Source organism: Ascaphus truei, chromosome 17 (genome assembly GCF_040206685.1).
Source record: "Ascaphus truei isolate aAscTru1 chromosome 17, aAscTru1.hap1, whole genome shotgun sequence".
In the NCBI taxonomy this organism is placed as follows: domain Eukaryota; kingdom Metazoa; phylum Chordata; class Amphibia; order Anura; family Ascaphidae; genus Ascaphus; species Ascaphus truei.
In genome coordinates, this window is record NC_134499.1 from 18,302,868 (window position 1) to 18,374,956 (window position 72,089).

General features: G+C 49.9%; 3 protein-coding genes across 7 annotated transcripts in view; all 3 read left to right on the plus strand.

Moving 5' to 3' along the window:
• The first annotated feature begins 16,379 nt into the window (after positions 1–16,379).
• On the plus strand, positions 16,380–36,746 carry LOC142468057 (macrophage-stimulating protein receptor-like). Of its 4 annotated transcripts, none has more exons than XM_075574143.1 (7): positions 16,380–16,546; positions 18,431–19,359; positions 22,789–23,149; positions 23,531–23,719; positions 26,664–26,786; positions 27,295–27,465; positions 36,525–36,745. In XM_075574143.1, the coding sequence occupies exons 2-7, from the start codon at positions 18,512–18,514 to the stop codon at positions 36,528–36,530; spliced, it is 1,698 nt and encodes a 565-aa protein (XP_075430258.1). In that variant the 5' UTR covers positions 16,380–16,546; positions 18,431–18,511; the 3' UTR covers positions 36,531–36,745. The 4 variants fall into 4 exon arrangements, with proteins under 4 accessions (XP_075430258.1, XP_075430257.1, XP_075430259.1 ...); XM_075574142.1 differs by lacking the exon at positions 36,525–36,745 and adding an exon at positions 30,516–30,962 and having other exon boundaries at positions 18,445–19,359; XM_075574145.1 differs by lacking the exon at positions 36,525–36,745 and adding an exon at positions 30,516–30,963 and having other exon boundaries at positions 16,409–16,546.
• A 7,493-nt stretch (positions 36,747–44,239) lies between these two features.
• Positions 44,240–55,089, plus strand: LOC142467781 (macrophage-stimulating protein receptor-like). Its single transcript, XM_075573643.1, has 2 exons — positions 44,240–44,414; positions 54,154–55,089. Exon 2 carries the CDS (start codon positions 54,235–54,237, stop codon positions 55,087–55,089), a length of 855 nt encoding a protein of 284 aa, XP_075429758.1. The 5' UTR covers positions 44,240–44,414; positions 54,154–54,234.
• Positions 55,090–70,231: 15,142 nt separating this feature from the next.
• The window catches only part of LOC142468056 (macrophage-stimulating protein receptor-like), a 37,075-nt gene continuing 35,217 nt past the window's right edge, over positions 70,232–72,089 (plus strand). For both annotated transcript variants that reach the window (XM_075574140.1, XM_075574141.1), the window contains exon 1: positions 70,232–70,397. The gene's annotated coding sequence lies outside the window, so the exon portion shown is untranslated. The remainder of the gene's footprint in view (positions 70,398–72,089) is intronic.

Genomic DNA, 72,089 nt, shown 5'->3' on the forward strand with positions numbered 1-72,089 from the left:
TATACACACACACACCTCCTACACCCCCATCACACTCACCTCCCTCCCCGCCGCTTTCACCTCCCTGGCGCTGACCCACCTCCCCTCCCCGCTGCTGACTCACCTCCCCTCCCCTGACTCCCCTCCCTGGTGCTCCCCTCCCCGGCGCTCCACTCACATCACCTCCCACACACTGACTGACACACACAACTTACTGACACACACACGCTGACTGACGCACACACACACGCACACTAACTGACGCGCGCACACACACTGACTGACACACACACACTGACTGACACACACACACTGACTGACACACACACACTGACTCACAGATACACACTGGCTCACACACACACACTGGCTCACACACACACTAACTGACGCGCGCACACACACACACACTGACTGACACACACACTGACTGACACACACACTGACTGACACACACACTGACTGACACACACACTGACTGACACACACACTGACTGACACACACACACCGACTGACACACACACACCGACTGACACACACACACCGACTGACACACACACACACACCGACTGACACACACACACCGACTGACGCGCGCACACACACCCCCACACACACTGACTGCCGCGCGCACACACACACCCCCACACACACACACTGACTGCCGCACGCGCACACACACACTGACTGACTGCCGCACGCACGCACACACTGACTGACGCGCACACAAACCCTGACTGACGCACGCACGCACACACTGACTGAGGCACACACACGCACACACTGACTGTGTGTGCGTCAGTCAGTCTGTGTGTGTTTGTGTTTCTGCCTCAGACTCACTGACGCGCGCACAAACACACAGTGACTGACGCACACACGCTACATGAAGCTGTAAAGGAGGGAGGGGGGGGGGACTGGATTGATGTGAATGGGGGACAAACAGAGGGAGGGGGGAGGAGAGAGAGAGGAACGGGAACATTACATCCCGGGCAACGCCGGGTCTCTCAGCTAGTCTAACATAAATGAACTGAACTATAGGCTCTAAGTAAGCTATCTTCTACCAAAAGGGGAGGCGGGAGTATTTAATATCACAATAACAGAACTTATTACTTTGTTGCGCATCTTACTTTTCTTTATCTTGTTTTTCTTGCAGTTAGTTGGTTATATATTTTGCAATATATTTTAGCAGACTAAGCAAAAAGAAAAAACTCGTGCTAAGCTACCTCATCTATCTCAAGGCCGACAGCCAGTACATCTCTCTCTCTCTCACTCTACAAGGGGTTTAATAGATAGGACGAGGGGTCCAGCTAAACAAAGAAATGACTGTTTCAGCATTAAGGAAAATTGAAGGGAAAAACGTATTCAGTGCACACACACACACACACACACACACACACACACACACACACACACACACACACACACACACACACACACACACACACACACACACACACACACACACACACACACACACACACACACACACACACACACACACACACACACACACACAATTTCACTTAACCCATAACGCAATGAAACACAAAGCATGACTCTTCCTATAGCTGTGGAAAACAAAAGCCTGGTTATAGCTATACATAGAAATAATGTGAACATATTATTCTTCAATACACTTCTCTATTCAGGATTGATGCAATTTTAACTTTCGTATATCGGGAAAGCTTTGAAACACATAGTCCACATAAAATAAACTCTTTGCCCTAAAAGTTCCAAAATGGGCAAAACACAAACATTCTTCCTCTCTCTTTCTCTTGCTTGCCTTGGTCCCACATTGGGCGCCAAATGTAAACCTCCCTGCCTGGTTTCTAGGGTGATTACATCTTTGCTGATGACACTAAATTGTGTAAGGTAGAATCAGAGCAGGATGTAATTTCTCTCCAGAAGGACATGCAGAGACTGGAAACGTTTGCAAGTAAATGGCAGATGAGGTTTAATACAGGTAAATGTAAGGTTATGTATTTGTGAAGCAAGAATAAACAGACGACTTACAAATTAAATGGGGATAAATTGGGGGAATCCTTGATGGAGAAGGATTTAGGAGTGCTTGTAGACAGCAGGCTTAGCAATAGTGCCCAAAGTCATGCAGTAGCTGCAAAGGCAAACAAGATCTTATCTTGCATTAAACGGGCAATGGATGGAAGGGAAGTAAACATGATTATGCCCATTTATAAACCATTAATAAGACCACACCTTGAATATGGAGTACAATTCTGGGCACCACTCCTTAGAAAAGACATTATGGAACTAGAGAGAGTGCAGAGAAGAGCCACCAAATTAATAAAGGGGATGGACAATCTAACTTATGAGGAGATGTTGGCTAAATTAAATTTATTTACATTAGAAAAGAGACGTCTAAGAGGGGATATGATAACTATATACAAATATATTCAGGGACAATACAAGGAGCTTTCAAAAGAACTATTCATCCCAAGGGCAGTACAAAGGACTCTTGGTCATCCCTTAAGGTTGGAGGAATGGACATTTCACCAGCAACAAAGGAAAGGGTTCTTTACAGTAAAGGCTGTTACAATGTGGAATTCATTACCCATGGAGACTGTGATGGCAGATACAATAGATTTGTTCAAAAAAAGGTTGGACATCTTTTTAGAAAGGTATACAGGGATATTCCAAATAGGTAAATATGGGAAGGATGTTGATCCAGGGATTAATCAGATTGACAATTCTTGGAATCAGGAAGGAATTTATTTCCGCCCTTATGAGATGTCATTGGATGATGTGTCACTGGGGTTTTTTGTTTGCCTTCCTCTGGATCAATATACTGTAAGTATAGATATAGGATAAAGTGTCGTCTAAATTAGTATAGGTTGAACTTGATGGCCGCATGTCTTTTTTCAACCTCATCTATTATGTAACTATGTATTAGATATGACTAATCTGCATGGGTTACCTTGACTCGGGGTGCTGGATTCAGGCTGCTGGGCGATGAGGTAGTAAGGTTGTAGAATAATGAGCGCCAGGAACATTTGTATTACAACAGTCATTTATTCGTGTCCCCAAAACACACAGGGACCGCTCATTGACATATTGACAACGTTGCACTGTATTTTATATCAGACATACATGAATACGGTTCTTTGATCAGCGCCCACTCTTAACACTCGAATGGAGGTACATATCTTGTTTCTTCACTGTGCTAATACCCGGGCCCCCCTTCTTGTTGACTAGGTACATCCCTATTCATTTCCCCGCTAATACTAGGCCAATTGGGGATCCTAGTGGGTTCTATATACGTGACCCCAATAAATGTAGATTTTATGGTAACTGCCACTTCCATTTCACCCTGAGAGGAATGTAAATGCAGATCCGCGTTTAGATCCGAACCACCGGCATCGGGGAATCCCCGTTACAGAAGCACTCTGTCACATGCCGTTTCATACCAAGAGACTTGTACTGGACTCCTCTAGTCTCCTCTAGGGATCTCAACTAATAAGGACACTATACCTGTCAATAACATAATAAAGTCTGATCTCAGACACGCTATTAGAGAGGGCTGGGGTTCCTTACAATGCATCAGATCTCAGACGCGCTATTAGAGAGTGCTGGGGTTCCTTACAATGCATCAGATCACAGACGCGCTATTAGAGAAAGTTGGGGTTCCTTACAGTGCATCTGATCTCAGACGCGCTATTAGAGAAAGTTGGGGTTCCTTACAATGCATCAGATCTCAGACGCGCTATTAGAGAGTGCTGGGGTTCCTTACAATGCATCAGATCACAGACGCGCTATTAGAGAAAGTTGGGGTTCCTTACAGTGCATCTGATCTCAGACGCGCTATTAGAGAGGGTTGGGGTTCCTTACAATGCATCTGATTTCAGACGCGCTATTAATGAGTGCTGGGGTTCCTTACAATGCATCAGATTTCAGACGCGCTATTAATGAGTGCTGGGGTTCCTTACAATGCATCAGATTTCAGACGCTCTATTAGAGAGTGCTGGGGTTCCTTACAATGCATCAGATCTCAGACGCGCTATTAGAGAAAGTTGGGGTTCCTTACAATGCATCTGATCTCAGACGCGCTATTAGAGAGGGTTGGGGTTCCTTACAATGCATCAGATCTCAGACACGCTATTAGAGAGGGTTGGGGTTCCTTACAATGCATCAGATCTCAGACGCGCTATTAGAGAGGGTTGGGGTTCCTTACAATGCATCAGATCTCAGACGCGCTATTAGAGAGGGTTGGGGTTCCATACAATGCATCTGATCTCAGACGCGCTATTAGAGAGGGTTGGGGTTCCTTACAATGTATCTGATTTCAGAAGCGCTATTAGAGAGGGTTGGGGTTCATTGCAATGCAACTGATCTCAGACACGCTATTAGAGAGGGTTGGGGTTCATTGCAATGCAACTGATCTCAGACGCGCTATTAGAGAGGGTTGGGGTTCATTGCAATGCAACTGATCTCAGACGCGCTATTAGAGAGGGACGGGGTTCCTTACAATGCCCCTGATCTCAGACACGCTATTAGAGAGGGTTGGGGTTCATTGAAATGCAACTGATCTCAGACACGCTATTAGAGAGGGTTGGGGTTCCTTACAATGCAACTGATCTCAGACGCGCTATTAGAGAGGGTTGGGGTTCCTTATGTAAACCTCCCTGCCCGGGGAGATTACATCATGTCCTGTGTTTGGTTACTCAGTATGGGTTACCTTGACTCAGGATGCTGGATTCAGGCGGCTGGGCGATGAGGTAGAAACGATGGAAAATAATGGGCACCAGGAACTTTTGTACTGTAATATAACAGTCTTTTATTTGTGTCCCCTAGCACGGGGACTGCTCACACGCAGGGCCCGCTGGGAATATCGCGGGGCTGTGTGCACGGACATGTCGTGTGAGGTCTCTTACCTTCTCTGTCTCTTCCTGCAGGATCCTGCATCATGGTGCAGAGATGTCAAATGGCGTCACGTTGACATGACAATGGGACGTCACATGATGTCGCCTTGGCAACCCGGCACTACAGGGTGCAGCACCACAGGGTGTCCCGTTGTCATAGCAATGTCACATGTCCCGTTGTCATGGCAACGCGACACCATTTGATGTCGCAGCGCCGTGATGAAGGACCCTGCAGGAAGAGATGGCGAAGAATGTAGGAGAGTTACAGAGGCTCTGCGCTCTCCCATGACGAATACTTTAATTGATGTGTGGAATTGCGTGGGGCCTCTATAACTGCAGGACTTGGTGCCATGGCACCGCCATCAAGCCGGGCCTGTGTCACACACACATGAAAACGTTCTCCTGGTTTTATAATCAACGTACATAAATACGGCGTTTCCGTTAGTGCCCACTTTTAACACTGAAATGGAGGTGCAGTCACTTATTTGTTCTACGTGTGTGGAACACGGCCCTCCCTTTGTTGCTTCGGGATCATCCATCGATATTACCCTGGTTACACTACACCAACACTAGGCCCCATTGATCATGGTTGGTCCATCACAAGTGACCACAATACCTTTGGCCTGTTTGGGAACTGCCACTTCCATACAGACTGAGGAGGTATATTAATGTGGATCTGAGATTAGATCCGATCCTCCAACACCCGGGAACCCTCTTTCCTGAGGTCCTCTGTGGCATACTGTAGGAGACATATGCAGAGTTATAACCAGGGAGACATATTTGAGGAAAATATACCATGGATTTATTTATCCCGTATCTTCACACAATCTCTTTAAAGAAGCATACAAATAAATAAACAGGCCTAACCCTGTGTAAGGGCTAACTCACTTTCCCAGTCCCTAACTGCAGGGCTGGGAGGATAGGCCTCTTACCAGCCTCTGACCCAATGTCCAAAGAGGTACCTGTAAGCAGGGGCTCTTTCCCTCAGTCTGGGTTGGTGTCCATGGGGTGCACCCTCTGGCGGGTTCCAGTGACCGCTGTGTCCTGGAATAGAGGGGCTGGTTCCCTGGGACCCCTCTATGACAGCACATACCATCTTAGTTTAGGCAAGAGGCTTTTCTACCTGACTGATGAGCCAGGTGGAGACTGGCTAATGGTCTCTAGCTGCTATTAACCAGCTCACTGCTGGACTATTCATCCATTCGAGATACAGACTTCCTATTGGGATGTGACTGCTTTTAATAAAGGTCAAGCTCTTCATTACCCCTACCTGTCAGTAATACATTGGTATTATGAGTATGTGTATATATATATATAAAGCAGAAAATAGCCGTGTTAGTCCAGTTGCGATAGTGCACAATATATATATATATATTGTGACAGGATGGCTGTGGTAAGTGAGGACACAACACGTCTTTTCCGGTGAAATAATGCTGTTGGGTTTATTTGTCCAAAAACGGTAACTAAACAATGGGTACACTGTCCCTTTAAAATTGAAATGAAACCAAAACCTAACCCCGGTCGGGGTACTAGCTAAACAAAAGTGCAGGCTAACTATCTGGCTGGCTAGCTAACCTATTCCAGCCCAAAAAAGTACAGCAAACGTAGTTGGCTCCTTACCTGGGAGCTTTATTCTTCCCTCTTGGGACAGGATCGCTTTGGGCAGCTTGTGGCTGTCTTAACACTTCTCTGTCTTCTCTCTATGCCTCAGAGAGAGAGATTGCCGCCCCAGAGGCATTTCCTCTTCCTGTTTTTAAAGCAGGTAAAGGAGCTTTATTCAAATCACCTGTGGTCTGCTTGACAAGCTGAGTTAACCCCTCGTTTACTGGATAGCATGCATACTGCCATCTCCTATTCACATACACGGAGTCAATGACCCTGTCACATATCTCCCTTCCCAGCGTAACGTTACCGAGTGGAGCGGCCCGTGCACCGAGACTGTGCACCCTAGAGAGTGCATCAGCATTACCGTGCAGTATGCCTGGCCGATGTTGGATCGTAAAGTTAAAAGGTTGCGACGACAGGAACCAACGGGTAACTCTCGAGTTCTTTTCTTTATTTCTATGCATCCACTGTAGGGGTGCGTGATCTGTTATGAGTGTAAAAGACCTGCCTAACAGGTAATACTTCAATGTGTCTGTTGCCCACTTTACGGCCAAACACTCTTTTTCTACTGTGGGATATCTTTGTTCGCGGGTACACAATTTGCGACTTAAATAGAGGACCGGGTGTTCCTCTTCTCCTACAAACTGGGACAGTACTGCTCCGAGACCTACTTCGGAGGCGTCCGTTTGTAAAAAAAACTCCTTTTTAAAGTCCGGGGCTACCAAGACTGGGTGACTACAGAGCGCTGTACGTAGGTCTACAAATGCGGTCTCCGCATTACCGTTCCATTTTACAACATCAGGTGCCTTTGCCTTTACTAGATCTGAAAGCTGTGCAGCCCGGGTTGCAAAATGGGGTATAAATCGCCTGTAGTAACCTACAATGCCCAGAAACGTCCTAACCTGTTTCTTTTTTTAGGGGACGGGGCCAACTCTCAATGGCTTCAACTTTATTGAGCTGGGGTTTTACTGTCCCCCTTCCCACAACATAGCCAAGATATTTTGCCTCTGCTAGGCTGACTGAACATTTAGCTGGATTGGCTGTAAGACCCACCTCCCGAAAGGTTCTTAACACTGCTTCAACCTTTACTAGATGTGAGTCCCAATCTGGACTATGAATTACCACATCGTCTAAGTACGCTGAGGCGTAGTTCGAGTGTGGGTGTAGCAATTTTTCATCAACCTTTGGAAGGTTGCAGGCGCCCCATGAAGACCAAAGGGTAAAACAGTATACTGAAATAGACCATCAGGTGTGGAGAAGGCCGTTTTCTCTTTTGCTGACCTTGTTAAGGGGATTTGCCAATAACCCTTTGTAAGATCTAAAGTGGTTAGAAAACGAGCCCTCGCCAACTTCTCAATTAACTCGTCTACCCGTGGCATAGGATAGGCATCAAACTTCGAGACTTCATTTACCTTTCTAAAGTCGTTACAGAACCGTATTGTCCCATCTGGCTTAGGTACCAAGACAATAGGGCTGGACCATTGACTATGGGACTCCTCAATTATGCCTAGATCTAGCATTTTCTTTACCTCCGACTGAATAGCCCCTCTTCTAGCTTCTGGGATTCTATAAGGTCTTATCTTAATGACTACCCCTGGCTTGGTGATGATATCATGAGAAATCATCCTAGTTTTCCCTGGTACGCTGGAAAAGACATCTCTGTTCCTTTTCACCAAATCTACAGCTTCTCTGTGTTGTTCAGGCGTAAGTTCTGCCGATATTTGAACAAGTGGTTCCTCCCCTTTCCTGGATTCTTTAGCTACTACCGACAGGCATACCTCTCTATCCTTCTAGGATTTTAATAGATTTATGTGATAGATTTGCTCTACCTTCCTCCGGTCTGGCTGTCGAATTTTATAATTCACCGGGCCGACCTGTTCTAGAACCTCATATGGCCCCTGCCAATGTGATAACAGCTTGCTTTCGGCCGTGGGAACAAGGACCATTACTCGGTCCCCTGGTCGGAAGTTGCGAACCGTAGCCTGTCTGTTGTAAAGGTTCCGTTGGGCCCTCTGTGCCTCTTCTAGATGCTGTCTGACTATGGGGGTAATATGCGCAATACGGTCTTTCAAATCTTCCACAAATTGGACGACATTTTTCCCTGGCACAGCTTGTTGCTCCCACTCTTCTTTGAGGCTATCCTGAATCCCTCTTGGGCGTCTCCCATACAGGAGTTCAAATGGGGAAAACCCCGTAGAGGCCTGTGGTACCTCTCGGATAGATAAGGCAACAAGGTGTCCCAGTTCTTCCCATCACTAGCGACTACCTTTCTCAACATTATCTTCAACGTCTTATTAAATCGTTCTACCAGTCCGTCCGTTTGTGGATGGTACACAGAGGTTCTTAGGGACTGTATTTTTAGCTCTACACATAAGTCTCGCATAAGTTTAGATGTAAACGGGGTACCCTGATCTGTCAGAATTTCTTTCTGTATCCCGAGTCGGGATAACACCTGTTACAATTCCTTAGCTATAGCTTTGGAGGAAGTATTACGTAAAGGTAGTGCCTCTGGATATCGAGTGGCATAGTCTAGGATCACCAGAATGTACTGATGACCCTTGGCAGATTTCTCCAAGGGACCCACTATATCCATGGCAATTCTCTCAAATGGGACCTCAATAATAGGCATAGGGATCAATGGGGCCCTCAAACGTGGTCGGGGGCTTTCAACTGACACTCGGGACAAGAGGCACAGAATCTCTTTACTGCATTATATATCGCTGGCCAGTAAAACCTTTTTAGGATTCTTTGCTGTGTCTTCTCTACGCCCAGATGACCCCCCAACAAATGAGAGTGTGCTAGCTCTAGGACCTTCCTCACTAATGAACTGGGTACTAACAATTTTTCTATTTCTTGGCCCTCCTCTTGGCTCACATGGTATAACAAGTCATTCTTAATGTAGAAATATGGATAGGATTCCTTTGTGGTTCCTTCTACCGGGACCCCATTAACTTCTACCGCCTGGCTAAACCCATTTTTCAACTGGGGATCATTAGCCTGTTCTCTACCAAAGTTAGTTAGGGACAGTTCTAGACTTCCAAAAACTTCTTCATCTGGAGTTTGGTCGGTTACCTCCACGGGTAACTCAGACACCTGATCACCAACAGGCCCTGTCTCGGACAACTCTTCTCCCTCTGGTCTTCCTCCGTTAGGGGTAGTGACCAGTGCTAACTGGGGTGGGGGCGTACCTCTTTTTTTTTCCTTCCTACATTCTCGTTTCGACTTAGGGGTTTTAGACACCTCAGCGACTAATTCGGGTCTGTAAATGGAAAAAGCTCATCTGGAGTAGGATTGTTCAAGGTGAGCTGTCCTCTGATCAGGGTGTAAAAACCAGGGAAATTACAGCCTAACACTAGGGAATGGGGTAATTGTGGCACAATTGCTGCCATAGTTTCGATGATTTGCCCCTCGACTTTTACTTTTATCAGAGTCGTGGTGTACGGAAGCGTACACCCATGCACACATAATACCCACAACTTCTCACCCTGGGGTAACCGGAGAGGCTTAACCAACTTCCCGGATACCAAGTTAATATTGCTCCCTGAGTCTACCAGTGCGGAGACTGGTTTTCCATTTAACATCACCGTGGTGAGGAAGTTGTGGGTACGTTTTCCCTCGCGGGTCATACCTACCACTCCACAAAATTCAGACTTCACAGAACCATATGCACACTCCATTGGCTCAGACAACTGTGGGCAGTGAGCCTTAATATGCCGCGTCTCCCCACACTCAAAACAAACAATTGGCCCAGTTCGTTCTTGAAACCCTTTCTGAAATTTAGAGTTTCTGTCCTTATCCTGGTTTTCTTCCACCCGCTCAAATCGTGCGAACGGTCGTGGGTCCTGGCGCCAGCGCTGGCCTCTACTGTTCGTGTTGGGACGTGGGTTGTAGTTTGTGCGAGTGGGGCGTGACAGTTCACGGGTAGCCAGAAACTGCTCCACTGCGCCTACCATGGCATCACAAGAGAGGGGATCTCCCTGCCCCACCCACTGTTGAAGGTCCTGGGGTAACACTCGAATGAAGCGGTCCAACACCACCATCTCAAGGATCCGTGCCGGGCTATATTCCTCTGGTTTCAGTCACTTGGACGCTAGGTCAATCAAATCCCATAACTGGGACCTGGGTGGCTTCTGTTCCTGGTATCTGCACGTATAGAACCTCTGCGCACAAACTGCGGGAGTCACACCAATCCTTACAAGGATTTCGCTTTTCAGACAGTCATAATCTGCTGCGGCTTCTTCGTCAAGGTCACAATACGCTTTTTGGGCTTCCCCCAGTAAAAAGGGTGCGATAATACCAGCCCATTTGGAGCGGGCCCAACCTTCCCGGGAAGCGATTCACTCAAAGGACCTGAGGTATCCATCGATGTCATCGTGCGGCGTCATTTTCTGCAGGTTCACATTCGCCGGGACGGGCCGCGCCGGGGCCGTACTGGACGAGTCCATTTTAATCTGGGTCAGCTGCTCAATCAGCTGTTTCTGTGTCTCTGCAATAATGTCAAGCTGGGCTGCAAGTATCCGGTTCGTCTCGCGTTGTGCAGCCGTGCTTTCCTGCTGAACAGCGGTGCTGTGCACTAGGCCTTTACAACGTCTTCCATACTGATAGTTACCGCGTGGACAGGTCCCACCAGTCGCAATCGGTAGCTCCGCCCCTTTTACAGGGTGTTCGACATCCCACTTCTGACACCACGTGTGGCAGGATGGCCGTGGTAAGTGAGGAGACAACACGTCTTTTCCGGTGAAATAATGCTGTTGGGTTTATTTGTCCAAAAACGGTAACTAAACAATGTGTACAGAGAAAACAATACAGACCGGCGCCTTAAAGTCCAAATGGGAGATATAAAAGTTCAATGGATGATTTGGAATATCCAATGGATGTTGATCTGGTCCAGTGGACAGCAGGTTCCTCAGCAGCAGAAATGTTAAGACATGCAGGGGAGACAAGAGGATAAGATCATAGTGTAACACTGTGTGGTTATGACAAAAAACACATAGACATAGACAAACAGACACACACAACACTAAACAATAGGCTGACTATTAATAAAGATGATTTAATGAACACAATAAAATGCAGGTGACTGGTGACGAGCAGGTCAAGGATCCAGTGTGTAAAAACTGGAATCCTACTTACAGCAGGTCCCTAGGATATGCGCAGGTGAGGGTAGTATAAGTGTCCGACAGATGGTGTTGGTGGACGCGTGCCACGTGTAGATGCCTGCAGGAGCTTCCTTGGATAGCTGCCGATGATGGCGCCGCTTCCTTCTGCTACACGTGACGTCCTTCGTTGGCGCCCGGAAGTACGTCACAACAGGCAGGACGAAACACCTAGTCCCGCTTAAAAATTTTTTTTAATAAATTCCTAGCAAGAACAACATTAGTTTTTTGACATAAGTTTATTTATTGTATTACATTATACTACAATTAGTCCTTGTTAAGTGTGTGTGTAAATGTCGGATTTAGACAAAAAAGCCAGATGTGAATGACTAGTTTCCTGCACCCTTTAACCAGGGTGTGTATATCTATCTATATATTTCTGAAAGTGTTGTATGCGTGTCTGGTTGTCCTGTGCCTCAGGCCAATCAGATTGCTCCCTTGGCCCGCCCGCCCCCCGCACACCTCTCATTGGCCTGAGGCGGAGTGACGGGCCAAAGGTCACACACACACACACACCTTGGCCTCACTCTCCCCCGTCAGTTGGACCGCATCTCACCTTCCACACCCCCCCCCTCTCTTCCGGTGCCCCTCACTCCCCCACCTCCCCCAAACCCCCACCTCCCCCAAACCCTCACTCACCGCAACATCCCCAGCCGCACTATCACGTGCACTGGCTCCCTGGTGGAGGGGAAGCGCGGCGTGGCCTACTGCTCAGCAGCAAACTCCAGGCTCCTCCCCCCTCGCTCCCAACGAGGAACTGAGGGGAAGCGCGGCGCGGCCCGGCCTCCTGCACTCCATCTGGCCTCCTGCACTCCATCTTGCCTCCTGCACTCCCCCGGCCTCCTGCACTCCCCCTCACTGGCTCCCGGATGGAGGGAAAGCGCGGCCCGGGCCGGGCCTCCTGCACTCACCCTCACGTGCATACGTGCACACGTGCACACGTGCACACGTGCACCGGCTCCTGGATGGAGTTGAAGCGTGGCGCGGGTCTCCTGCCCCAGCCTGCCATTCTTGCCCCCGCCCCGACAGCTTCCCGAACCCACCTCCTGTCCCAGCCAGATGCCACGGGGATGTTCGTGCCAGGAGGGGAACCGTCTGCCGCCAGGAACCACCACCCGGTCAAGGTAAGTCACCCACCGTCTCCCACCCACACACTGTCACCCAGTTACCCACCGTCTCCCATCCACCCGCTGTCACCCACCGTCTCCCACCCACCCATTGTCAACCAGTCAAAGTCACCCACCCATCCACCCACACACCCATGCAGTCACCCACACACCCACCCAGTCACCCACACATCCACCCAGTCACCCACACATCCACCCAGTCACCCACACATCCACCCAGTCACCCACACATCCACCCAGTCACCCACACATCCACTCAGTCACCCACACATCCACCCAGTCACCCACACATCCACCCAGTCACTCACACATCCACCCAGTCACTCACTCACCCACTTTCACTCACTCACCCACCCACTTTCCCCCAGTCACCCACTTTCCCCCAATCACCCACTTTCCCCCAGTCACCCACTTTCCCCCAGTCACCCACTTTCCCCCAGTCACCCACTTTCACCCAGTCACCCACTTTCAGTCAGTCACCCACCCACTCAGTCAGTCACCCACCCACTCAGTTAGTCACCCACCCACTCAGTCAGTCACCCACCCACCCACTCAGTCAGTCACCCACACACCCACCCAGTCACCCACACATCCACCCAGTCACCCACACATCCACCCAGTCACCCACACATCCACCCAGTCACTCACACATCCACCCAGTCACTCACTCACCCACTTTCACTCACTCACCCACCCACTTTCCCCCAGTCACCCACTTTCCCCCAATCACCCACTTTCCCCCAGTCACCCACTTTCCCCCAGTCACCCACTTTCCCCCAGTCACCCACTTTCACCCAGTCACCCACTTTCACCCAGTCACCCACTTTCAGTCAGTCACCCACCCACTCAGTCAGTCACCCACCCACTCAGTTAGTCACCCACCCACTCAGTCAGTCACCCACCCACCCACTCAGTCAGTCACCCACCCACTCAGTCAGTCACCCACCCAGTCAGCGGGGGAGCGGAGCGAGCGCCCGAGACACAGAGGGTGAGCGGCCACAACACGTTGCCTCCCGCCTCAAATCCACGTGGGAGTGGCCGGACAAGTGAGGGAGCGGCCGGACGGGTGAGGGAGCGGCCGGACGGGGGAGGGAGCGGCCAGACGGTTGAGGGAGCGGCCGGACGGGTGAGGGAGTGGCCCACAACAGGCGGGACGTTTCGGGGGGGGGGAAGATTTTTTGGGGGGGGACAGACGGAAGCTTTCGGGGGGGAGGTGGGGCAGATGACCGGCAGACAACAGACACTGGGGGAAGGGGAGCAAGCGGCAACATGGGGGTGGGTGGGGAGGCAAGTAGCAAAGCATGATCACTACCTCCCTCCTCACCTCCCGCACTCCCCCCACTTTCCACCCCCCCCCCTTCCCTTCCTCCCCCCCACTTCCCTTCCTCCCTCCCCCTTCACTTCCCCTCTTCCCCTTCACCTCCCCTTCACCTCCCATCACCCCCCATCAGCACCCCTCACCCTCCCTCACCCTCCCTCCACCCTCCCTCCCCCCCTCCACATCCTCTCAACCCCCTTCACCTCCCCTCCACCCACCCTTCAGCCTCCTCCCCCTCTCACCTCCCTCACCCCCCCTTCACCTCCCCTACACCCGCCCCCTTAACCTCCCCTCCACCCCCCCTAAACCTCCCCTCCACCCCCTTCACCTCCCCCCACCCCCCCTTCACCTCCCCTTCACCTTCCCTTCACTCCCCCCTTCCAAACTCCCCCACCCTCCCCCCTTCACACCACCTCCCCCTTTCCCCCACCTTCCCCCACATCCCCCTTCCCCCCCCTCCTCCCCCTTCCCACCTCCACTCCCCCCCTCCTCCCCCCTTCTCCTCCTCCTCCTCCTCCCCCCTTCCCCCTTCCCCTCCCCCACCTCCCCCATTCCCCACCTCCCCCTTTCCCACCTCCCCCCTTTCCCACCTCCCCCCTCCCACCTCCACTTCCCCCCTCCTCCCACCTTCCCCTCCCCCACCTCACCCCTTCCCCACCTCACCCCTTCCACCGCCTCCCACCACCCCCTTACCCCACCTCCTCCCCCCTTCCCCACCTCCCCCTTCCCCCCCTCCTCCCCCCTTCCCCACCTCCCCCCTTCACCCCCCTCCTCCCCCCTTCCCCTCCTCCCTTCCCCCCCCTCCTCCCCCCTTCCCCTCCCCCACCTCCTCCCCCTTCCCCCTTTGCCTCCTCCCCCTTCCCCTCCTCCCCCTTCCCCTCTCCACCTCCCTCCTCCACCTCCCCCTTCCCTTCCTCCCATCATCCCCCCTTCACCTCCTGTCACCCACCCCCCCTTCACCTCACGGCAACCCCCTCCACCTCCCATCACCCCCCCTTCACCTCCCCTCACCCTCCCCTCACCCCCCTTCACCTCCCCTCCACCCCCCTTTTACCCCCCCTTCACCTTCCCCCCTTCACGTCTCCTCAACACCCCTCACCCCCCTTCACCTCCCCTTCACCCCCCCTTCACCTACCCTCACCCCCCCTTCACCTCCCCCCCAGCCCCCCACCTCCCCCTTCCCACCTACCCCCTCTGCCCCCCGTTCGCCCCCCCTTCACCTCCCCTCCGCCCCCCCCTTCACCTCCCCTCCACCCCCCCTTCAACTCCTCACCCCCCCCCCTTTCACCTCCCCTCACCACCCCCCCTCACCTCCCCTCCACCTCCCCTCACCCCCCCTTCACCTCCCCTCCTTCAATGCCTTTCGGCCACCCTCCCGCCTCTGCCTTTCGCCCACCCGCACTTCTGCCTTTCCACCCGCCCACCGCTCACACCCCTGCGCCACACAGCCGCCGCACGCACTCAACAGACACCCGCCACACTCGACACACCACCCGCCGCCTCTCACCCACCCCACACACTCGACACACACCTGCCTCCTCCTGCCCCTACGCAACAACATCACTGACCAGCCGTCGCCCGCACTCGCCACACACCCGCCGCCTCACACCCTAGCAGGACCCCGACCCACAGCCAGCACTCACTACCCACGCGCCACCCGTTACTGAACACCCACCCGCCACCTCACACACGCTCACACCATAGCTGGACACACGCCTCACATTTTTACATCACTTATGTCACCAAAATATACATTGTACTGTGGTGTGTTTACAATAAACCATTTTTATACAACATCGTATTACATTTTCTTCCATATTTCTTTCCAACATTATTATCCAACCTTTACAACAAATACTCACCTTTTGTTCCACGATTTATAAATAATACTACCTATTACGCATTTACATCCCGGGCAACGCCGGGTCTCTCAGCTAGTATATATATATATATACAGTGGTCGACAAATCACCAAAAAATCTACTCGCCATCTAGTACCACACGTGTGCTGCTTGGGCCAATAGGAGCTCGCCACGATGTTAAATCCACTCGCCTGGGGCGAGCAAATGTATAGGTTTGCCGAACACTGTATATATATATATGCCTGGTTCCAGCACTGCAGGCACTAGGGGTAAATGTTGTTTTCAGGAGAAATGTTGCAAAGCTTGTCTGTGACCTTTCCCTGTAACAGTTTTCATGGAACCAAAGTTATGTTGCATTTTAAACAACAAATCAGGGGGCGGGGAATATTGACCGCACCTGGCCTTGAATGTTTCAATGTTGGGGCATATGGTATAAAAAGGTGGGGAGAGAGACGCCTAGCTCAGCTCCAGCTCTGGTTATGAGTTCCAGCTGCAGATTCAGAGCTGCCAGTGTTGGTCCCAGACCTGAAAACCAGTCCCTGTAAGCACTGTGAAGAAAGAAGGACAGGGGAAATCTCTGCAAGGGGGACCCTGCAACTAGTTCTGCAGCGTATCCCCAGTTGGGTATGTGTTGTCTGTTTATCTGTAGTATAGTTGTGGATATTTCTCTTTCAATTAATTAATTTTAGAAACTCTTGTGTTTCTGTCTGGCTAATTGATCCCTGGTGTGATAGTCCTGGTCTCCTGTGACAGCCTTCTTCTGGGGTCCTAACTTAGAGGAGCACTGTCCCTATCTACCACATAATAAAGCAGGAGGGCCTGGTCTGTGCTATTACTTTATGAACATCCCTATGATCTCCCCGAGACTCCTCTCTTCTTGCTCTCCGGGAACCTGAACTTCCAGACCCTTCCCCCTATCTTTTTATATCCCTTCTGACATCAGTATCCCCATGGCAACACAGGGTTGGCCCAACCCACACTATCCCGCTATTATCTCCTCACAGCAATCTCATAACCACATTGCGGGGGGGGGGGGGGGGTTACACTTACAGTGCATCTGTTCTCAGACATGCTATTAAAGACGGTTGGGGTTCCTTAACCCAGTGGTGCGCAAACTGGGTGTGTGCCCCCAGATTAACTCCAGGGGCGCGGGGTTTACAGAGGCCCCGCGTGCTTCCTGAAGGCACTTAAATTAAGTGCCGGGGAAGTGGCGATGGCCTCTGTAAACTGCACTTACCGTGGTTCAGCCGGCATCTGGAGACGCGTCGTCATGGCAACGTCAGACGCTCGGCATGGGACAGAGTGAGGGAGAGGCCTGCAACTTGGGGAGAGCCGGGACCAGGCGGTCACGAGAGGTCCAGCCCAACTGCTTTGTCCGGCCGCCGGGCCCCCTGCTGCCAGCGGGCCCGACCAGAGAGGCCACCCAAGCTAATGGTTTATATGTATTGGGGTTTTTTCTATGTATTGTTTTTTATATATATTAGTGTTTTTTTGTGCATTAAGTTTTCTTTCTATGTATTATTATTATTTTATTTTTTAATATGTATTATTGGGGGGGTGGGGCAGTTTGTATATATTTGTGGGTGTGAGGATTTGTTTGTATGTATTTAGAGGGGTCGGATATTTTGGTATGTATTTTGTGGGGGGGGGGGAATTGTGTGAGGGGGGAGGAATGAGTGTGAGGAGGGATTGAGAGGGTGGGGTAATTGACGGGGGAGTGAGGGAGGGAGCAAGAGTGGGATGCAGGGGAGAAAATATATGTGAGGCAGGGGGCCAGGGATTGAGTGAGAGTGGGGTATTTAATGGAGGGTGGGAGAGGTGAGACGGAGGGGAGAAAAAAAATGGAAAGAGGGAGGTAAATAGAGGGGGCTCGCGAGGTATGAAATGGGGGGGGGGGATCGCAAGACCTCCGACATGGGAGGGCCCCGGTCACATGCATGTGAAATCCGTGCCACCCGCACACTAGCATGCGGAGCCCCCTTCACCGGCATGCGTATCCCGTGTCCTGCACTGGCACGCGGGCATGCTGAGCCCCCTCGAACCCGCACTGGCATGTGGGCACGCTGAGCCCTCCCCCCGCACATACTCACACAGAACCTATTGGCTTTAAAGGGAGTCCCTGTACAGTTTAGGACTTGTTTCAGAGCCTGGCACCTGCCTCCAGGGCAGGACTGACACAGATACACAGCCTGGCACCTCTAGGGCAGGACTGGCACATATACACAGCCTGGCACCTCTAGGGCAGGACTGGCACAGATACACAGCCTGGCACCTCTAGGGCAGGACTGGTACAGATACACAGCTTGGCACCTCTAGGGCAGGACTGGCACAGATACACTTCTGGCACCTCTAGGGCAGGACTGGCACAGATACACAGCCTGGCACCTCTAGGGCAGGACTGGCACAGATACACAGCCTGGCACCTCTAGGGCAGGACTGGTACAGATACACAGCATGGCACCTCTAGGGCAGGACATTCTGCTCCTCACACTCTCCCTCTCTCTCCAGGTCCCATATTATAGACTTCCTCCTTGTGTCACTGTGCCCCGCGCTGAGTTGAAGTCAGAAAGTGTGCCATTCACCTCCCCCATGATGGGCAGCCTCTCCCCCCTTCTCCTGCCCCTCTCCCTCCTCTTCCTGGGTCACCTGGCATATCCCTGGCAGTGCCCAGACGAGCCAGGCGGCTGCTCTCTGGACCCCACCGTCCGGTACGATCTCCCTAACTATGTGGCCCCGGGAACCATTCAGAACCTGATCTCCAAGGATGGGCAGGAGCCCTTGGTCTTTGTGGCCATCACCAACCACCTGCAAGTTCTGCACGGCTCCGACCTGCGAATCCTGCAGAGCGTCACCACTGGACCCACCAACAGCTCCCAGTGCTCCCGGTGCTCCCAGTGTGAGATGGGCCTTGCCCGCCCGGACCAGCCCGAGGACACAGAGAGCCTAGTCCTTGTACTGGACCCAGAAGAGCACGTATTGTACAGCTGCGGCTCCTCTCTCCGCGGACTCTGCTTCATGCACCTGGCCACGGGCGCCAAGATCGCCGACTCCAAGTGTCTGTTCGCCCGTATGGAAAACTCTCCTCTTCTGTGCCAGGACTGTGTGTCCAGCCCACTGGGGACCCTTCTCACAGTGGTGACCAGTGGATGGACGACCTATTTCTACCTGGCCTCGTCGGTGGATTCCCGCGTGGCTGGAAGTTACAGTCCGGCGTCTGTGTCTGTACGGCAGCTGCACGCCACTGAGGAAGGCTTTGTGGACGAGTTTCAGTCACTGACGGTCCTCCCCCAGTTCAGGGACTCCTACCCCATCCGCTATCTGCACACCTTCCACACTGATTACTTTGTCTACTTCCTGACGGTGCAGCTACAGGAGCTGGGGGGCACAGCCTATCACAGCAGGGTGGTGCGCCTGAGCACCAGGGAGCAGATGAGGAGGTAAGAGGAGTGGGAGGTATGAGGTCCATGGGGATCTGAGCAGAGGTGATCAGCTTGGGTATGCTTACCAATCCTGTGCCCCACTCTCGCTACCCCTTCCTACACTCTCTACCCCCTCCCTCTTTCTACCTCTCCATTCCCTCTCTCTCTACCTCCCCCACTCCCTCTCTCTCTCTACCCCCCCTCTCCCTCTCTGTCTACACCCCCACTCATTCTCTGTCTACCCCCTCACTCCCTCACTTGTTACCCACTCCCTCTCTCTACGCCCTTCACGCTTTATCTACACCCCCTTCTACTCTCTCTATGCACCCCCCATCTCTCTCTCGCTCTCTCTTCCCCTCACTCTCTCTCTCTCTCTCTCTACGCCTCCCCCTCGCGCTCTCTCGTACTACGCCCCCCTTGCACTCTCTATCTATATGCCCCCAGTCGTGCTTTCTCTCTCTATGCACCCCCCCTCTCTCTCTACACCCCGCCTTCCTCTCTCTCTACGCCCCCCTTTGCACTCTCTCTATGCCCTCCTCGCTCTCTTTACGCCCTCCCCTCGTGCTCTCTATTTACATCCCCTTGCTCTCTTTACACCCTGCTTGCTCTCTCTCTTGCTCTACGCCCCCCTTTCGAGCTCTCTCTCTATGTCCCCCCTCGCGCTCTCTCTCTTTCTCTCTACACACCTCCCGTCGCACTCTCTCTCTATGCCCCCTTGCTCTCTCTCTTGCTCAACACTCCCCCTTTTGAGCTCTCTCTCTCCTATTTGCGCTCTATCTCTACACCACCCGTCGCACTCTCTCTCTATGCCCCAATCCTCTCTCTGCCCCCCTTCCTCTCTCTCTCTCTGCTCTCTCTACTCCCTACCCTCGCTCTATCTACTCCCTACCCTCGCTCTCTCAGTACGCCCCCCTCACTCTCTCTACGCCCCCCACTTGCTCTCTCTCTTGCTCTACGCCCCCTATTGAGCTGTGTCTCTTTATGTCAACCCCTTTGCACTCTCTCTCTACGCCTTGCGCTCTCTCTCTCTATGACCCTCGCTCTCTCTCTATGCCCTCTTGCTCTCTCTCTCTATGCCTCCTCACGCTCTCTACGCCCCCTCACGCTCTCCCTACGCCCCTCTCGCTATCTCTCTATGCCCCGCCCCCCTCGCGCTCTCTCTCCGCCCCCTCATGTTCTCTCTACGCCCCTCTCGCTCTCTCTCTATGCCCTCCTTCCTCTATTCCCCCCCTTTCCCTCTATCTATGCTCCATACTCTCTCTCTCTCTACGCCCCCCTCGCTCTCTCTCTCGTTCTGTACACACCACCTTGCTCTCTATCTCTACGCCCTCCGCTCTCTCTCTCTACGTCACCCCCATCCGCTCTCTAAGCCACCCCCTCACGCTCTCTCCCTCTCTATGCTCCCCCATCATGCTCACCCCCTCTATGCCCCCTCGCTCTCTCAACCCCCCTCACTCTCTGTAAGCCCCCCCTCGCTATCTCTCTATGCCCCTGTTGCTCTCTCTTCTGCCCCCCTCTCACGCGCTCTCTACACCCCCCTTGCTCTCTATATGCCCCTCGTGCTCTCTCTACACCCCCCTCGTGCTCTCTCTATGCCCCCCTTCCTCTCTACACTCCACCTCGCTACCTCTCTATGCCCCCTCACTCTCTCTCTCTACGTCCCCCTTTCTCTTTCTTGCTCTATGCCCCCCTTTCGAGCTCTCTCTCTCTTCGCCACCCCTTACGCTCTCTCTCTACGCCCCCTCGCTCTCTATGCCTGTCCCTTGCTATCTCTCTATGCCCCCCTCTCGCTCACTCTCTCTCTACACTCCCCTGCCTCTCTTTCTACTCCCCCTCTCGCGCTCTCTATGCCACCCCCTTGCTCTCTCTACACACCCTTGCGTTCTCTCTATGCCGCCCTCGCACGCTCTCTCTACACCCTCCTTCTTCTCTATCTATGCCCCCCTTCCTCTCTCTCTCTACGCCCTCTCACGCTCTATCTCGCTCTACACCCCCTCACGTTCTCTACACCCCCACGTGTTCTCTATATGCCCCTTCGCACTCTCACTACGACCCCCTCGCTCTCTCTATGCCCCCCTTCCTCTCCCTCTATGACCCCTTCCTCTATGTCTCTACGCCGCTCCTTGCGCTCACTCTACGCCCCCTCCTCTCTCTACGCCCCCCCTCGTGCTCTCTCTCTCTACGCTCTCCTTCCACTCTGTATGCCCCCCTCCTTTCTCTCTATACCCCCCTCATGATCTCTCTATGCCCCCTTTGCGTTCTCTCTATGCCCCCTCTCTCTCTACGCCCCGTTGCTCTCTCTCTATGCGCAACACCTCACGCTCTCTCTACGCCCTCCTTCCTCTCTCTATGCCCCCTTCTTATCTTTCTGTGCCCCCCTCACACTCTCTTTCATTCTCTAAACCCTCCCCTCGCTCTCTCTACACCCCCCACGCGTTCTCTCTACGCCTCCCCCTTGTGTGCTCTAGGCCCGCCTTCCTCTCTCTCTCTACGCCCATCCTGGCGCTCTCTATATGCCTCTTTCATTCTGCCCCCCCCTCTTCTCTGTCTATGTCCCCTTCCTCTCACTCTCTCTCGCTCTCTAGGCCCCCCCTTTGCGCGCTCTCCCTCAACACCGCTTCCTTTCGCGCTCTTTCACTACGCCCCCCGTCGTGCTCTCTCTCTCTCTCTCTATGACCCCCCTCACGCTCTCTCTCTATTCCCCCTTCGCTCTCTCCCTCTCTACGCCCCCCCTTTCTCTCTCTTTACGCCCCTCCTCACGCTCTCTCTATGCCCCTCCTTGCGCTCCCTCTATGCCCCCCTTCCTCTCTCTCTATGCTATCCTTCCTATTTCTATGCCCCCACCTCCTCTCTCTCTACAGCCCCCTTTCTGTCTCTCTCTCTCTACGCCCCCCTTCATCTCTCTCTCTCTACGCTCCACCTTGTGCTCTCTCTCTCTCTATGCCCCCCTCGCTTTGTCTCTCTATGCCCCTTTCGGGCACTCTATGCCTTCCCCTGCTCTCTATGCCCCCCCTGCTCTCTATGCCCCCCCTGCTCTCTATGCCCCCTCACGCTCCCTATGACCCCTCGCGCTCTCTCTCTACGCTCCCCTCGTGCTCTCTCTACGCTCCCCTCGTGCTCTCTCTGCCCCCCTCGCGCTCTCTATGCCCCCTTTCGCTCTCTATGCCCCCTCACACTCTATGGCTCCTCGCGCTCTCTCTATGCCCCCCTCGTGCTCTCTACGCCCCACTCTTGCTCTCTTTTTACGCTCCCTCACTCTCTCTACTGCCCCCCTCACTCTCTCTGCCTCACCCTCGCTCTCTACACCCCCTGCTCTCTTTCTACGCCCCCCTCGGGCTCTCTTTCTACGCCCTCCCTCGCTCTCTTTCTACACCCCCCACCTCGCTCTGTCTCTCTATGCCCCCTCCCTCACTCTCTCTACCCCCCCTCTCCTCTCTCTCCTCTCAGTTACTCAGAGCTGATTCTCGACTGCCGGTTTGACCCAAAGCGCCGGCGGCGGAGCGCGGAGCCGCTGATGCGAACTGAGAACTTCAACATCCTGCAGGCAGCACACTTGGCCCCTGTTGGCGATTCGTTGGCGGGGGAACTGGGATTGAACCCTGCAGACCTTGTGCTGTTCGCAGCCTTTGCGCAGAGCGACCCGCAGAGCATTCGTCCCCGCAGGATGTCAGCGCTCTGCGCCTTCCCGCTCGACCTCATCGACAAGTCCATCTACTACGGTGTGAAAAGGTGCTGCAGTAACATGGAGTCCGAGCGGCGGCTAAGGGGGCTACACTACTTCCAGCCTCGGATGTACTGCCCCAATAATGTGAGGGAAGGGGTGGGGGACGCAGGGTATGGAGGAGGGGGGGGTGACGAGGAGGGGGACGCTGTCAGTATATGGATTTCTTGGGTGGGGGGAGGGAACGGTTCAGACCGGTTGCTATTTACTCTTCTATAATAAACTGTCCTGCGTGTCCTTTAAAAGCCCAGATTTACATCTGATAAACAGGGGCCCAGGGCAGGAGGGAGGGGACCCAGGACAGATGGAGGGGACCCGGGACAGTAGGGGGGGACCTGAGATAGAAGGGGGGGGGACCTGAGACAGGAGGGGGGGGGGACACGGAACAGTGACACGATGAGGTGACCATTTTACCTCTGACCCCTGTCGGTTTGACCTTTAATTTGGTGACCTGATTTCTGACTCCAGGTGAACATGTCGGCCCCTGGATATGACCGCAGCTGTTGGAATGTCCCCACGCTCGTGGACCTGCCCTTGTACCACGTGGATTTATTTAACGGGCGCATGGCCGGGGTGCTCCTCACATCCGTGTACGTCACCTCCCAGGAAGGACTGACCATCGGGCACCTGGGCACGTCTGACGGGAGAGTCCTGCAGGTGAGTGGGAGAGGGACAGTCTGACTGTGCCACACACCCACATACAGTGGTTTGCAGAAATATTCGCCCCCCCCCCATAATGTCCCATGTTGTTGAATTACAAATAATGTATGCACATTTTGTCAAACAAACTATTTTTATTATAAGCTACAAAACTATAGTGATTAAACTGAACTGTTATATAAGGAGGAGGTTAAATGTCAGCAAAGGAAATGTACAAAAGGAAATGCCCATGTTGCATTAGTATGCAGCCCCTTAAGTCACTACTTGGTAGGAGCCCCTTTTGCAGCAATTACTGCTATGGGTCTTTTTGGATCAGTCTCTATGTAGCTTTGCCCAGTAGGATGGTGACATTTTTGATGCGAAAATTGATCCAGATCTGATAAGGATTTGTTTGGGATCGTGGATGGACGGCATTCTTCAAGTCTCGCCATAAATGGTCCATTGGATTGAGGTCAGGACTGTGACTGGGCCACTCAAGAACATTCATTCTCTCCTTGTTCCACCGCTGCAGTGCGGCTTTGGGTCATTGTCCTGCTGAGATATGAATTCCCTCCCAGTGTCAGAGTCTTGGCTGAACTCAAGCAGGTTTTCCTCAGGGGTTCGCCTGGACTTTGCGCCACCCATTCTCCCCTCTATCCAGGGCCGGTGCAGGAGTATTCGACCCTCTAGGACAGGGGGACGCAAATTGGAGGCGCGAGATTTTTCTAGGGGGGGCAGAGGTTGCCGAGGCCCCGCACTATTCCCCTCAGCATTTAAATTAAATGCCGGGGGATCGCACGATGCCTATGCAACCCCAACTTACAGAGATTCAGACAGCTGTGTTCACGTGTCGCCATGGCAACGCGGCATCAAATGACACCGTGGGGTCACATAACCCCGCGGCGTCATTTGATGCCAGGAACAGAGGTAAAGGGGGCACGAGTACCAGGGGCAGGGGCAGGGGGGGGGGCACTGCTGCAAAAGTTTGCGCACCCCTACCCTTTAGCCCTGCGCCCCAACCCCTTTTGGATTTTTCTTTAAATGTTACACAGTAGCTTCTCTCTTGCCCCCCTCCTCTCCCACCTTCGTTTCTCACTCCTCCATCCTCCTCTCTCATCCCCCCTCCTCTCTCACCCACCCTCCTCCAGCAGGGTGGCGGCAGAGACGGGCGACGGCGGGAGAGGACAGTCGGTGGTAGACAAGCGGTGGTGGGAGAGGAAGGAGCACAGCTGGAGCGGAGCAGGGTGGAAGAAGAGGAGGGTGTCTCTGGGGACCTGCACTGTCCCAGCGGCAGACATCGGAAGTCAGTGAAGACTGCTGGGTTGGACATGCTCTTCCCAGCTGTCGTCCTCCTCTGCCCACCCTGCTCTGTTCCCACGGCACTCCGTCTTCCTCTCCCACCATCGCCTGTCTCTACTACCGACCACCTCTTCCGCCACCCTGCTCTGTGCCCAACACCCGTCACCCTCCTCCACTCTCACCGCCCAAAATGTGCCGCCCTAGGTGATTGTCTAAGTCGCCTAGTGGTTGCACCGGCCCAGCCTCTCTCCTGACCAGCTTCCCAGTCCCTGCTGAAGAGAAGCGCCCCCATAACATGATGTTACCACCACCGGGCTTCACAGTTGGGATCAGGGCCACAGACAGATTTCTCGGGGCCCAGGACTAGAGTTACGTCCAGGGCTCCCTTCCCCCATGTATCGGCGGTATTGCGAGCCCCCCCCCATTTCACACCTCACGAGCCCCCTCTATTATCCCCCCTTGTTCCCATGTATTTCTCTCCCCTCCGTCTCACTCCCACTTCCTCACTCACCCCCTCTCACTCTCCCCCCGCCTCACATCTATTTTTTCTCTCCCCTGCGTCTCACTCTTACTTCCTCCTTTCCTCACCCCTTCTCTCCTCTCACTCGCCCCCCCTGCCTTCTATCAATTACCCCACTCTCACTCAATCCCCCTACAAAATACATATTAATAAGACCCCTGCAGCCCCCCAATATCTATTAAAAGATCCCAATACAACGCTCTCCCCACAATACATATTAAAAGACCCCCACTCCCCCCATATATATGTATGTAAGACCTTGGGGATTTTCTCAGGTCGGGCCCAGAGACAAGTGCTGCAGGTTGGACCCGACCTCTGGTCAGGCCCGGCTGCTGGTCACGGCTGGGCCCGGCTCTCCCTCAGCCACCTGCAGGCCTCTCCCTCACTCGGCCCCACGTGCATCAGAGAGGGCTGTCACGTGCCAGCCGTGTAACACAGGGAGGGAGAGGTCTGCAGGCAGCTGAGGGAGAACTGGGCCCCCCGCAGGCTCCGGTGCCTGGGATACCTGTCCTGGCTGTCCCCCCCTGTTGGCGGCCCTGGTTGGGATAGTGTTGACTGGGTGATGTGCAGTGTTTTGCTTTTTCTGACCACAAAACCTTTTCCCACGTGTCTGCAGTATCATCTATATGCTTTTTTCGCAAACTTAATTGAACTAAATTCCCAGCGTTACGTCTGGCGCGAGCTGAACTGCACATCACCAGTCACCACCATCCCAACTGTGAAGCACGGTGGTTGTAACATCATGTTATGGGGACGCTTCTCTGCAGCAGGGACTGGGAAGCTGGTCAGGAGAGAGGGGAGAATGGGTGGTGCAAAGTACAGGCGAATCCCTGAGGAAAACCTGCTTGAGTTCAGCCAAGACTCTGACACTGGGAGGGAATTCATATCTCAGCAGGACAATGGCCCGAAGCACAAAGCCAAAGCCGCACTGCAGCGGTGGAACAAGGAGAGAATGAATGTTCTTGAGTGGCCCAGTCACAGTCCTGACCTGAATCCAATGGAACAATTCCACATGGAGTGGAGGAGGGGGAAACCGTGTCACATGTACTTCTGTGTCCGGATCTGCAGCTCTGTCACTATCACAATATGATGTCATAGCTGTGCTGTGTTACAATATGATGTCATAGCTGTGCTCTCTGTCAGGTGGTCCTGCAGCATGGAAGTAACCCTCTCACTCTGTCCAACTTCTCCCTGAGTGACACTCACCCAGTGTCACGCGAGGTCACACGCATCGGAGACAACCTGCTCTTTGTCACCGGGAATAAGGTGAGCAGGACTTTGGGGGAGACACGGGGGGAAGGGTTATCTGATTGGGTGGGACAGAGAGAGGTGCAGTGAAAGCTCTGTCTGTGTGTGGGGTGGGCGGGGGGGGGGGAGGATCAGTACAGGAATAGCAGAGGGATGCAGTGTAGGATGGAGGTGCAGTGACAGCGCTGTGTGTGTGTGGGATCAGTACAGGAATAGCAGAGTGTAGGATGGAGGTGCAGTGACAGCGCTGTGTGTGTGATCAGTACAGGAATAGCAGTGTAAGATGGAGGTGCAGTGACAGCGCTGTGTGTGTGTGTGTGGGATCAGTACAGGAATAGCAGAGTGTAGATAGAGGTGCAGTGACAGCGCTGTGTGTGTGTGATCAGTACAGGAATAGCAGAGAGCTGCAGTGTAGGATGGAGATGCAGTGACAGCGCTGTGTGTGTGTGTGATCAGTACAGGAATAGCAGAGAGCTGCAGGGTAGGATGGAGGTGTCACTGTCTGCATGTCTGGCTCCCCCTGCAGGTGACGCAGGTCAGTGTCACAGGCCCCGGGTGTCGTCACCTCCTGACCTGCAGCCACTGTCTGCGCGCACCTCGCTTCATGGGCTGCGGCTGGTGTAAAAATGGCTGCTCCCGGCAGGGGGAGTGTCAGGGAGAGTGGAACCAGCAAAGCTGCTCCCCCATCATCACAGAGGTAACCGAGAGAACCGCACACCGCCCCCCTCGTGCACTAATGCTGCGTCCCCCCTCATGCACTAATGCTGCGCCCTTCCTCATGCACTAATGCTGCGCCTCCCCCTCGTGCACTAATGCTACACCCCACCTCTTGCACCACTGCTGCGCTTCCCCTCGTGCACCACTGCTACGCCCCCCTTGTGCACTAATGATGCACCTCCCCCTCTGCACCACTACTACGCCTCCCCTCGTGCACTAATGCTGCACCTCCCCTTCGTGCACCACTGCTACACCTCCCCCTCACGCACTACTACTATGCCCCCCTCGCGCACTACTACACGCCCCTCGTGCACCACTGCTGCTCCGTCCCCCTCGTGCACCACAGCTTGCCCGACCCCTCGTGCACCACTGCTGTGTCTCCCCCCTTGTGCACCACTGCTGCTCATCTTCCCTTGTGCACCACTGCTGTTCCTCCCCCTCATGCACGACTCCTGCACTTCCCCCTTCGTGCACCACTGTTGCTCCCCCTTCGTGCACCACTGTTGCTCCCCCCGTTCGTGCACCTTTGATTCACTACTGCTGTTCCCCCCCTCGTGCACCACTGCTGCTCCCCCCTTCGTGCATCTTTGCTGCCCCCCTCATGCACCTCTGCCACACACTCCTCTTTTCTTGCCTCCTCCCCCATTGTGCACCGATGCCCCCCACATGTGCAATAGGTTAATTGATAAGGGCAAAATATAGTATTGAGCAGGGATAATACACAGAATATTGATCAGGGATAATACACAGAATATTGATCAGGGATAATACACAGAATATTGATCAGGGATAATACACAGGCAGAATATTGAACAGGATAATACACAGGTGGGGTATTGATCAGGGATAATACACAGGCTAGGTATTGATCAGGGATAATACACATGCGGGGTATCGATCAGGAATAATGCACAGGCGGTGTATTGATCAGGAATAATACACAGGCGAGGTATTGATCAGGGATAATACACAGGCAGAATATTGAACAGGGATAATACAAAGGTGGGGTATTGATCAGGGATAATACACAGGCTAGGTATTGACCAGGGATATTACACATGCGGCGTATCGATCAGGAATAATGCACAGGCGGTGTATTGATCAGGGATAATACACAGGTGGAGTATTGATCAGGGATAATACTGTAACGCTCATGCTGCCCGCAAACCTGACAGGATCCCGGTACTGAGGTGGGAAGGAGAGATACCAGACTCCCACAGCAGCGGGAGCGTGCCCAGAGTGTGGTATTGAGCGTAGCCGGGACTGGGCTTAAGAGAAGGGTTATTCGGGTACTTGCCGGATCCTGGGTTACCAAAGGTAGCGTAGTAGAGTCCGTAAGCCAATGGTCTGGGAGAGGAGAGAGCCGCGTGGTCAGAGTCCGTTTTCCGAGTCCAGGGAGTATAGAGGTAAGTGTGGTGGAGGGATAGCCAAGGTCGAGATCCAGGGGAGGTACGCAGGCAGTCCGGGTCAAGAACGTGGAGACTGACAAGACAAGAACGAGAACCAAGCACAAGACCTGACAGCACTGAGCTACAAGGGATTATGCTGAGCACAGACTCAGCGTGGGGGCAGGAACTAAATACTAAGCAAGGACCTATGGGGGAGGGGGAGGAGCAGAGGCGCGTCCCCAGCGAGACAGGGATAGGAGCAAGGGAGGAAAGGTCAGGGGCGGGTGCACTGCTCTGGCGCACGGTGCGATGCCCCGTGATAGTCAGGGGCGGGACCACCAGCAGTAGACAGAGCACAAGAGGCGCTGGTCCGCGTGCGCTCTAACGCCGGCGGGCTGGCGCGCCCTGGAGGAACCCGTAAGTCGTGACGGACACAGCCGCGCAAGCAGGAGCCAAACGGGGGAACGAGGCAGCGGTGGCCGCAACCCCAAGGTGAGTAAGGGGGAACACGTTGTGTGGAACGTGTCCCTAGCTGCCTTACAAATACACAGGCGGTGTATTGATCAGGGATAATACGTATTGATCAGGGATAATACACAGGCGGAGTATTGATCAGGGATAATACACAGGCGGAGTATTGATCAGGGATAATACACAGGCGGAGTATTGATCAGGGATAATACACAGGCGGAGTATTGATCAGGGATAATACACAGGCGGAGTATTGATCAGGGATAATACACAGGTGGAGTATTGATCAGGGATAATACACAGGCGGAGTATTGACCAGGGATAATACACAGGCTGTGTATTGACCAGGGATAATACACAGGCGGTGTATTGACCAGGGATAATGCACAGGTGGTGTATTGACCATGGATAATACACAGGCGGTGTATTGACCAGGGATAATACACAGGCGGTGTATTGATCAGGGATAATACACAGGCGGTGTATTGATCAGGGATAATACACAGGCGGTGTATTGATCAGGGATAATACACAGGCGGAGTATTGACCAGGGATAATACACAGGCGCAGTATTGACCAGGGATAATACACAGGCAGAGTATTGACCAGGGATAATACACAGGCGGAGTATTGATCAGGGATAATACACAGGCGGAGTATTGATCAGGGATAATACACAGGCGGAGTATTGATCAGGGATAATACACAGGCGGAGTATTGATCAGGGATAATACACAGGCAGAGTATTGATCAGGGATAATACACAGGCAGAGTATTGATCAGGGATAATACACAGGCGGTGTATTGATCAGGGATAATACACTGGTGGTGTATTGATCGGGGATAATACACAGGCGGTATATTGATCAGGGATAATACACAGGCAGAGTATTGATCAGGGATAATACACAGGCAGAGTATTGATCAGGGATAATACACAGGCGGTGTATTGATCAGGGATAATACACTGGCGGTGTATTGATCAGGGATAATACACTGGCGGTGTATTGATCAGGGATAATACACAGGCGGTATATTGATCGGGGATAATACACAGGCGGTATATTGATCGGGGATAATACACAGGTGGTGTATTGATCTGGGACGGATCTGTTACAATATTACTGTCGAGAATCTGCACCTCCAGCTTCTGATCTCTGTGTCTCCGCAGTTTTACCCCCGCACAGCACCCTTACGTGGCAGCACCAGAGTCCCCCTGTGTGGGCGAGACTTCCAGCCCTATCACGAGCACAACGGACCCCCCAACACTTTAGTCACCGCTGATACCCACAGAGTTAGCATGGGTCCGCGGGCATGTATTGTAAAACCCGGAAGGACAAATAGCACCAGGTGAAGATGGAGGTGCAGTGACAGCGCTGTGTGGGGGGGGTCAGTACAGGAATAGCAGAGGGGCTGCAGTATAGGATGGAGGTGTAGTGACAGCGCTGTGTGTGGGATCAGTGTAGGAATAGCAGAGAGGGCTGCAGTGCAGGATGGAGATGTAGTGACAGTGCTGTGTGTGGGGGGGTCAGTACAGGAATAGCAGAGGGGCTGCAGTATAGGATGGAGGTGTAGTGACAGCGCTGTGTGTGGGATCAGTGTAGGAATAGCAGAGAGGGCTGCAGTATAGGATGGAGGTGTAGTGACAGTGCTGTGTGTGGGGGGGTCAGTACAGGAATAGCAGAGAGGGCTGCAGTGCAGGATGGAGATGTAGTGACAGTGCTGTGTGTGTGTGTGGGGCGGGGGGGATTTGGGTGGGATACAAATATTAGTCTGGATGTAACCCCCCCCCAGGTTGGTTTGCATTCTGCAGAAGGAAGGACCCCCAGACTCCGCGTCACCTTTGTGGTGAGGAGTCACAGGGCGGGGAGCGCAGGGAGTCACAGGGCGGGGAGTGCAGGGAGTGCAGGGAGTCACAGGGCGGGGAGAGCAGGGAGTCACAGGGCGGAGAGCGCAGGGAGTCACAGGGCGGGGAGCGCAGGGAGTCACAGAGCGGGAAGAGCAGGGAGTCACAGAGCGGGGAGAGCAGGGAGTCACAGAGCGGGGAGAGCAGGGAGTCACAGGGCGGGGAGCGCAGGGAGTCACAGGGCAGGGAGCGCAGGGAGTCACAGAGCGGGGAGAGCAGGGAGTCACAGAGCGGGGAGAGCAGGGAGTCACAGAGCGGGGAGAGCAGGGAGTCACAGAGCGGGGAGAGCAGGGAGTCACAGAGCGGGGAGAGCAGGGAGTCACAGAGCGGGGAGAGCAGGGAGTCACAGAGCGGGGAGAGCAGGGAGTCACAGAGCGGGGAGAGCAGGGAGTCACAGAGCGGGGAGAGCAGGGAGTCACAGAGTGGGGAGAGCAGGGAGTCACTGAGCACACACACTGTAGTGCACGCACACACACGGCAGTACACACACACCCGCGGTAGTACACACAGGGAGCCAGAGAGTAGTGGGTAGAACCACAGCCAGCAATGTAGAAAAAATGAAATATCCATCGCAACTCCAAAATAGAGATGAATTTATTGTAAGCTCACAAAGAATGTTAGATGAAACGCACCTATGCATTTCGTGTGCAAGCACTTTATCAAGGTGTATAGGGATATACTTATTTAACTGACAGACAATAATATTTAGGATCGTATTGCTGGTCTCACTCTCAAATACACATGAACACACCAACTGATAGTAAAGTACGGTTTATTGGTTACTTATCTTCGGATAAATGCGCCATGGTCTTACTGCAAGCACGATACCGCATGGAGACAGCCAGGGAACCCCCGTTCCTGGTATTTGCATCTCACGCCTGTTCCCGCACGCAAAGCCTTCGAGCTTATCGAGGGTCTGTGTTTCTCTCTCGCCCTGCTCCCAAGACAAAGCTTATAGCTCAGAAAGCAGGGGGGGGCAACACACTCACTACATTTTTATGCCTCTTTTAGTAAAGAGTAAAAAATTGAGTAAAAAATATAGAAAGAATATAGCAATATGGAAAAAATTCTATGAACAATTAATGATTATATAGTGACCATATACTGATATGAATAAAGTAAGATGAATGGGCAAGTACATTACCTATAAAAATGCATTGGCTGAACAAATGCATGTAGGATTGTTGGCATGTCAATCACAAAACATATCTATCTATATATTTCTGAAAGCGTTGTATGCGTGTCTGGTTGTCCTGTCCCTCAGGCCAATGAGATTGCTCCCTTGGCCCGCCCGCCCCCGCACACCTCTCATTGGCCTGAGGCGGAGTGACGGGCCAAAGGTCACACACACACACACACAGTCTCTCTCCCGGTGCCCGTCACTCTCCCCCGTGGATTATCTGGCCCCGCCGGAACGCAGCTCACCTTCCCCCCTCCTGGTGGCCGTCACTCTCCCCCCTCAGGCACAAATACCACTCCCCCCCCTCACCCAAACCCAGACGCTCCGCAACATCCCCAGCCGCACCATCCCCTCCACGTGCGCCGCCCTGCACCGGCTCCTGGACGGAGGGGAAGCGCGGCGCGGCCCTCCTGGTCAGGAGCAAACTCCAGCCTCCTCCCCCCTCGCTCCCAACAAGAACGGCGGGGAAGCGCGGTGCGGCGTGTGCCTCCTGCACTCACCCTCACGTGCACCGGCTCCCGGACGGAGGGGAAGCGCGGCGCGTGCCTCCTGCACTCACCCTCACGTGCACCGGCTCCCGGACAGAGGGGAAGCGCGGCGTTGCCCTTCTTTCCGAGCCGCAAATTCCAGCTTCCTCCCCCCCTCGCTCCCTACAAGGAATGCAGGGGAACAGCAGCGCGAGACTCTTGCTGAACCCACCTCCTATCAGTGATAGGAGGGGAACCGTCTGCCGCCAGGAACCACCACCCGGTCAAGGTAAGTCTCCCACCCACCCACTGTCACCCAGTCAAAGTCAACCGCCCACACACCCAGTCACACCCACACACCCACCCAGGTCACTCACCCACACACCCACTCACCCACTCAGTCACTCACCCACACACCCACTCACTCACTAACCCAGTCACCCAGTCAGTCACCCACCCGGTCACTCAGTCAGTCACCCACCCGGTCAGTCAGTCACCCACCCGGTCAGTCAGTCAGTCACCCACCCAGTCAGTCACCCACCCGGTCACTCAGTCAGTCACCCACCCGGTCACTCAGTCAGTCACCCACCCGGTCACTCAGTCAGTCACCCACCCGGTCACTCAGTCAGTCACCCACCCAGTCGCTCAGTCACCCACCCAGTCACCCAGTCACCCACCCACCCACTCACCCACCCAGTCACCCACCCATTCACCCAACCACCGGATTCACCCACCCATTCACCAACCCACCCACCCATTCACCCACCCAGTCACCCACTCAGTCAAGATACCCAACTATTCACCCACCCATTCACCCATCCATTCACCCACCCACAGTCACCCATTCACCCACCCACAGTCACCCAATCACCCACCCACAGTCACCCATTCACCCACCCAGTCAGTCAGTCACCCAGTCAGTCACCCAAGTCAGTCAGTCACCCACCCACGCACCCACGCACCCACCCAGTCACCCACCCAGTCAGTCACCCACCCAGTCAGTCACCCACCCAGTCAGTCACCCACCCAGTCAGTCACCCACCCAGTCAGTCACCCAGTCAGTCACCCACCCAGTCAGTCACCCACCCAGTCAGTCACCCACCCAGTCAGTCACCCAGTCAGTAAGTCACCCAGTCAGTCACCCACCCAGTCAGTCACCCACCCAGTCAGTCAGTCACCCACCCACCCAGGCAGTCACCCACCCAGTCAGTCACCCAAAAGTCAGTCACCCACCCACCCACGCACTCACCCACCAAGTCAGTCAACCACCCACCCACCCAGTCAGTCAGTAAAGTCAGCCACCCACCCAGTCAGCCACCCAGTCAGTCACACACCCACCCAGTCAGTCACCCACCCAGTGAGTCAGTCACCCACCCAGTCAGTCAAGTCAGTCACCCACCCACCTACCAAGTCAATCACCCACCCAGTCAGTCACCCACCCACCCAGTCAGTCACCCACCCACCCAGTCAGTCACCCACCCAGTCAGTCAGTCATACCCCAGTCAGTCAGTCACCCACCCAGTCACTCAATCAGTCACCCACCCAGTCAGTCAGTCACCCACCCAGTCAGTCACCCATTCCATCACCAACCCAGTCACCCACCCATTCCGTCACCCACCCAGTCAGTCAGTCACCGACCCCACCAACCCACTCACCGACCGACCCACTCACCGACCAACCAAAACCCACTCAGTCACTCACCGACGCACCCACTCACCGACCCACCCAACCCAGTCACCGAACCCAGAAAATGTCACCCAGTCACTGACCCAGAAAAAGACATCGTCATCGACCCACCCAACGACCCAAAAAAAGTCACCCAGTCACCGACCCACCCACCAACCCAAAAAACGTCACCCAGTCACCGACCCACCCACCAACCCAAAGTCACCCAGTCACCGACCCACACACTCAGTCAAGTGTCACCCACCCACTCAGTCAAGTGTCACCCACCAACTCAGTCAAGTGTCACCCACCCACTCAGTCACCCACACACTCAGTCAACTCAGTCACCCACCTAGCTGTCAAGGGGGGGAAGCCCAACCCTGTCGCCCGCCCCCCCAAAATTACATCCCGGGCAACGCCGGGTATATCAGCCAGTACATATATATATCACACAGGTATATTGTAAACCATAAAATAATAATCATGCCCGAAAGAGTTAATGAACTATCAAAAGCGTTAAAGAACTGTCAAAGAAATAAAAAAAATAAGGAATTATATCTCAGAGTTGGTATAACAATATAAAACTCATATATAATGTGAAAAACAGACAGTGAATCCCTGCGCTTCTCCCTTTGGGATAGCAAGAAATGGGGAATAGATATGGTGTAAAAATCTATGTGATAAAGGAGACTTTTGGTTTACATCCTTTGATCAAATAATGCCAAGCCTGCTAACCACGTCAAGGTAAGTCTCTATAGCAGGTCCTTACGCTAAATACATACTAATGTTGTGTGAAATAAACCCAGAAGGGGTTAATATATCCAAGCATATGCTTATATAACATAGTGCGGTTACAAGATAGTCACATGTCTGCAAGTAAAGTGAATAGTGACATACAGGGACCTTGCTGGGAGATTATATACCTAGAAGAAGGGGGGGCTGGCAGAAGAAGGAGGGGCTGGCAGAAGAAGGAGGGGCTGGCAGAAGAAGGGGGGCTGGCAGAAGAAGGAGGGGCTGGCAGAAGAAGGGGGGGCTGGCCTCCCACAAGCCGCCCAATAAGCAGTTGCAGGTGATTGGCTAAATATATTAATTACACCCTAATAGTGTTGCCCTCTAGGAGCGTGCGGCTAAGGATTAAAATCGGCCTAACAGAAAATGTAAAACAAGTATATAATCGCCGCGCTTCCCCATGTATATATATATATATAATTAAATCCCTTCACTAAGCACAGCCATCTACAACACTTATTCCCTCACCTGCTGTCTCTGCAAGTTCCCCTCAAACCTTAGATTGTAAGCTCTTCGGGGCAGGGATTTCCTTTCCTATTGTCTGATTTTGCTGCACTTATTGTATTATTATAATTCCCTGTACTGTATTCTTTGTGAAGCGCTGAGTACACTTTTGGCGCTATATAAATAAAGACATACAATACTAAACACTAATAAACCCCAACAGAGTAAACTTAAATTGAAGTCTAATTTAAATTATATTATAATTTATAATAATCAGATTATTTAAATTATTAACACTTAAAAAAAAATGTTAAAAAGTATAGACAAACCAGTTAAAAAAAATGATAATAGAAATAAAAGCGGTATTGATACATGGAATGTAGAATGCAGGATTAGCAACATGTAACTATAAGATGTAAATAAGACATTCAAATATAGACTATATATTGTAAATGGCAATATAGTCTATTATTGAAGTGTTAAAAATATATATATAAGTATCACTGATAGTCTGCTATATAGGGAATGGGGAAAGAGGGGGAGGGGGAGGGGGAAAGGAAGACCTGGTGTAAATAGTGATAACGACCCTACTGAAATGTATGAAAGCTACTTAAAGAAAATTACCCAAGTCCCAATCAATATTTAGCGCAAGTGTTGTTCTGGTTTTTAATGTGAAAATCCGGTAGGCTTCTCGCTGATCTAAGACCTTGGTTCTGTCTCCTCCTCTAGGTATAAAGGGGATATGTCCGATACCCTGAAACATGAAATTATCAATACTTCTCCTCGGGCAGTTTGAAAAATATTTAGGGACAGGCTGACTCTGATCTTTCTTCACGATAAGGCGGAGATGCTCCATGATCCTGATTGTAAGGCATCTCGTGGTCCTGCCCACATACTGTTGCCCACAAGCGCATGTTAAAAGCTATATAATAAAGATGAATTGCAGTTAATAAACGTGGGGATTTTATGAATTTCTCTGGTTACCGTTGAGCTAAAGGTGATAATAGATTTCATCCTAACACAGATTTTGCATCTATTACACCGAGGGGTCCCTTTCAGTAAATCAGATGTAGCGTCAGCGCCTGACATATTTAGGGTGACCAGATTTTGAAAATGAAAAACCGGGACACATTTTTTTTTTTTACATAACAGTTTATTTATTGTAGTACACTTATACTTTACTACCATTAGTCCTTGTTACGCGTGCGCGTGTGTGTGTGTGTGTGTGTGTGTGTGTGTGTGTGTGTGTGTGTGATGACCTCACTAATCGAACAAAAAAAAGCCAGATGTGAATGATTCTGAACACATTAGCCAGTGTCAGGATGCCGCCTCTTCACAATTTCAAAAGCAAAAATCCCGCCTGGGATCTTACCTGATCCGCAGTCCCTCAAGGTACTATACTGGAGGGGAGGTGTTCCCTACCTGTCTTCCGATGTCTCCCGCGTGAAACTTGAGTCAGATCTGGAAGAAAGCAGAGTAGGTTACTTCGGTGTAGGTATACGGCAGTTAAGATAAGACAGGGAGGGAGAGGGAGACAGGGAGGGAGAGGGAGACGGGGAGGGAGAGGGAGACGGGGAGGGGGAGAGGAAGATGGGGAGGGAGAGGGAGACGGGGAGGGAGACACACACAGCCACCCACTGACACCCACACTCACACTGACACCCACCCACATTGACACATATCCTGACACACACACCCTGACACACACACAGATACACACACACTGGTACACACACACACACACACTGGTACACACACACACACACTGGTACACACACACACACACACACACACACACACACACACACACACACACACACACACACACACACACACACACACACACACACACACATACACACACACACACACACTGATACACACACACATACACACTGATACACACACTGGTACACACACACACACTGGTACACACACTGGTACACACACACACACTGGTACACACACACACACACACTGATACACACACACTGATACACACACACACACTGATACACACACACACACTGATGCACACAGACTGATACACACACACACACACACTGATACACACACACACACACTGATACACACACACACTGATGCACACAGACTGATACACACACACACACACTGGTACACACACACACACACACACACACACACTGATACACACACACACTAATGCACACAAACTGATACACACACACACACACACACACACACACACACACACACACACACACACACACACACACACACACACACACACACATACACACACACACACACACTGATACACACACACATACACACTGATACACACACTGGTACACACACACACACTGGTACACACACTGGTACACACACACACACACACACTGGTACACACACACACACACTGATACACACACACTGATACACACACACACACTGATACACACACACACACTGATGCACACAGACTGATACACACACACACACACACACTGATACACACACACACACACTGATACACACACACACTGATGCACACAGACTGATACACACACACACACACACTGGTACACACACACACACACACACACACACACACTGATACACACACACACTAATGCACACAGACTGATACACACACACACACACACTGGTACACACACACACTGATACATACACACTGGTACACACACACACTGATACACACACGCAGACTGATACACACACAGACTGATACACACAGACACATACACACAGACACATACACACACAAAGATACACACACACACAGTGGAGTACACAGAGGCAGCCACGAGCAGGCGGCTCCCCGCCTCCCCCTGCACCCACCTCTGTGCCCATCTCCTGCACCAAGGGGGGGGGATGGGAGCGCTGGGAGGCAGAGGTACAAACTGCCGCCCCCCCTCCCCCGGCGGCCAGCCCATCACCCCGGGCGGGCAGCCACGGGTTCCCGGGTTAGAATGGGGGGACACCGCACAGCCACCACTACCCGCCCCCGCACCAAGGGGAACGGGGGGGTGGGAGGGAGCACCAGGACAGGAGGCAAAGGCACAAAAACCCACCTCATTTCACCCCGGGCGGGCAGAGGGGGGGAGACACTGTGCAGCCGACAGAGGAGCCCGGAGCGGGAAGAGACACACACACACCACGTGTGCTCTGCAGAAGGAAGCGGAAGTCCCACCCCCGGCACGATCCGACCTGCAGCCAATCCCCTGCGGCCCGGCCGGCATTCTAAGTCCCGCCCCCGGCAACCATTCATTCAACATGGAAAAAAACTTACCTGCTCTCACACGGCATCCTCCTCACCGCCGCCTCGCCGCATACCGGAACCAGGGCCAAAACCCGGGACAGACAGGGAACCGGGACAGGACACAATAAACCGGGACTGTTCCGGCAAAAGGGGGACAAATGGTTTGTTTTGTTCAGTGTTACGGGAGACGAGTACTTTTAACACCTTTTACCACCGGGATCACCGTCACCAGACAGGACACAATAATTGAATAAACAGAGTTTATTCTGGCAAACCAGCAATCACACAAAATACAAAATCACAGTGAAACACTCACAAACTGGTGGTCAGGGGGGAGTCTCTAGCCTCAACTAGGTGCAGGAGCCTGCTTCAGTAGGCTTATCCTGTCCGCGTCATGTCCCAGGCTTCTCCGCTGAGATCAGGGCTTGTGTTTGCTCTTTTACACAAAGCACTTTTGAAGCTCCCGCCAGCGTGTCTCTGATCAGCTCCAAACTTTGTCTGGTACTGTGATTTGGCACTCAAGCTGTTTGCATCATTATTGGAATATTTGACAACACTGAATTAATTCAGTCCCCCGCTTTTTTTCCATGTCAATACTGCTTCCCATTTTTTGGGACACCCAAGACACTTTGAAAGCTATTTGGCTATTAGAGAGTATTTATGTAGTGTCCCTATCCCTCTACTAACTAATTGGATCAACCTTGGAACAAGAATATACGTTTATATATATATGTTTTTCGACAATGTGAATACAAAATGAGATCAGGAGTTTTCTGAACATCCATTGCAGATGAGTTTATATATTTTTAATTGAAGTGGGTATATAAAGGCACATTTGGGGAAGGGGCGTCACACTCCATTTTGGCGAAACGCATAGAGTGAGACCGCCCAGAGGAGGAGAGACCAGAAGTCCTGAGCTGAGTCCTGGCGCATGATCGGGAGACAGAAAGCTGCACGCGGAGCCCCCATTAGCCACAGCAGACGTCAAACGGAGGCAGTGTGGTGAGCCCCGACACCGGTCGGTCTGTCCTGCTTTTCACAATTGAGTGATGCATACTAATTTTATATTGTTTTATTGTAAGTGCGCATTTTTGAAGTGCTATAAAATGTACAGGCATACCCTGCTTTAAGGACACTCACTTTAAGTACACTCGCGAGTTAGTACATGTCGCCCAATAGGCAAACGGCAGTTCACGCATGCGCCTGTCAGCCCGTCCTGAACAGCAATACCGACTCCCTACCTGTACCGAAGGTGTGCGCAAGCGGGGAGACTATAGAGCCTGTTACACATGTGTTATTTACATCAGTTATGCACGTATATGACGATTGCAGTACAGTACATGCATCGATAAGTGGGAAAAAGGTACTGCTTCACTTTAAGTACGTTTTCGCTTTACATACATGCTCCGATCCCATTGCATGTTAATGCGGGGTATGCCTGTACACTTTTGACTATATTGATCTGCACTAAGGATACATTCCTTTTCTTTGCATCTCCACACTCCGTTGGAATTTGATATGGAGTATACCCTCACCTGAGACCAGAAGAACACATCCACCACAGTTTGCTGTTGTTGCCCTTAAACCACTGATATGTTGTGAGTAGGCTGCACAGAAGAGCCAAGATTGAACAGAATTTAATTCACTTATTACTATTGTCTACACTTAGATTGTTGGTTTTTCTCCCTACATGCTCCCCCTGGATTTTGAGAAGTATATTCTACATTTTGGGGACGAGTGAAGACAAACCCTACCAGTGTGTTTGAGCAGGGAGTCACAACGTTTATTTATTATCCTTTCACTGTTATATGCACATTGATTGTCACCTTTATGCACGAGAACGTGCTGTTATTTAATATTGATTGTCACGGTATAAGTAGTGACCACTTTGTGTTTAGCGCCTTTTTTTTACACCGTCACTTTGTCACACTGAGACAGAACACATCAAAATGGATGACAGAAAGGGACAAGAACAGACAAACAAAATGGCTGACAAGGACAAGCAAAATGGCTGCTTAGATCCTAGTGCGTTTTACATGAGACCCCTGTGACGGGAGCTTTGTGACAGGCTATTAATAATACACAAAAATATATATAATATATATAATATATATATATAACTGGGTTGAACTGGGACGAGACTTAGATATAATAAAATATAATTTATTCCTTGATAAAGGTGAACACAACAGATTATACAAATAACAGGCAAAATATAGACACTTACTTAAAGATTATGACAAGAACGCCATCAGGATAGAGGATGGGCCACTTCTTCCATATTTCAGTTGGCATCACAGCAATACAGGCAGATCATGAATGAAGACTCATGCATGAAGACATGCAGACATGAAGACAATTGCATGAAGACATGAGGACACTGAGTAAGGGGTGACTCTGACTTAAATACCATGTCAAACTCATCTCTTAACCCTAGATGCCGAAAAAGCTAGCAAAAGTCTTTGAAGCAGATTGACTTCCATTGTTTAGTGTGAAGTTTCACACTTAAAAATTCAGTTCCTTTGGTCCCTGGGCCAAGCATAAACAATTAGGCAATTTAGCCTTTGATCTCCAGTAAATTCTAGCAAGATGTTCTGCTTGCCTATTACCATAACAGAGGGAGTTTGCAGTTTCCACAATAGATTCAAAATCCCATATAAACTGTAAATAACGTCATAACTTCAGTTCAGTAATACTTACTGGCACGCGAGCATATTAATACATTCCGTCACACCTGACGCTCCCAATGAGACTAAATATTACCATGTAGTACTAAAATTAAGAGAGATATTAATATCTGGCTCTTAGTATCTGTTAGATATCAAGTGTTTAGAATCATTAGTGGGGGCTTGGTCCCACGAATACACATATGTAACTCTTAGCACGTTGAGCCAAGGACATCTCATAATATTCTTATATTTAATAAGGTCACTCATTCTGTAGCCCCACTCCTAAATCAGAGGCGTTTGGGCAAGTCTACCACATGGCAGGATACTATGGTTTGTAAGTGTGAGTTATAACGGTCACAATCCAATCCAGCTTCCTGCAAACAGGTAGCCTTTGATCAGGGGCTGCTTCCTACCCATTTGGTCGCTCTCCTGACCATTTGCATTTAGTAGGCAGGCATCTTTGAGGGTAATTTAAACAAAGGGCTATAATCACTAAAGAAATATTAACCCTTGCTCTCCCGGATCAACCCTAGTGTATGTGTGAGTGCAAACACTAGGATAACACAATACATTTACATAGGGGAATCTGCATTTTCATGTTATAACAAGGGTAAATCACATTTCTGGACCTCAGCCCAGTTAACCCCTTGTCTCCCTGGTGAGGTTAGAGGGTGGCCAATTGGGGTGTAACCCCTTTAATCCCGGGCCAAATCCTCTCGATCGTCACAACCCCCTATGTCACTTTCTCACTATCTTTTAGATATGTTGGACTCCATTAGCCTATGTGATGGTAGGGGTAAAGGTGACTGCTTTTAATAAAGGTCAAGCCCTTCATTACCGCTACCTGTCAGTAATATGTTATATATGTATATATATGTGTGTGTGTGTGTGTGTGTGTATATATATATATATGTGTGTGTGTGTGTGCGTGTGTGTGTATATATCTGCAGGGCCGCCAACAGATTTCCTGGGGCCCAGGACTAGAGTTATGTCTGGGCCCCCCCCTGCTTGGCAGAATTGTGAGCCCCCCAATTTCACACCTCACGAGCCATCTATTTCCCACCCTCTTCCCATGTATTTCTCTCCCCTCCGTCTCACTCTTACTCCCTATTTTCCACTCACTCACTCCCCCCTCTCTCCTCTCACTCGCCCCCACCTTCCGTCAATTACCCCACTCTCACTCAATCCCCCCACAAAATATATACCAAAACCCCCACCCACCTAAATACATATTAAAAATACACACCCCAATGTATTATAAAAAAATACACCACCACCCCACCCCATATTAAAAAATACACCCCACCCCATATTAAAAAATACACCCCCACCCCATATTAAAAAATACATCCCCACCCCATATTAAAAAAATACATCCCCACTCTATATTAAAAAAGACACCCGCTACCCACAATGCATATTAAAAATTACACCCCCACCCCATATAATAAAATACACGACCTACCCCATATTAAAAAATACACCCACCAAAGCAATTTAAAGACCCCCACCCCCCAAATTCATATTAAAAATATCCCCACCACCCCAATACATATAAAAAAAGACCTCCACCTCCCCAATACATATAAAAAAGACCCTCGCCCCCAATACATATAAAAAAGACCAACCGCCCAATACATATAAAAAGACCCCCTAATACATATAAAAAGACCCCAACCTCAATACATTTAAAAAAGACCCCCCCCATACATATTAAAAAGATCCCCACCTCCCCAATACATATTTTAAAAAAGCCCACCCCCAATACATATTAAAAAGACCCCCACACTACATATTAAAAAGACCCCCACAATAAATATTAAAAAAAAAGATGATCAGGCCGGGTCAAGTGGATATGGGGGCCTGGCGGCCGGCACTGCAAGTTAGACTCGACCTCTGGCCAGGCCTGGGTGTTGGTGATCCCATGGCCGGACCCCGACTCTCCGCTCAGCAGCAGCCTGCATGCCTCTATCCCTCTGTCCCACGCCGAACTTCTGACAGGCCTCCCCTCTCATGCCGTCACGCGCCGGCTGCAGAGAGTGCTGACGTCAGAGTGCTTCCGGCGCGCTGACATCAGAGAGGCCGGTCGGCGTGGGACAGAGGGATAGAGTCATGGAGGCTGCTGCTAGGGGAGGGCCGGGGCCCTGCCACGAGAGGACGGGCAGACGGGCCTGGCCAGAGGTCGGGCCCAACCTGCAGTGCGTTCCGGCCGACTGCCTCGACTCTACGGGCCCGGGACGTCAACCCCGGCAGACCCACCCTGTTGGCGGCCCTGTATATCTGTATTGTACGCCTGGTTCCAGCACTTCAGGGACCAGGGATCAATTTTGTTTTCAGGGGAAATGTTGCAAAGTTTGTCTGTGACCTTTCCCTGTAAAAGTTTTCATGTAACCAAAGTTATGTTGCATTTTCACCCCCCAATCCGTGGCTGGGGCATATTCACAGCAGCAGACCTTGAATGTTTCAACGTTGTGGCATATGGTATAAAAAGGTGGGGAGGGAGACTCCTAGCTCAGCTCCAGCTCTGGTTATGAGTTCCAGCTGCAGATTCAGAGCTGCCAGTGCCGGTCCCAGGCCCGAAAACCAGTCCATGAAAGCACTGTGAAGAAAGAAGGACAGGGGAAATCTCTGCAAGGGGGACCCTGCAACTAGTTCTGCAGCGTATCCCCAGTTTTCCCCGGTTGGGTATGTGTTGTCTGTTTATCTGTAGAATTATGGATATTTCTCTTTCAATTAATTAATTTTATAAACTCTTGTGTTTCTGTCTGGCTAATTGATCCCTGGTGTGATAGTCCTGGTCTCCCGTGACAGCCTTCTTCTGGGGTCCTAACTTAGAGGAGCACTGTCCCTATCTACAACATAAGGCTGCGGCCACGCTGATGCTGAGCTCGCTCATGCTTGAGAGCGGTGACGTCACCAGCTCTCCAAGCATGAGCAATCAGGTGTCCTGCAATATTTTTAGAGCAGAAGCGGGGGGCGTGACTATTACGGGAGGGGGCGTGTCATTGGCTGGATAGGGGCTGTCTCTGTGTCTGTATGTGTGTCTGTCTGTGTGTGTCTGTGTGTGTGTGTCTCTGTGTCTTCTCTCTCTCCCCCCCTTCCATCCTCTTTTCCTCCTCTCTCCCCCCCTTCCATCCTCTCTCCCCTCTGCTCTCTCCCCCCTTCCCTCCTCTCTCCCCTCTCCCCTCTGCTCTCTCCCCCCCTTCCCTCCTCTCTCCCCCCCGCTCTCTCCCCAGCTTCCCTCCTCTCTCCCCAGCTTCCCTCCTATCTGCCCCCTTCCTCCCTCTCTCCCTCTTCCCCCCCCCACTCACTCAGTTTCCCCCCCATCTCACTCTGTTCTCCCCCTCTCAGTCCGTCCCCCTCACCCCCTTCCACTTCTCTCCGCTCCCCATCCGCTAAATTCCATTTTGTGCTTGGTGTAAGTGACAAAACATTAGAACACACCCTCTCTCTTCCCATTGGTCAGAGCAGAGTCATGTGACCCTGCTCTGAGCTCGAAAGTATAGCTCTCTTGTCTCCCCAAGCACAAAGCTTGGGAGAGCGTGCGTGCCCACGCATGAGCGCGCGCGTAGCGTGAACGGGAGGATTACCATTCAGAGGTAAGCGCGCCAAGCGCATAGCGCGGTAAGCGCCAGCGGGGACTCAGCCGTATGAAGCAGGGGGACCTGGTCTGTGCTAGTACTTTATGAACATCCCTATCATCTCCCCGAGACTCCTCATCTTGCTCTCTGGGAACCTGAACTCCCAGACCCTTCCCTATCTTTTATATCCCTTCTGACATCAGTATCCCCATGGCAAGAACAAAAAAAGAGGGGCGCTGTTCTTGACTTTATTGTATAGGATTGGTAATCCTTCTGGGGGGCAGCATTTAAGAGCATACTTTATTTCATTGTCTGGGTTCTGCAGCTCAGCATATAGCACTGTGACATTGGATGTAGCAGGACATATTCATTCAAGTGTAACATTTCTTACATATTATATCCCATCATTGGGTCTCACTTGTCCAGTATTATAAAATACAGATAGGGCGCTAAGTGCATCTCTCAGATGTATTTGTCATCACATGGTTCATGTCATACTTTTAGACTTATAGATATCTGGGTGTCATTTGAGTTTGCATTTATTATTGGTTATTAAGACTGTTTAAACTGTTACACAGTCACAGTCAGGCTGAAGAAGTATCATCCAGATACGAAACGCGTAGGGTTACTGCTTTTATTTGTCAATCTTTTATGCCATTTTGTGTGCATTTGCATAAGAGACTTTCTGCTCCCGTTTCTCCCGTTGGAGATACGCCCTTTGCGTGACGTCACACGCTTGCGCGAGGTGCAACGTCACTGCTGATCGACGTGCTGCTAGGCGTGGAGACGATGAACTGGTGACTCCGGCTCGTGTAGGCATAACTCCCGTGTGGATTGAGGGACTTTGTTCGAGCACACACACAGTGGGGTTGTTCAACACAAAGGATTCTCTGCTGCCTACGGAGGGGCAACGACAGTAGCCGTGAGAGGATCTGCATGCCGGTGACCGATTACAGCAACGGAGCCAATTGACACCTGGAGAGTGCAGAAGTACACCTACCTGAGGGTTTCTCCACCATCGCCTATCCTGCCGACAGCTGTGTGGTAACTTGTGTATTGATACACGAAATGCTTATGTTCTAATCCTTTGATGTACGCAGATTTATTACCCTTTTCTAAACACTTAAATAGTTTTGATATACTTAACTTTTGTGTTTTGCGCTTGTTTTTTGTCTTTTGTTTCTAGCGTTTGGGAGTGTTGAGCCACTCCATTTACCCAGCAGCATACGCAACTTACCAACGGATATGTATGGTCACGTAATTTTATCACTTCCACATTAGGGTTGTGCTTGATTTTATTGTTTCTCACAAATTATCAAGGAGGGTTAATTAAATCACTTGAATTCACTATTAGACATTGTTCTGTTATCACAATTTGGTTATTTTTGGTTGCACACCTTTTTCCCCTTTTTTTCACCGACCAGAGAGGCCTGACAACCAAGCTAATTGTTTATATGTATTGGGGTTTTTTCAATGTATTGAGGTTTTGTTCTATGTATTGTTTATTTTTCTATGTATTGTTTTTTTCTATATATTCATTAAGTTTTTTTTCTATATTGTTTTTTTTTTTATATGTATTGAGATTTTGTTCTATGTATTAAAGTTTTTTTCTATGTATTGGTGTTTTTTCTATGTATTGTTTTTTTAAAAATATGTATTTGGGGGGGGGGCAGTTTGTATATATTTGCGGGGATGAGGATTTTTTTTGTATGTATTTAGAGGGGTGGGATATTTTGGTATGTATTTTGTATTTTTCATTACCCCTACCTGTCAGCAATACATTGGTAGTGTGTGTGTGTGTGTGTGTGTGTGTGTGTGTGTGTGTGTGTGTGTGTGTATTGTAAGCCTGGTTCCAGCACTTCAGGCACTAGGGGTTAATGTTTTCAGGAGAAATGTTGCAAAGGCTGCCTGTGACCTTTCCCTGTAACCGTTTTCATGTAACCAAAGTTATGTTGCATTTTAACCCACCAATCAGGGGCTGGGGAATATTGACCGCACCTGGCCTTGAATGTTTCAATGTTGGGGCATATGGTATAAAAAGGTGGGGAGGGAGACGCCTAGCTCAGCTCCAGCTCTGGTTATGAGTTCCAGCTGCAGAAGTCCAGTGCCTGTACTAGGCCTTGAAAGCACTGTGAAGGAGACCCCTGCAACTAGTTCTGGAGGGTATCCCCAGTTTTCCTTTGTTGGGTATGTGTTGTCTGTTTATCTGTATAGTTATGGATATTTCTTTTTAAATTAATCAATTTTATAAACTCTTGTGTTTGTCTGGCTAATTGATCGCTGGTGTGATAGTCCTGGTCTCCCGTGACAGCCTTCTTCTGGGATCCTAACTTAGAGGAGCACTGTCCCTATCTACTACACAATAAAGCAGGAGGGCATGGTCTGTGCTATTACTTTATGAACATCCCTATGATCTCCTCGAGACTCCTCATCTTGCTCTAAGGGAACCTGAACTTCCAGACCCTTCCCTATCTTTTATATCCCTTCTGACATCAGTATCCCCATAGCAACACAAGGTTGGGCCTAGCCCACACAATCCCGCTATTAACTCCTCACAGCAATCTCATAACCCCATTGTGGGGGAGAAGGGGTCACACTTACAGTGCATCTGATCTCAGATGTGCTATTAGAGACGGTTGGGGTTCCTTAACCAATAAAAAGGTTGAAAACTCTCTGCTCTAGTGTTTCCCAACTCCAGTCCTCCGGGAACCCCAACAGGTCAGGTCTTAAGGATATCCCTGTTCCAGCACAGGTGGCTCAGTCAAAATGACTGAGCCGCTGATTGACCCACCTGTACTGGAGCAGGGATATCCTTCAGACCTGACCTGTTGGTTTTCCCGGAGGACTGGAGTTGGGAAACACCACTCTAGAGTACATATAAAGTATAGATTTTTATATATTCAATCTCAATTATTCTTACATGGAGTAAGCACTTCTAATGCTTTATATATAGATAGATATATACACGCATACACACACGTATATCTTTCTTTATATAGCTTCATCCATATACATAGTGAGAGATTAGTGCTGAGATGTAAGGAGGGACAGAAGGTATAGTGATAAAATAATAGCTAGAGCCAGGGTAGCCACCAGGGGGGGACAGCCGGGACAAGTGTCTCAGGCCTGCTGGCTGCGGGGGGCCCGATCTCTTGTGACCGCCGGGCCCCGGCTCTCCCCAAGCAGCGGGCTTCCTACTCACTAACTTCCACGCCGGGCCCTCTGACGTTGACACGCACCGGAAGTGAACTTGGCTGCGATTCCGGCGCGCCAGACGCTCTGCGTGTGAAAGAGTGAGGGAGAGGCCTGCAACTTGGGGAGAGGCGGGACCCGGCGGTCACAAGAGGTCCAGCCCAACTGCTTTGTGCGGCCGCCGGGCCCCCTGCTGCCATCGGGCCCGACCAGAGAGGCCTGACACCCAAGCTAAGGGTTTATATGTATTGGGGTGTTTTTCTATATATTGAGGTTTTGTTCTATGTATTGGGGTTTTTTAAATGTATTTTTTTTATATACAGTATATATTAGTGTTTTTTTCTATTTATTATGGTTCTTTCCTATGTATTGTTTTTTTTTCTATGTATGGGTTTTTAAAAAAAATATGTATTGGGGGGTGTTGCAGGGTACATGCAACTACACACGTGGGTTTCTTGACAAGGCTTATTTATTTAGCCTTACCAAATATACAGCACTCAAAACAAAAATAGCTTTTTTTGAGCAACAAAAGGAAAATGGCTTTTCTTTAGCAGACAGACAAAAACAGTTTCTCTTTAGCAGACATTGTATATGGCAGTTGCCCTTTCCCATGCAGGGGACAGACAGTTCATAATTCATCTACTTTTCTAATCAGACCTTGTATCAGGAAACTCTCTAGCAATCTCTTTAGCAGCTTACTCCTCAACCGACCGCCTCCATGTGTTTACAGCCTGGGTTTTAACACACCTTGATTAGCTAGCTGGGATCCAACTAATTGTCCTGAGGTTCCCAGCTGAAGTTAACCTAGTCAGTGCTGCACTGCAGACTAGACATAGGTTTTCCAGGCATATAACTGGTGGCTTTTGTTTACCCTGTCACATTCCTCCCCTGTTAGTGTGTGGCTGGGGCTATGCACGGCTGAAGCCCGACCATCCACCCCTTCTCTAGAAAAGAAGTCAGCATTTGCGTTCTCTTTTCCCGGCCTATGCTGAATCTCAAATGAGAAGGGTTGGAGGGCCATATACCACCTAGTCAATCTAGCATTGGAATCCTTCATGCTATTTAACCACTTTAGTGGAGCATGATCCGTTACCAAAGTAAAATGGACTCCTGCCAGGTAATGCCTCAAAGCCTCGATTGCCCATTTTACTGCGAGGCACTCTTTCTTAATCACTGAGTAGTTTTTTTCCCTTGGGAACAATTTCCTACTCAGGAAAAGGATAGGATGTTCAACTCCCTCAAACTGTTGTGACAACACTGCCCCTAGCCCTATCTCTGATGCATCTGTTTGCACTATAAAAGGGCTGTTGAAGTCTGGGCTTCTAAGGATGGGACCCTCTGATAGACACCTTTTTATGTCCTCAAATGCTCTCTGACAATCCCTTGACCACACCACTTGTGTAGGGGCACACTTTTTTGTGAGGTCCGTTAAAGGGGCTGCCACTTCCGAATAGTTGGGGATGAACCGCCGGTAGTACCCTGCTAAACCCAGCAGAGAGCGTACCTGCGTTTTTGTTTGGGGGGTCGGAACTTCTTTCAGGGCAGCTACCTTGTCGGCTAGTGGCCTTACTTTTCCACCTCCCACTGCATACCCTAAGTATTTGGTTTCCGCTTTACCCAAGGCACATTTCTTAGGGTTGGCTGTGAGCCCTGCCTCTCTTAGAGATTTGAGGACCTAGGTAGGCTGTGGCATAAGTCCTATGGGGCCTCAGTACCTTATCCATGAGTCTCTGAAATGTGGCTGGGGCTCCATGCAGTCCAAATGGCATTGTCACAAACTGATATAAACCCATGGGAGTGGCAAAGGCTGTTTTGCATTTGGACTTTTTCTCTAAGGGTATTTGCCAGTATCCTTTTGTCAAGTCCAACGTGGATATATATTCCGCGTTACCAAGGGCGTCAATTAATTCGTCCACCCTTGGCATCGGATATGCGTCAAACTTGGATACCGCATTTACCTTTCGGAGGTCCACACAAAATCTTACCTTCCCATCGGGTTTAGGGACCATAATTATTGGACTACACCACTCACTGCATGATTCCTCAATCACTCCTAAGTGTAACATTTCTTGTACCTCCTTTTCTACCAGAGCCCTACGACTTTCAGGCAACCTATAAGGACGGGAACGTACTTTTACCCCAGGTGCTGTCTCGATTTCATGGGAAATTAAGTTAGTTTGTCCTGGTAAGTCAGAAAAAACATCCTGGAATTGAGTAATTATTGCTAACAAGTCCCCTTTTTGTTCAGAGGACAACTGTTTACCCATTGGGATTTTATCGTCACTCACGATGTTCTCCCGTGGAGGCTGAGGACCCAAGTCCGTTTCCTCCTCCACCGGGTGGATGAATAGAGACTGCTGCATCTTCCAGGGTTTCAGCAAGTTCACATGGTAAATTTGTTTACCCTTCCTGGACCCTGGTTGAGCGATCTCGTAATCCACATCACCCATACGGCGGAGTACTTCGAATGGGCCCTGCCATTTGGCCAGGAGTTTACTCTTGCAACTGGGTAACAATAACATCACCTGGTCTCCTGGGTGAAACACTCTCATGCGAGCATTCTGATTGTAATGTCTCTCCTGACTGTCCTGGGCTGATCTAAGATTCTCCCTTGCAAAATGGCTGACCACATCTAGGCGCTTCCTAAGGTCTAGTACATATTGCAGGGTATTCTTAGAAGGGGACTGCTGTTCCTCCCAGGACTCCTTTAGGAGGTCTAGGATACCCCGGGGTTGGCGGCCATAGAGCAATTCAAATGGAGAGAATCCCGTGGAGGCCTGTAGGACTTCCCGCACTGCAAACAGCAGAAAAGGGAGAAGTTCATCCCAGGCTCTCTTCTCTGAATCCACAAATTTCCTCAGCATCCCTTTTAGAGTTCGGTTAAATCTTTCCACCAATCCGTCAGTCTGTGGATGGTAGACCGATGTCCGAACAGACTTGACCTCTAGTAACTTTAAGACATCCTGCATCAGTTTAGCCATGAAATTTGTACCTTGGTCTGTCAACATAACCTGGGGAAGTCCAACCCGTGAGAACAGTTCCAACAACTTGTTGGCTACTTGCTTCGCCGTTGCTGTTCTCAGGGGGACCGCCTCAGGATATCTTGTCGCATAATCAACTATGACAAGGATAAACCTGTGTCCTTTCGCAGAAGGTTCTAGAGGTCCTACCAAGTCTACCCCAATCCTCTCAAAGGGAACTGACACCAAGGGTAGAGGAACCAAAGGGGCTGGTTTTTGTCCTTTTGGACTAGTTAACTGGCACTCCGGACATGCTGCACATAGCTTAGCAATATCACTATGCATCCCTGGCCAATAGAATCGGGATGAAATACGGTCCAATGTTTTATCCCTGCCCAGGTGACCACCTCAAGGGACAGTATGGGCTAGAGTGAACACAGATTTAACAAACGCCTTGGGAACCAATATCTGTCTGGTGACCTCCCCTGTTTGTGTCTGCCTATTCACCCTATATAGGATATCCTTTGATAGCTCAAAATGGGGGAATACTATCACCCCTTGTGCATCTAAAATCTGTTCATCAATTTTCACCACCTTGTCATACTGTCTAGCAAGGACTGGGTCTTCCCTTTGTTTCTGGCGAAAATCAGGGAGGTACAGGTCTGGTAAATCTCCAGGGCCCATATCCCCCTCCCTTTGGCCATCCCCAGCCATCACTTGTGACCTCTGACTATTAGAATGGTCACCTTGAGACCCAGATTTCTGCAACCAGTCCTGTTTGTCCAAGCGTCTTTGCTTCCGAGTCTTTTGAACCCGGTGTCTACTGGGAAAAAGGTCTGCTGAGAAGGGGAACAGTTTGCCAGGGTTCTCCTGAGCCCTAGAAGGAGGCTCCTCGTGAAAGACTGGGGCCATTAGGTCTGAAAAGAAAGGCCAGTCCCGACCGAGCCAAGGAGCGACTCCTACTTTGAGGTAAGCCTCCTGACCTTTTACCTATAGCCGGATTTTGGCCGTCGGATAACGTTTTACATCGCCGTGTATACATTCTATGCTCCATGGGGAGTCAAAAGAACACACGTTGGGCGGTAACAGTTCCTGGAGGACCAGAGTTTTTTCAGAGCCCGAATCTACAAGGGCCTGGATGGTTTTTCCCCCAATCAGGGCTGGAAGTAGCCAGGGCTTGTAATTTTCCCCAGTAAAAGCCGAGGCGACGGTTCTGCTGAATGAACAATCCATCAGTGGACAGTCCACATACCGGTGGCCTTGTTCTCCGCAAGCAGAACATGGAGAGGGTTCCCTCGCAGGAGGGGGCTGTGGATAGCGCTCCGCTGGAACGGTTACTGGAGACCAGGCATCTGGTGGATCCTGTGGGCGACGTCCTCGGAAGTTCCTCTCATTTTGCGACGAGCTGACATCCGGAAGGAGATGAGGGTCTCTGCGGGGACCAGCATTTGGACTCCGTCCTTGCTGGAACGACTGCTCCTTCCGTTGGACTTGGCGGTTCCGTGACGGGCCGTAGGTTCCCCATTGATCCAACCTCCCTCTTTGGGCGTCCACAAGTGCCGGTGGAGTCAGGTCCAGGACACTCGCCTGCTGCTCAGCCCCAAGGAAGTTCTCCACGAGTCGGACCGCCAAAGGTAGGGTTTCAGCAGCGTGGCATTTTACCCATGAGCGTGCGGAAGGGGGTATTATTTGTAGAAATTGTTCCAAAACCACCTGCTCAAGAATTGCCTCCTTAGTGCACTCCTCGGGTTGTATCCAGCGTGTACACAAGTCCAATAATCGCTGAGCGAGGACCCGGGGTCTCATCTTAGCGGTGTACTTCATGTTCCGGAACTGCTGCCGGTAGGTATCTGGGGTCAGACCTAAGCGATTTAGCCTTACCAAATATACAGCACACAAAACAAAAATAGCTTTTTTTTCAGCAACAAAAGGAAAATGGCTTTTCTTTAGCAGACAGACAAAAACAGTTTCTCTTTAGCAGACAGTGTATATGGCAGTTGCCCTTTCCCATGCAGGGGACAGACAGTTCACAATTCATCTACTTTTCTAATCAGACCTTGTATCAGGAAACTCTCTAGCAATCTCTTTAGCAGCTTACTCCTCAACCGACCGTCTCCATGTGTTTACAGCCTGGGTTTTAACACACCTTGATTAGCCAGCTGGGATCCAACTAATTGTCCTGAGATTCCCAGCTGAAGTTAACCTAGTCAGTGCTGCACTGCAGACTAGACATAGGTTTTCCAGGCATATAACTGGTGGCTTTTGTTTACCCTGTCACAGGGGGGTTGGGCAATTTGTATATATTTGCAGGGGGTGAGGATTTTTTTGTATGTATTTAGAGGAGTGGGATATTTTGGTATGTATTTTGTGGGGGGATTGTGTGGGGGAAGGTATGAGAAGGAGGGATTGAGAGGGTGGGGTAATTGACTGGGGGGGAGTGAGAGGAGCAAGGGAGGGAGTAAGAGTGCGATGCAGGGGAGAAAATACATATGAGGGGGGCAGGGATTGAGTGAGAGTGGGGTAATTAATGGAGAGGGGGAGAGGTGAGACGGAGGGGAGAAAAAAACATGGGAAGAGGGAGGGAAATAGAGGGGGCTCGCGAGGGGTTAAATGTGTGGACTGGCACAGATACACAGCAAGGAACCTCTAGGGCAGGACATTCTGCTCCTCACATTCTCCCTCTCTCTCCAGGTCCCATATTATAGACGCCCTCCTTGTGTCACTGTGCCCCGTGCTGGGTTGAAGTCAGAAAGTGTGCCATTCACCATCTCCATGATGGGCAGCCTCTTCCCCCTTCTCCTGCCCCTCTCCCTCCTTTTCCTGGGTCACCTGGTAAACCCTTGGCAGTGCCCAGACGAACCCCGCAGCTCCTCTCTGGACCATAACGTCCAGTACGATCTTCCCAACTATGTGGCCCCGAAACACATTCAGGACCTGATCTCCAAGGATGGGCAGGAGCCCTTGGTCTTCATGGCCATCACCAACCACCTGCAAGTTCTGCACGGCTCCGACCTGCGAATCCTACAGAGCGTCACTACTGGACCTACCAACAGCTCAGAGTGCTCTCGGTGCTCCCAGTGCTCGATGGGCAGCGCCCGCCCGGACCAGCCCGAGGACACAGAGAGCCAAGTCCTTGTACTGGACCCAGAAGAAGACATCTTGTACAGCTGCGGCTGCTCTCTCCGCGGACTCTGCTTCCTGCACCAGCTCATAGGCGCCAAGATCTCTGACTCCAAGTGTCTGTTCGACGAGCAGGAGAACTTCCATCTCTTGTGCCGGGACTGTGTGTCCAGCCCACTGGGGACCCTTCTCACAGTGGTGACCCGGGGATACACGGCCTATTTCTACCTGGCCTCGTCGGTTGTTTCCCGCATGGCTGAAAGTTACAGTCCGGTGTCCGTGTCAGTCCGGCGCCTGCTCTCCACTGAGGACGGCTTCGCGGACGGGTTTCACTCGCTGATGGTGTTCCCCCAGTTCAGTGATTCCTACCCCATCCGCTATCTGCACACCTTCCGCACTGAGGACTTTGTCTACTTCCTGACGGTGCAGCTAGAAGAGCTGGGGGGCACAGCCTATCACAGCAGGGTAGTGCGCTTGAGCGCCATGGAGGAGGAGATGAGGAGGTAAAAGGAGTGGGAGATGGTGGATGGTGTAAAGAGGAGGGGGGGGTGCATGGGAATCTAAGCAGAGGTGATCAACTTGGGTATGCTTACCAATCCTATGCCCCACTCTCTCTATCCCTTCCCTCCCTCTACCCCCGCCACTCCCTCTCTCTACCCCCTCACTGTCTCTCTACCCCCCACTCTCTCTTACGCTGCCCCTCGCGCTCTCTCTATATGCCCCCTGTAGGCGGACGCTCACAAAGTTATGCAAGGGAGACTGGTTATGGTGAAATTAAATAAGGCTTTTATTGCGCCTGTTTCCTTAACATCAGGAAACCATCCAAACAAGGGTTAAACAAAGCTTCTATTCACTTGGGAGTATTTCTAGGGAAATACTATGCAGTCCACAACACCCTTTAGATAAGCATGTCTCCCAGCCCCAAACATATATCATGAAATGAGCAGATATCAAAAGTCTTATAAATGAAAGCCTTATCTGTTCCTGGTGGTTTGGAGGGAAAATCTTCTCTGTTCCTGGTTGCTACCTTTTCCTCAGGGTTTTGTCAGCATTCAGGTTTAGAAGTTTCCCCTGTGTCTTGCAAGCAGCCTCTTCTGGTAGACTCAAGACGTCTGTCCCCATGTCAGTCTCACAAGTTGTGAGAGTAAGGGACAACTTCCCTTCCTGTCTCAAAAGACAGGCTTTTCTAAACAATCTAATCAGGCAGGTGGTGTTTGTTAATTGACTACCAGCAGTTAAGCACCACACTGCTGGATTCGAGGCACATTACCTGAACAGGGATAACTCCCCTGTTACAGCTCCCTATAACTCCTCCTTGTGTTTCTTAACTTCGGTAATCGGACGAGAACCGGTGTGTTCAACATGATATGGTTGTTGCCAACAAAGTATTAATATTTTGTAATATAAAACAAAGTGTTACGTAATGATTATAAGATCGTGATGCGGTTGTAAAAATAAACTGATAGTGGGTATGTGACATGGTGAAGTCAACCCCTATCAATTATGCATGGGAAACATATGTCTGAGTGCTTCATCCAGCACTCATAAGGGTTAACTCAGGTGGAAGTTAGGTAATCAGGAAGTAAGCTGACACCTGAGAGCCAGGAAGGTAGATAAGGATCTTGTTACCAGCAGTAGCTGCCTGTCTCAGATGAGAGCACATGGATAGATGTGCTGCTAGCCAGAAGGATACAGCACACTACTTACTGCAGCCAAAGTAAGATTTGTTTCATTTGTTTGCATGACTGCTTAAAAAGACTCTTAAGGTTTGGTTATGGTTTAGCCAGCCAGCCTGCTAGCTAGGAATGCTGTGTTAGTCAGTTTTCTCCCAACGAGGAGCAGGATTTATTTGCTTAAAGGGACAGGGTACCCGCATGTTATGTTGCTGTGGAGAAATAAAGCCACTGAACGTTTTCATTTATCCTGAAACTACACGTGTGGACTGTTCCCTGACCTCGGCTACAGGCCGTCCTGCCACAGGTGGTGTCAGAAGTGGGATGTTGGACGGGCCCTGTATCTGAAAGGCCACAAACACACAGACGAAAAAAAAAAAAAAAAATGGAGACAATTTTTTCTCAGTTCCTTGAGCAACAGCTCCAGCTAGCAGAGAAACAAGCTGAGCAACAGGCCCAGCAAGATGAGCGACAGGCCCGGCGAGAGGAAAAGCTACTCCAATTGCTGGCCGAAGGCCCAGCCCCAGGCAGGCCAGGGATTCCAAAAAACCCACCGGTGATGCTGCCTAAAATGAAGCCAAACGAAGACCCAGAGGCATTTCTCCTCACTTTTGAAAGGGTAGCCACGGCCCACGGCTGGACAGTTGATCGCTGGGTAATGACTCTGGCTCCACTCATCATAGGGGAAGCTCATGCAGCATACCAGGCTCTTCCAGCAGACGAGGCCATGGACTATCAGCAACTAAAGGCGGCTATTCTGGATCACCTAGGCCTCACTCCAGAGACCTACCAACAGCGGTTCCGGACAGTCAAATATACAAACAGAGACAGACCCCGGGTCGTAGCCCACCGCTTAGTAGACTTATGTTCCAGGTGGATACAAACGGAAAAACATGACAAGGCAGAGATCCTTGAACAGTTTGTGCTCGAGCAGTTCATACAGATACTGCCCCCCTCCTCCCGCTCCTGGGTAAAAAGACACGCTGCATTTTCCCTGGATTCAGCGGTCCGCTTGGTTGAAAATTTCCTGGGCAACGACACCCAACAGGATAGCTTGGAACGGCCGGTGCAAACACCAGTTGCTTCCGGTGATGCTAGAGGCAGGAGAGCAGACAATCGAGGGGGCTACAACCTGCCAGCTCGGGAGATCCAGTCAACCCGATCGGAAGACCCTTTCCCATCTCGGAGGGTTCCTGGTACAAACTCCCGCAGAGATGCCCATCCTGGGTCCGAGGCCACTGGATCACTCAAGGGAGGCCGCCACCCACAGTATTCCCTGAGAACCTGGACTCCTGTCACCCACCCGGTGGAGACGATAACCCCACCAATCAGAAGGGAGGACACCATCCAACAGCGGAGAGGTCCAAACACCGAGCCCCGTCGAGAGCTTCCGCTGACGACCGAGGTTGCGGATTCAGGAGATGATGAGATGGACTGTTCATATGGCAGAACCACTGCCACAGCTTGTCTCCGAGGGGACCACAATCCGTGGTTAGTCCCAGCATCTCTGGGGGGGACAAAAGTAAACGCCATGCTGGACTCGGGCTCTGGAAAAACCCTGATCCTAGAGGGCCTAATTCCAAGCAATAGACTATCTTATGACTCTCCTTGGAATATCGAGTGTATCCATGGGGATACAAAGAGATACCCGACGGCGAACGTTCTACTGAGTATCCAGGATCAAGAGGCTAGCCTACTAGTGGGAGTTGCTCCCTGGCTACCTGCTCCTGTTTTACTTGGCCGAGACTGGCCCCACCTCGAAACATTGTTGGCCCCTACTCCTACGGAGCCAACTTCTCTGGTACCGGAGAAGCCCGGAGACTTGTTCCCTTTTTCCCCAGAGATTTTTCCCCGTAGACACCATGTCCCAAAGACACGTAAACAGAGACTTGCGGAAAAAGAGGACTAGTTAAGAAAGGCTGGGACTCTTGGTAACATTAGTCAGCCCAAAGGACTGCAGGTCATGGCCGGGGATGACCAGGGTGGGGAACAGATAGACACTGGAATTTTGCCAGACCTGAATCTTCCTGACTTCCGTCAGAGGCAGAGGGAGGACCCAGCTCTGGCTAGACAATATGAGAAGGTGGTACAGGTCAACAACAAGATAATGGATGAACAGGGTGTAAAAGTGTTTCCACATTTTTAACTGTTGAATGACATTCTATATCGTGTGAATAAGGTTACACAAACAGGGGAGGTCATTCGACAGATGCTAGTCCCTAAAGGGTTGATTAAAACGGTGTTCACCCTAGCCCATACTCTCCCATGGGGTGGTCATTTGGGCAGAGATAAAACCACGGACCGCATCTCGTCCCTTGTTTTACTGTCCAGGCATACATGGTGACATCATGAAACTATGTGAGACGTCCTGAATGCCAGTTAACTAGCCAAAAAGGACAGAAGCCGGCTCCCTTGGTTCCTCTGCCCTTGGTAGCTGTCCCATTCGAGAGAATTGGGATAGATCTGGTCGGACCTTTAGAATGCTCTGCGAAGGGACATAAATTTATACTCGTTGTGGTAGATTATGCCACCAGATCTCCGGAGGCCTTCCTTCTGAGATCAGCCACTGCTAAACAGGTTGCTCACAGGCTGTTAGAACTGTTCTCTAGGGTAGGACTTCCCCAAGTAATCTTAACTGACCAGGGAACAAATTTCATGGCAAAGTTAATGCAGGATGTCCTGAAGTTATTGGAGGTAAAATCCGTCCGGACCTCAGTCTACCATCCTCAGACTGATGGATTGGCAGAGAGGTTTAACCGTACTTTAAAAACCATGCTTAGGAAGTTTGTGGACACTGAAAAGCGAGCTTGGGATGAACTTCTCCCTTTCCTGTTGTTTGCGGTACGAGAAGTTCCCCAATCATCCACAGGCTTCTCCCCGTTTGAGCTCCTATATGGACGCCAACCTCTGGGTATTCTCGACCTACTGAAGGAATCCTGGGAGGAGCCCTCCCCCTCCAAGAATACCCTTCAGTATGTCATAGACCTTAGAAATCGCCTAGACATGATAGGTCGGTTTGCTAAGGAAAACCTCAAATCTGCTCAAGAACGTCAAGAAAGGCAGTATAACCAAAATGCTCGCTTGAGGGTCTTCCAACCTAGGGACCAAGTGATGCTACTACTACCGACATCAGAGAGTAAACTCCTTGCGAAGTGGCAGGGTCCTTTCCAAGTTCTCCGCCGCACCGGGGAGGTGAACTATGAGATCTCTCAATCAGGGTCCAGGAAGGGTAAATAAATCTACCACGTGAACCTCCTGAAACCCTGGAAAACGATGAGATCGCTGTTCATCCACCCTCGGGAAGGAGAGATGGATTTGGGTCCGCAGCTTCCAAAGGGTAGTACGTACAATGACCATCAGGTTCCCATGGGGGGGCAGTTAACAACGGAACAAAGGTCAGACCTACTAGAATTATGTGACCAGTTCCCAGATGTTTTTTCGGAGCTGCCAGGGCAGACTAATTTAGTGTCCCATAGGATTGAGACAGAACCTGGCGTAAAAGTACGGTCCCGTCCCTATAGATTGCCAGAGGGCCGAAAAGACCTGGTAGAGAGGGAGATAATAGACATGTTGGAATTGGGCGTGATCGAGTAGTCCCACAGCGAATGGTATAGCCCTATCGTGTTGGTCCCTAACGTGAGGTTTTGCGTGGATCAGCGAAAGGTAAATGCTGTATCCAGATTTGATGCATATCCAATGCCTAGGGTGGATGAATTGCTTGACTCGCTTGGTAAAGCAGAGTATATCTCTACCCTAGATCTCACGAAAGGATATTGGCAGATACCTCTAGCGGAAGAATCCAAATGCAAAACTGCCTTTGCCACCCCTCTCGGGTTATACCAATTCGTCACTATGCCATTTGGGTTACATGGGGCTCCAGTCACATTTCAAAGGTTAATGGACAAGGTACTACGACCCCATAGGGCATATGCCGCGGCCTACTTGGATGACATTGTCATCTATAGCAGACACTGGCAGTCTCATATAAAAAGGTTAAGGGCAGTCCTAACGTCCTTAAGAAAAGCCGGGCTCACTGCAAATCCAAAAAAATGTGCCCTGGGTAAATTCACTACAAAGTACTTGGGCTATGCCGTTGGGGGAGGGATAGTAAGGCCACTAGCTAGCAAGGTGGTCGCCATAAAGGAAGTCCCCACCCCACAGACAAAGACACAGTTCCGCTCCCTTTTGGGGTTAGCAGGGTATTACCGGCGGTTTATCCCCAATTTTTCAGAAATATCTGCACCCCTAACAGATCTGACAAAAAAGAGTGTCCCAACCCAAGTTAAATGGTCTTGGGAGTGCCAAGACGCCTTTGACATGCTAAAAAAGTGCCTGTCAGAGGGCCCCGCTCTTCGGAGCCCAGATTTTAAAGAGCCCTTCATCATCCAGACGGATGCCTCAGAGGTAAGACTGGGAGCAGTGCTGTCTCAGCAATTTGATGGTGTTGAACACCCCATACTGTTCATCAGCCGGAAACTGTTCCCAAGGGAAGTGAGGTATTCCGTTATTGAGAAGGAGTGCCTCGCTGTAAAATGGGCAATTGAGGCCTCGAGACATTAAGTCGCCAGAGTACACTTCACCCTGGTCACTGACCATGCGCCCTTGAAGTGGTTAAACACCATGAAGGACACAAAACCAAGGTTGACCAGGTGGTATATGGCCCTCCAACCCTTCTCTTTTGATATTCAGCATAGACCTGGAAAGGAAAATGGAAATGCTGATTTTTTGTCAAGAGGAGTGGAGGGTCGGGCTTCAGCCATGTGGGACAGTAGCCACACACAAACAGGGGAGGTATGTGACAGGGTGAAGTCAACCCCTATCAATTATGCATGGGAAACATATGTCTGAGTGCTTCATCCAGCACTCATAAGGGTTAACTCAGGTGGAAGTTAGGTAATCAGGAAATAAGCTGACACCTGAGAGCCAGGAAGGTAGATAAGGATCTTGTTACCAGCAGTAGCTGCCTGTCTCAGATGAGAGCACATGGATAGATGTGCTGCTAGCCAGAAGGATACAGCACACTACTTACTGCAGCCAAAGTAAGATTTGTTTCATTTGTTTGCATGACTGCTTAAAAAGACTCTTAAGGTTTGGTTATGGTTTAGCCAGCCAGCCTGCTAGCTAGGAATGCTGTGTTAGTCAGTTTTCTCCCAACGAGGAGCAGGATTTATTTGCTTAAAGGGACAGTGTACCCGCATGTTATGTTGCTGTGGAGAAATAAAGCCACTGAACGTTTTCATTTATCCTGAAACTGCACGTGTGGACTGTTCCCTGACCTCGGCTACAGGCCGTCCTGCCACAGGGTAGATACTTATAATATTTATATTATATTATCATTATACTTATCGCTACAGCAAAGCGTGGATACTATTGTGAGTGATGATACTGTTGATCAACTCGCATTCCCGGAATAATTCTTAAACAGTCTTACTCAATCCAGAATACCTCTTCATGCACTGAAAGTTACAGTACGAGCCGTTATCATGCGCCTTAGAAACCAACCTAATGCCATTGAGAGGACTATGTAATGGTACAAGACTTACTGTTACTCCTATACAAACACACGTAATCAAAGCAAAAGTGATCGGTCCACAAAACAATTTCCCATACAATTTGGCTTTTTCAATGTCACAAGGCCAATGTTTGGGAAAATATGCTAACCTGAGCCTGTTTTTAGTCCAGAGTCAGATCGGTTGATTCATTTACTGTAGTGTTGGAAAAGAACCCAGAAATTGACATTTGTGTCTTTAGAGCAATCTTTAATTAAAAAATATAGCTGTACCGCTGTACCATGTTGAACACACCCATGGGGGGAGGCCATCCAAAGAGGGGGGGGGGCATCCTAGTGAGAGCTCAGCCCAAGTGGGGTCTCCTCATCCTCACCCTAGTGGTGGTCTCTGCGCTCCCCCTTCCCCCCCAGTGGAAGGGTCACTTTAGGTCTGCACAATACTCTGGGGAACCAGCTGGGGCTTCAGCCCCCACCACCCAAAACCCAGTGGGGGCCCTGGGGGAGTTTCCTCTCTTTCTCCCTCCCCCCCCACAAACCCAGAGGGGGGGAGCTAGATCGGTCTGCCCCCATTTTATCAGACGCCATTTTGGCTCTGCAGTAAGCGAGTACCGTTCGGTGCAGACCGCTGCGATTTTGAATGTACTACATGTCGTGGAAAAACTCAGTCCCACACTTATTCTTTTTAGGCAAAATCAATCTGTTGAAAAACTTTCATTGCAGCAGTAGCTGCTTGCAAGAATAACATTCTCATAAAAATCAAGACATGCGCCTGATCTAACATAAATTAACTGAACTATAGGCTCTAAGTACAGTAAGCTATCTTATACCAAAAGGGGCGGCGGGAGTATTTAATATCACAATAACAGAACTTATTACTTTGTTGCGCATCTTACTTTTCTTTATCTTGTTTTTCTTGCAGTTAGTTGGTTATATATTTTGCAATATATTTTAGCAGACTAAGCAAAATAAAAAAACTCGTGCTAAGCTACCTCATCTATCTCAAGGCCGACAGCCAGTACATCTCTCTCTCTCTCTACAAGGGGTTTAATAGATAGGACGAGGGGCCCAGCTAAACAAAGAAATGACTGTTTCAGCATTAAGGAAAATTGAAGGGAAAAACGTATTCAGTGCACACACACACACACACACACACACACACACACACACACACACACACACACACACACACACACACACACACACACACACACACACACACACACACACACACACACACACACACACACACACACACACACACACACACACACTCACACACACACACACACACACACACACACACAATTTCACTTAACCCATAACGCAATGAAACACAAAGCATGACTCTTCCTATAGCTGTGGAAAAGCCTGGTTATAGCTATACATAGAAATAATGTGAACATATTATTCTTCTATACATTTCTCTATTCAGGATTGATGCAATTTTAACTTTCGTATATCGGGAAAGCTTTGGAACACATAGTCCACATAAAATAAACTCTTTGCCCTAAAAGTTCCAAAATGGGCAAAACACAAACATTCTTCCTCTCTCTTTCTCTTGCTTGCCTTGGTCCCACATTGGGCGCCAAATGTAAACCTCCCTGCCTGGTTTCTAGGGTGATTACATCGGTGTATTTAATATGGATAATTTACAGGAATACCTAATGGAAAACAAAAAATTATTAGTAACAGTCAGCATGGCTTTATGAAGGATAGATCATGCCAAAGTAACCTTATTTGTTTCTTTGAGGAGGTAAGTAGGAATTTAGACCAGGGTAATGCATTTGGTGTGGTCTACTATGATTTTGCAAAGGCCTTTAACACTGTTCCACACAAGAGGTTGGTGTACAAAATAAAGGAAATTGGACTCAGTAAAAATATATGCACCTGGATTGAAAACTGGTTTAAGGACAGACAACAGAGAGTTGTCATAAATTGAACTTTTTCAGGTTGGGCTAAAGTCGTGAGTGGAGTACCTCAGGGATCGGTACTGGGACCCCTGCTTTGTAACTTGTTTATTAATGACCTTGAGGTGGCATTGAGAGCAAAGTTTCCATCTTTGCTGATGACACTAAATTGTGTAAGGTAGAATCAGAGCAGGATGTAATTTCTCTCCAGAAGGACATGCAGAGACTGGAAACGTTTGTGAGTAAATGGCAGATGAGGTTTAATACAGATAAATGTAAGGTTATGTATTTGGGAAGCAAGAATAAACAGACGACTTACAAATTAAATGGGGATAAATTGGGGGAATCCTTGATGGAGGAGGATATAGGAGTGCTTGTAGACAGCAGGCATAGCAATAGTGCCCAAAGTCATGCAGTAGCTGCAAAGGCAAACAAGATCTTATCTTGCATTAAACGGGCAATAGAAAGGGATGGGGGAGCACTGGTGGAATAATAAAGTAGGGTGCAATCTGGTTCAGGTGTGTGAGACTCTGAAGCATTCGAAGTGGATGTTTTAAATCTAAAATAGTTTTAAACACTCACGCGGCCTTGTGCAAATGCTTGCGCATCAAGGTATCTTTTACGTCCTCACTTTCTTGCCTTGTGGATTCGGTCTCTGCCTCTCATCTGAGCTCTTCCTTTCTTCCTTCTTTAGTATGATGTCACCTTCTTTATCTTGTGGTTTCGATCTCCACCTCTCGTCTGTGCTTTTCCTCTCCTTCTTCTTTGGTGTGGTGTCTCCCTCGGAATAAAAGCTTATAAATATGAACAGAGTATAAGTGCAAGGGAACAGGAAAATCCAGAGGTTGAAATTAAATTTAAAATTTATCATTTAAAAACACTCACACGGGCACTCTAAGGTGCACTCTAAGGGTTGGTGTCTTTAGACTCCCAGGCGCAGTCCCACTGCTACAAAATTTAAAGAAAATAGCTGTGTGGAAAGTGATAGGGGAAAAGAAAAAGATCTATCAAGGTAATTACTCACACGGCCAAGTGTGAGTGCACACTTGGAAAGGTATCTTTATAAGTTCCTTCTGTCGTCCCTGGATAGGGAATTTTAGCAGCCTCTGATGGTACTTCCTCTCTCCCAGGGTGGTAAATAAAATTATAAGCCCAGGGAGTCAAGACTAAAGTCTTTATTGAAAATGAAAATAAAAATGAACAACAGACACACCGCTTACTCAACTAGTGAGCTGCGGTGTGGGATGGGATAAAAGGCCAGTCTCTAGGGGATGTTTAGCAGGGTTCGTGGTGTTGCAGTTTGACTCTCTCCGCGTCTGGACAGAGCTCTGCACTTCCCGTGTCCTACTCCCGACGGTGGCCGCAACAGGTCAAAAGAACTGGGGGATTTCGAGCAACGCGTTTCGCCCTATGGGCTTCCTCAGGCTCCGTAGTTAGATTAGGTTAGGTTCCTGGGTAGGTCTTCCTTTGGGGTCATTAGAGTCACAGGAGGAAAAGAAACAGAGGGAGACCTTGCCCACTATCAAGGTTGTTATTACACCCATATTTAATATTTAACTATAGGTAGCGCCCGGGTATTTCTGTTCTATAGACATTAAACGGGCAATGGATGGAAGGGAAGTAAACATAATTATGCCCATTTATAAACCATTAATAAGACCACACCTTGAATATGGAGTACAATTCTGGGCACCACTCCTTAGAAAATACATTATGGAACTAGAGAGAGTGCAGAGAAGAGCCACCAAATTAATAAAGGGGATGGACAATCTAATTTATGAGGAGATGTTGGCTAAATTAAATTTATTTACATTAGAAAAGAGACGTCTAAGAGGGGATATGATAACTATATACAAATATATTCAGGGACAATACAAGGAGCTTTCAAAATAACTATTCATCCCACGGGTAGTACAAAGGACTCTTGGTCATCCCTTAAGGTTAGATGAAAAAAGATTTCACCAGCAACAAAGGAACGGGTTCTTTACAGTAAGGGCAGTTACAATGTGGAATTCATTACCCATGGAGACTGTGATGGCAGATACAATAGATTTGTTCAAAAAAAGGTTGGACATCTTTTTAGAAAGGTATACAGGGATATTCCAAATAGGTAAATATGGGAAGGATGTTGATCCAGGGATTAATCAGATTGCCAATTCTTGGAGTCAGGAAGGAATTTATTTTTCCCCTTATGAGATGTCATTGGATGATGTGTCACTGGGGTTTTTTGTTTGCCTTCCTCTGGATCAATATACTGTAAGTATAGATATAAGATAAAGTGTCGTCTAAATTTAGTATAGGTTGAACTTGATGGACGCATGTCTTTTTTCAACCTCATCTACTATGTAACTATGTATTAGATATGGCTAATCTGCATGGGTTACCTTGACTCGGGGTGCTGGATTCAGGCTGCTGGGCGATGAGGTAGTAAGGTTGTAGAATAATGAGCGCCAGGAACATGTGTATTACAACAGTCATTTATTCGTGTCCCCAAAACACACAGGGACCGCTCCTTGACATATTGACAACGTTGCACTGTATTTTATATCAGACATACATGAATACGGTTCTTTGATCAGCACCCACTCTTAACACTCGAATGGAGGTACATATCTTGTTTCTTCACTGTGCTAATACCCGGGCCCCCCTTCTTGTTGACTAGGTACATCCCTATTCATTTTCCCGCTAATACTAGGCCAATTGGGGATCCTAGTGGGTTCTATATACGTGACCCCAATAAATGTAGTTTTTATGGTAACTGCCACTTTCATTTCACCCTGAGAGGAATGTAAATGCAGATCCGCGTTTAGATCCGAACCACCGGCATCGGGGAATCCCCGTTACAGAAGCACTCTGTCACATGCCGTTTCATACCAAGAGACTTGTACTGGACTCCTCTAGTCTCCTCTAGGGATCTCAACTAACAAGGACACTATACCTGTCAATAACATAATAAAGTCTGATCTCAGACACGCTATTAGAGAGGGCTGGGGTTCCTTGCAATGCATCTGATCTCAGACGCGCTATTAGAGAGGGTTGGGGTTCCTTACAATGCATCTGATCTCAGACGCGCTATTAGAGAGGGTTGGGGTTCCTTACAATGCATCTGATCTCAGACGCGCTATTAGAGAGGGTTGGGGTTCCTTACAATGTAACTGATCTCAGACGTGCTATTAGAGAGGTTTGGGGTTCCTTACAATGCATCTGATCTCAGACACGCTATTAGAGAGGGTTGGGGTTCCTTACAATGCCTCTGATCTCAGACGTGCTATTAGAGAGGGTTGGGGTTCCTTACAATGCATCTGATCTCAGTCACTCTATTAGAGAGGGTTGGGGTTCCTTACAATGAATCTGATCTCAGACCCGCTATTAGAGAGGGTTGGGGTTCTTTATTCAACCCTCCCTGCCCGGGGAGATTACATCATGTACTGTGTTTGGTTACTCAGTATGGGTGAGTACCTTGACTCAGGATGCTGGATTCAGATGGCTGGACGATGAGGTAGAAACGATGGAAAATAATGGGCACCAGGAACTTTTGTACTGTAGTATAACAGTCTTTTATTTGTGTCCCCTAGCATGGAGACTGCTCACACGCAGTGCCAGCTGGGAATATCGCGGGGCTGTGTGCACGGACATATCGTGTGAGGTCTCTTACCTTCTCCGTCTCTTCCTGCAGGATCCCTCATCATGGCGCAGAGATGTCAAATGGCGTCACGTTGACATGACAATGTGACGTCGCCTTGGCAACCCGGCACTACAGGGTGCGGCACCGCAGGGTGTCCCGTTGTCATAGCAATGTCACATGTCCCGTTGTCATGGCAACGCGACACCATATGACGTCGCAGCGCCGTGATGAGGGACCCTGCAGGAAGAGATGGCGAAGGAGAAGGTAGGAGAGTTACAGAGGCTCTGCGCTCTCCCATGGCGATTAGTTTTATTGTTGTGTGGGGCCTCTATAACTGCGGGGTTTGGTGCCATGGCACCGCCATCAAGCCGGGCCTGTGTCACACACACATGAAAAAGTTCTCCTGGTTTTATAATCAACGTACATAAATACGGCGTTTCCGTTAGTGCCCACTTTTAACACTGAAATGGAGGTGCAGTCACTTAGTTGTTCTACGTGTTGGAACCCGGCCCTCCCTTTGTTGCTTCGGGATCATCCATCGATATTACCCTGGTTACACTACACCCACACTAGGCCCCATTGATCATGGTTGGTCCATCACAAGTGACCACAATACCTTTGGCCTGTTTGGGAACTGCCACTTCCATACAGACTGAGGAGGTATATTAATGTGGATCTGAGATTAGATCCGATCCTCCAACACCCGGGAGCCCTCTTTCCTGAGGCCCTCTGTGGCATACTGTAGGAGACATATGCAGAGTTATAAACAGGGAGACATATTTGAGGAAAATATACCATGGATTTATTTAGCCCGTATCTTCACACAATCTCTTTAAAGAAGCATACAAATAAATAAACAGGCCTAACCCTGTGTAAGGGCTAACTCACTTTCCCAATCCCTAACTGCAGGGTTGGGAGGATAGGCCTCTTACCAGCCTCTGACCCAATGTCCAAAGAGGTACCTGTAAGCAGGGGCTCTTTCCCTCAGTCTGGGTTGGTGTCCATGGGGTGCACCCTCTGGCGGGTTCCAGTGACCGCTGTGTCCTGGAATAGAGGGGCTGGTTCCCTGGGACCCCTCTATGACAGCACTTACCATATTAGTTTACGCAAGAGGCTTTTCTACCTGACTGATGAGCCAGGTGGAGACTGGCTAATGGTCTCTAGCTGCTATTAACCAGCTCCCTGCTGGACTATTCATCCATTCCAGATACAGACTTCCTATTGGGATGTGACTGCTTTTAATAAAGGTCAAGCTCTTCATTACCCCTACCTGTCAGTAATACATTGGTATTATGAGTATGAGTATATATATATATATATATGTATATATATATATATATATACATATATATATACATATATATATATATATATACATATATAAAGCAGAAAATAGCCGTGTTAGTCCAGTTGAGATATAACTCTCGAAAGCTTGTCCTATGACATAAATTGTTAGTCCAATAAAAAAGGTATCACCTAATACTGAAGAACTAATTTATTCTGCACTATATACATATATATACACAGTGGTCGACAAATCACCCAAAAATTTACTCGCCAAACAAAAAAATCTACTCGCCACCTTGCCCCGCCCTAGTCCCGTCCCCAGCCCCTAGTCCCGCCCCCAGCCCCGCCCTAGTCCCGCCCCCAGCCCCACAATAGTCCCGCCCCCAGCCCCTAGTCCCGCTTAAAATGGTTTTTAAATAAATTCCTAGCAAGAACAACATTCGTTTTTTGACATAAGTTTATTTATTGTATTACATTATACTACAATTAGTCCTTGTTAAGTGTGTGTGTGTGTGTGTAAATGTCGGATTTAGACAAAAAAGCCAGATGTGAATGACTAGTTTCTAGCACCCTTTAACCAGGGTGTGTGTGTGTGTGTATATATATATATATATATATATATATATATATATATATATATATATATATATATATATATATATATATATATATATATATATATATATATATATATATATATATATATATATATATATATATATATATATATATATATATATATATAGTGGTGCCATCGCTGTCCTCTAGGGGCTGAATAGTGCAGTTATAGGATTTTGCAGCTCTCATTGAGTTAATCCTCTCTGGCTTGGCTGGTCACCTGCTGGCTAATTAATCAGGAGGTGCCTTAAAATCATGGAAGCAGCAAGGCACTGAGAGACAGTTTTTCCCAGAGAAGGGATGAGACAGAGGAACTCCCCAGCTAATGGAGGCTGTTAAAAGAAGTCTGAGAGACACTGCTGAGAGAGCTGTGCTGAAGCAGTGACATCGCCGGTTGGACTTACAGATAAGCTAAACCCTTATTTTTGGTATTCAGAGACTTTATGTGTGGGGCAATAATATCTGTTTGGGGGTGGAATGAGCTTAGCTATCCATCCGGGTTAGTAAGGGTTGCTGCTGAAATGTGTAGTGAGCTTTCCTAATGGAAATAGGATTTGATTTTATTATTTGGTTTTTCTCAAGGGGGTGAGAAAGGTCCTATTCCAGGACCGAAACGTCGGATTGGGTGACTTATCTTTTTTATTCAGATGCCCAATACAGTTTTTCATGATTACTGAACCGAGTGCAGTCTTTCTTTACCGGACGAGAGAATGGTAATGTTGTTTTTCTATTATTTGAGACTAGCACCTGTCTATATGAACCAGTACATTGAGTGCAAGCTGTGATGTTTGTTTATATATATATATATATATATATATATATATACCTGGTTCCAGCACTACGGGTTAATGTTGTTTTCAGGAGAAATGTTGCAAAGCTTGTCTGTGACCTTTCCCTGTAACAGTTTTCATGTAACCAAAGTTATGTTGCATTTTAAACAACAAATCAGGGGCTGGGGAATATTGACCGCACCTGGCCTTGAATGTTTCAATGTTGGGGCATATGGTATAAAAAGGTGGGGAGGGAGACGCCTAGCTCAGCTCCAGCTCTGGTTATGAGTTCCAGCTGCAGATTCAGAGCTGCCAGTGCTGGTCCAAGACCTGAAAACCAGTCCATGAAAGCACTGTGAAGAAAGAACAGGGGAAATCTCTGCAACGGGGACCCTGCAACTAGTTCTGCAGCGTATCCCCAGTTGGGTATGTGTTGTCTGTTTATCTGTAGTATAGTTATGGATATTTCTCTTTCAATTAATTAATTTTAGAAACTCTTGTGTTTCTGTCTGGCTAATTGATCCCTGGTGTGATAGTCCTGATCTGTCGTGACAGCCTTCTTCTGGGGTCCTAACTTAGAGGAGCACTGTCCCTATCTACCACATAATAAAGCAGGAGGGCCTGGTCTGTGCTATTACTTTATGAACATCCCTATGATCTCCCCGAGACTCCTCTCTTCTTGCTCTCCGGGAACCTGAACTTCCAGACCCTTCCCCCTATCTTTTATATCCCTTCTGACATCAGTATCCCCATGGCAACACAGGGTTGGCCCAACCCACACTATTCCGCTATTATCTCCTCACAGCAATCTCATAACCACATTGCGGGGGGGGTTACACTTACAGTGCATCTGTTCTCAGACATGCTATTAAAGTTCCTTAACCCAGTGGTGTGCAAACTGGGGGGTGTGCCCTCAGATTAACTCCAGGGGCGCGGGGTTTACAGAGGCCCCGCGTGCTGCCTGAAGGCACTTAAATTAAGTGCCGGGGAAGTGGCGAAGGCCTCTGTAAACTGCACTTACCGTGGTTCAGCTGGCATCTGGAGACGCGTCGCCATGGCAATGTCAGACGCTCGGCATAGGACAAAGTGAGGGAGAGGCCTGCAACTTGGGGAGAGCCGGGACCAGGCGGTCACGAGAGGTCCAGCCCAACTGCTTTGTCCCCTGCTGCTAGCGGGCCCGACCAGAGAGGCCTGACACCCAAGCTAAGGGTTTATATGTAGTGGTCGACAAATCACCAAAAAATCTACTCGCCGAACAAAAAAATCTACTCGCCACCTAGTACCAAACGTGTGCTTCTTGGGCCAATAGGAGCTCGCCACGATGTTAAATCCACTCGCCCGGGGCGCGCAAATGTATAGGTTTGTCGAACACTGTGTATTGGGGTTTTTTCTATGTATTGTTTTTTATATATATTAAGTGTTTTTTTTCTATGCATTAAGTTTTCTTTCTATGTATTGTTTTTTTTTTTGTTGATATGTATTATTTAAAAAAAAATTAATTGGGGGGGGTGGGGCAATTTGTATATATTTGTGGGTGTGAGGATTTGTTTGTATGTATTTAGAGGGGTCGGATATTTTGGTATGTATTTTGTGGGGGGGGAATTGTGTGAGGGAGAAGGAATGAGTGTGAGGAGGGATTGAGAGGGTGGGGGGAGTGAGGGAGGGAGCAAGAGTGGGATGCAGGGGAGAAAATACATGTGAGGCAGGGGGGCAGGGATTGAGTGAGAGTGGGGTATTTAATGAAGGTTGGGAGAGGTGAGACGGAGGGGAGAACAAAAAATGGGAAGAGGGAGGTAAATAGAGGGGGCTCGCGAGGTATGAAATGGGGGGAGGGGAATCGCAAGACTGCCGACATTGGAGGGCCCCGGTCACATGCATGTGAAATCCGTGCCACCCAAACACTAGCACACGGAGCCCCCCTCACCGGCATGCGTATCCCGTGTCCTGCACTGGCACGTGGGCATGCTGCGCCCCCTAGAACCCGCACTGGCATGTGGGCACGCCGAGCCCTCCCCCCGCACATACTCACACATTGGCTTTAAAGGGAGTCCCTGTACAGTTTAGGACTTGATTCAGAACCTGGCACCTGCCTCTAGGGCAGGACTGGCACAGATACAC

Excerpts from the sequence above, each read along its gene's own strand:
- LOC142468057 (XM_075574142.1), top strand. The coding sequence starts at position 18,512 with ATGATGGGCAGCCTCTCCCCCCTTCTCCTGCCCCTCTCCCTCCTCTTC. Across the intron at positions 23,150-23,530 it reads GGATGTACTGCCCCAATAAT|GTGAACATGTCGGCCCCTGG; the intron begins GTGAGGGAAGGG and ends TTCTGACTCCAG. Across the intron at positions 23,720-26,663 it reads CTGACGGGAGAGTCCTGCAG|GTGGTCCTGCAGCATGGAAG; the intron begins GTGAGTGGGAGA and ends GCTCTCTGTCAG.
- LOC142467781 (XM_075573643.1), top strand. The coding sequence starts at position 54,235 with ATGATGGGCAGCCTCTTCCCCCTTCTCCTGCCCCTCTCCCTCCTTTTC.